Below are 71,235 nucleotides of genomic sequence, written 5' to 3'. Positions count from 1 at the left end.
ATAGAGTAGAACCAAGCCACAACTGAAACATCAGCTTTCTATCCCGTCCCATCACTTGTGAATGAGATGTGAAAAGTTCAGGCTTACCGTAATTCTGCACTAGTGCCCAATACACAGGATTTCAATCAGTAAAACCAAATTTTTTCAAGTCCTTATTGCTTTTTTTTTTTAGGTTGTAAGCAGAACAGTCTATAAAAACACCGCCATAATTCTACCAACACATGGTTTGCTTAGCTTAGTCTGCTTTGTTAGTAGATATTACTAATAGATCAGTAGAACATACTTTTCTGGCTTTGCCATCTCTTTTAAAGCTTCCTTTCCTGATTGTCTTTTTGTGTGGCACCTGACTGATGAAGCATGCTTTGCTGAATTCCTCTTTACTAAGGCACCTATTAAATAGAAAAGTTTCTTAAACATTTCCATTTACCCATGCTGTAATTTTTTTTTTTTCTCTACTGATTTGCTTCTTTGTTATCTGTACTTCTGGCAGCCTTGCCATCCTTAAACAGTCCCTCAGCTGTATTTGTTAACCTTGTGAATTTAAGGCACAGATAACTAACTTACTGTAATGCTTTCATTTTTATTATCAGAATGATCCCAACAATAATCTCTGGGAGATCTGCATACAGGTCAAAAGTCAGTAAGTCAGTTATTAACTGGTTTTGAGGTATTGGTTTAGTATCTTGCTCTTGCAGTAGCAGCAGTCCTTGGAGACTCATCTTGCTTTCTGTACTTTGTACCTCACCTACACTTTTGTAGTTACCGTTCTCGTCTTCCAAGTGTGTTGCCACACACCTGATGCAGTCTGATCCCCCTTCAAAAAGCAACAGCATTACTGTGTTCATGTCATGAGCTGTTCTTACTGACTTTCAGAATTAACTAACATAATTCAAAATGCAAGGGAACTAGTTCATACTTCACCACCCGTTCAAGATATTAAAATATTTCTCTAATTAGCCCTAAATGTATCATCAGTTATGTCTTCAAAAATTAGGATGAGGAAAGGTTCTGGTTACATTTATGGTTTAGGTCACAGGAACATTAAGCAAGATTACTTTGTCCCTGATACATCCCCCCATTTTAGTGTTTGTTACTGTTTACTTCATTTGAAATCTCTTTCTAAAGGCAAACACTAGCTTTAACCTGAGCAGAACTGCTCCCATTCCCTGTAACATGATAAAAAAAGGCTTAGATCCCAAAGGCTGTGAGGAAAACAAACAAACCAACTCTAGTTCTTCTTCATAGAGGCTCAGGCAGATAATACTTTTAAAATAAACATTTGTCTGAGAAAGCCTTTCTCCTTTGGAAGTCGAGATCTTGCCTTTGAAGGCTGTAATCTGGTGCTCGGGACACAGCCCACTGCTTCTGAGTGCAGTCTTGAGCTCTTTGCCGCCTTCTGAATGGGAGCACGTCTACAGATATTTATGAAAGTGTTTACCAATAAAGGAGTATGTACGTCTCTGCACCTCTCCACTCACAGATCCTTATGTATCCTCATTCTAAAAATCTGTAAGATATTTAAGTTTGCAGTACCATTTATTGCAAATAAATAACAGCTGAATGCAACTTCTGCATAAAAGGGAATAAAATTTGGTCTCTACATATTACTTATTTACTCTTTGCATAAAGACCTGTGGTCTATTAATTTGTCTAACCCCCTTTTTGCATTAACCTCCTTGAACTGCCTTTCTGTCCCTGCCTCTCAGTCTCTGTCCCAGACCTGGGTAAAGTGTGGCCTATTAACTTTGCAGCCTTCATATGTAGCCTTCAGATTGAGTATTTTATTTGGTACCAGGGTAAGTTAATTATTCTGCTCTTCATCTGATGCCTCACTTGCTAAATTGTCGTTCCAGGAAAAATCCACCTTTGGGAGTCCCTATTGCCTTGAAATCTAGCTATCACCAGCCTCAAACACTGTAACTTTGCACCTTTAACAGCTCAACAGAGTGGCTTTTAAGTCCTGTACCCCTGAAGAAGGTCCTAGGAGTGCTCCTTGCCAATGCAGTGATTAACAAAACAGAGGTGCAGATGGTTTCCAAAGCTTCCCAAGGTCTGAAGTGAGCCCGGGATGAATCACCCTCTGCATCCCTTCGCTGGCCAGTGCATCCGCAGAACCCCAAGGGCTTGGTGGTAACGTGCCAGGGTGCCCACCATGCTTACAGACAGCATCTGCTGCCACATGCGCCCAGACACCAGCTTTTGGCAGAGCTACTGCCCGGTGTGGGAAAGGCTTAAGCTGTCAATGCCAGGTGCCAGCTTGGAGCCGAATAACCACCCATTAATTGCGTGCATGTTTCTCTCCCCCGAGGGCAATCACAGAAAGAGAGCAAGACAGTATTTCCCAGCAAGGAAGCAGCAACGTGCAACTGTGAACGCACTTGGGAAATGTGTGATAATTGCAGCACGGTCCTGCCGTAAACAAGAGGAAAGAAGTCACCAGAGCTGGGAGGAAGGGATCTTTTCCATCAGCCCTCGCCCTGGGAGCGACGTACCCACCACACCTCCCCTGGCCTTCTGGCATGCAGCAAGACGTAACGCTGCCCAGGGCAGGAGGGTTTCAAGAGAAGTTCGATGAGGTATTCCTGAGCAAACGAGGCTTGTGTGAATGAAGTCACAACCCTGGCAACAACGCCGCTTGTTAATAAGGTGCAAGTTCAAAATCAAAGCCCGTCCCCACAGGGGACACAGTTTTGTGGGCTCAGTGCCACCAGATGACGATTCAAGAGTTTCTCCTGTGTGCTGGAAAGGGAATTGGCTGTGTTACCTAAACGAGTGACCAGTCAAAACATATCTCAAAAATCAAACCCAGCTCCCACAGAGTCGGTGACAGAGGTTGCAGCCCCCAGCTGCCTGCACCGCTCTGCGCTCTCTACCTAACGGATGGGATTTCCCACCATAACGAGGGATGGCTTTAGGCTTCCGTATCACAGACTGACAAATACGAGCATTTCCTTCCCCGTTTCTGTAGTGCAGGGCAGAGTTCAATACAGCATCAGAACAGCAGCTTCTCTCCCTTTTCAAGCAACTATACCAAGCACATCATTTTGCAACTGAAATAATTAGCTTTAACATAAAGTTTCTCAAACTACCAACACTTTATGTTTACAGTCCCTTTGAACTCGAAGTAGTTTCTTTTAGGAATTTTATTCATCAGGTTTAAGAATTCTTAATTAAAAATACAAAGTATTATCAACATTTCCTTAATCTCTAGAAAAGGTTCATTTTCTAAAGCTAAGGTTAGATTTTTGAAGCTGATGATTTGGTTACCTCTTCTTTAAGCGGTATTCTCTTATGTATATGCTGTCTATATAAATGGTGTTCTCTCGCTTGTATTACTATCAATATGTACCAGTATAAGATTATACAAAATACATCACTGTAAAAATCTGTATGATTTTAAAGCTGCAGAACCATTTATTGCAAATGAATTACAGCTGAATGCAACCTCAGCATAAAAGGGAATAAAATATGGTCTCTACTCTTACATATGAAGTACCCTTCTCTAATAAATATATGAATGAAGAAAGATAATTCTCTTGATGCCTGCTGAATTAATTTCTTTATACCAATGTATCTACGCGGGTACAAATTATTATGAAATGCAGTACTTTTCATATCTACATTTCACTGACTAAAAAATCCTTTAATGTCTGTAATGCACATGAACTCGATTTGTGGCATCCAGCCCCGTTTCTAGAAAGTTGCAGTCCACTGTGATACAGATGATGAAACTGTCTTCTCTGATAAAAAGGCGGCTGCACAAAACAAGGGTTTTCCCCTGCAGCGTGTTGTTTCCTGGAAGGAAGGAAACACTCCTGGACAAAAACCTGGATGCTCTTTCGTAAAGCCTCTGCAAGAGGTAGATCAACTACATCTGCAGTGGGTCAGATGCTATTTTTTAAGCTTTCATAGACTTCTTTTTCCACCTCTTTATAGTGCGATGGTTCAGGATTGCTAGACCGCACTCTAAGAATAAGAAGAGCGCAGTGTTTTAGCTTGGCTGACAGCCAAATGGACGCTGACAAGATATTTCACGCATCTGAAGGCCTTTTGTCAGCGTACGCTGTTCTTGCACTTCACCTCATCTCCCGCATACAGCTTCTACATTTTCAGGGCCAATTTCTGACTTTCACCCTTTCCAGGGTATCTTTTGCTTGATGAGAGAGGCGGTATTTTCTCGCAAGTCAGCGTTTATTGCCGTGCTGAGCCAGGGATGACTTTTACGGCCCCTTCCAGCCACGGAGGAGGGAAGGGTAAAAGGCCCGGCTGGCCGGCTAAGCCCGGCTTTCCGGAGGAGGCGCCGGCTGCCGCCACACGGGCCTCGGCTGGAAGACCGCCGCCCGCTTCTCGGCTCAGCTTGCAAGAGCAGAGGTGCAGCACGCCGGCTGCCCAGAAGAGGGGGCTGCCTTCCCGCCCCCAAAAAAGCGCTCCGGGCGCCTTTCCCCGGGAGAGGCGGCGCGGCGCCGCGGGGTGCGGCGGGGGGGGGCCGGGCTGCGGCTCACCCACAGCAGCTCTCAGGCTGCCGCCGCCACGGCCGTCACCCGGTCCGCGGCCGCCAGAAATGGGCTGATGGCCGGGGGGGGGGGGGGGGGAAGCCTCTCCCCTGAGTTTGTTGGTGGGACAATTGCAAAGGACCAGGGTCCCGATCGGACCCACCATTACATTTCTGAGCTGCTTGAAAGATCCTTACTGCGCGCCTTGAGTGTGGCTCTGATCCGCTTTATATCCCCCCGGAGCCAAAAGGGGCTTTGCAGGGGAGTAGTCCCAAGAAGTAGGTGCCGTGCCAGCACCGGTCCTGAACAGCAGCTTCAAAAAGAGCGTCTCAGGTTAGAGTGACTCCCCGAACTAGATTCAACTGAAAATGCCTCCAATATGCTGCATGCGGTCCATGTATATTGTTTTAGAAAACAAACCCAAACTGCATGGGAATTTCACGAGAAACTGCAGTTGTGACAATAGTAAAAGAGATGGAAAGGAGTACGTGACATCTTCCAAATAAGAGCGAGTTAAAAGAACAGAATATACAAGCTCCATTAAATGTGATTAGAGAAAAATAAAAGGTGGATTCTGCAGTTTATTCTGCTGGTTTTGTTTATATTGTTTCGGGAGAAAGGACTGTAGATATTTTAAAATCTGATACCCACTTATGTGGTCGTATGCTAAAGCATGGAGAAAAAAAAAATAAAGTACAAGGTTTAGTCATTTGAATTTTTCAGGTTTCCTTGCCACCTGCATAATTCTGCTTGTCTCATCTTTTACTTGCAGGATTTAGTACTTTTTCATCCACTTACTCAGAATTCCCCACAAATGTTTTGTTCAGAAAAATATTTGTCATTCAGACAGGAACAATGCATTTGACGTTAGTGGTGTTCCTATTACAACACCCTTAAAGCAAAACAGAGAGGAGGAAGAGGGGGGAGGAAACAAGGGCTAGAGGGACCTACTCACTCTACTGCCATTTAAGATGAAAAAAATGGACAGCAGCTATTTCAGCACTCCTTTCAAACGGTTTTGAACAGCTTTTGTCAAAACACCCTTTTTAAGTAACCCTTTTGCTGAAGCAACATGTCAGCATTTGCAACATTTCTAGAACTGATGGTGCTTTAAATATACATTATTTCCTTAGCGTTCAGTATATTTGTGTTCAGAAAATGTTATTGAACATAACTGGGTGTAAAGGACTTTGCACACATGTAAATTATCGAGGAAACAGTTACTTTCTTGTTAGTACTACGTTGTAAACCACGTAAGTCTAAAATCTGAGAAGTATTGACTGCTGAGGTGATGAAAGTCATAGTGATAATACCATAACTCTAAATTTATTTATTGAAGGCTGCAACTGTACTTAACTCTGTTGTTCTGCTGCCTCAGGCTTTGCAGAATGAGCGTTATAAACACTTCTTGGGTAAAGTCCAGTTTGGTGAAAAACCCTGTCTTGCTTACAGGGCAGTTTCTGTACAGTAATCTGGACATATTTCCTCTTTTAGCAGAATAAAGCCTATAAAGCATCATACTTAAAAATTCCAGCCTAGGGTGTTGGGTATTTTTGTAATTTTTACTTCTCCTTTTTAATTTAAACATTTTTTTTTTTTTCAGTAAGTCTGGTTACAAGAATGACAACTTTTTAAGCTTCATGAAACTACCAGATGTTTATTTGGTCCTACAAGCACATACATATATTCCTAAGGTTAACTTTACTGGATGTATTTCTATGCATAAAGGAACTTGTTTAGGTGGAATCCATGGAGAGTTAAGCCCAGAAATGCATAAAAACAGATAAAAGAGAATAAAGCACATTGAGACTAGAGTGTATATATAGCAGTTTATGCACAAAAACATAGCTGAAAATGGGGTAATTATTGATGTCTATAAGGATTGCATACAGAAGATTTTTGATAAAGATAGCAAGATAGTTTTAGGTGCAGGTAGAGGGTTTATTATCAGTTTCTAGGGAAAAGAAACTGTAAAAACTCCATTAAATGTTTGAAACTGGTCATTTTTGCTCTCATTAAACTCGTAAACTCCAACTGTGGGTGAAAGCACTTTTCCCGGAGCAGAGGCTCGATACGAAAGAAAAAGGAAGCACAATCTGAAAAAGTCATGTATAGAAACAGGACCTCTGTAGACAGAACAGAGAGGAATTGGTGACAGAAAATTAATAGAAAATAATAACATGCATTAGAAAGATAAGGCAGTTGAAGTGGAAAAGACTGAGTTCACAGAGAGATAGAACATGAGTGTGCACAGCCAAAAAACGAGAAATTGGCTGTGAAATGGCCCAACAGCATTCTGCATGCTCAAAGTACTTTCCAGAAGCCAAGAGAAACTCAAAGTGGTCTTTTGTTTAAACCTAAAATACAAGCATTTCTTTCTTCCTCCCAAGTGAATAAGCTCTTATCTTTAAGATAGGATTTTACTTGCTTTGATGACGGGCAAGAGCTCGGAGAAGAACATTTCTGTCACTGAGCTGACTAGCAAACTGCTGTGGGTTTCAGCCAAATAAAGCTCCCACTAACATCAGAGAGAGTGGGACTTTGGGGTTGTTTCTTTCCCAGGAAAGGAGAGGTTCTCCTCAGAGCACAGGGTTATAAAGTTTGATTCGTGCTCATGTTAGAAATTTGGGGGCTTTTAGCACTTGAGAAAACAAGTGTAGGTGGGAGGTATCTAATTTCATGGCATGCAAAAGGTGCCTGCAAAAGTGGCACGTCAGCCTTTTAGTGTGGTACTGTTATGAAATATGCTGAACAGTGCTGCTCAGCTACTGCGCTGAATATTAAGCAGCAGTTACTGCTTGCACTAATACCATCACACCATCCTAAAAAAAGATCTAAAAAAGAATGTGTTTTATTTCAATGCCTGACAAATGGTTGGAGTTCGGCTCTCGGTTTCGCTTAGTCATTTTCTCGCCGCAGGGTGAGCTTACAGTTCCTACACCGGCTGGTGCGTTCACTTAAATTGAACCACATCATGGAAGAAAGCATTAACATTAGCTTTAACATTGAAGTTATGTGAGAATCCTATCTCTATACTCACTTCATAATTTTAGTCAAGAGATTTTTTTTCTTCCTGCTCTATTGTAGAAATACTTAATCACATCCTACGGTGTTATCTATTTGGGAGGCAATCTGATCAACCCCAGTGCAACCTACTTCACTTTTCTTGAAGGAGAAATAGACACTAAGAGCTTACCAGTGAGTAAGGCAGAGGTGTTAACTCCCAGCTAGCCAGGGGTATCTTTGGTCGTGGGTTTGCAGCTTGAGGTTTGAGAACCAGTCATGGACAGGAATATGAACCTCCCACCACATCCTTAAATGTATTGAAGCAGATTGTTTCCTTCGATTTCAAAGGAGATTCGTGGGTGTAATGACTTTGTACATCTTAGTGTCTGTCTTTAGACACTATGTTTTAGCTTATTTATCTATGTTCTGTTGCAGGAACCAACCAACTCATTTCAGCTGTTTACCACAGCATGAAAGAGCAGGAAGAAATACTTGAGACTCTTACATCAGAAAGTGGCTCATCCGACATCCACCTGCTTGATGTAATGAGGCATATTAGAGATAACTGTTGCAGCACCCAGGCTTCACCTTAGAGCATTATCTGCTGTGAGAACAATTAACTGATGTCCCAAAGCCAGCATGGACAGCAAAGAGCAATGCCCTGCCTTAACTGAGACAACCTGCCTTTAGACCTGCTAATTGCCCTGGGTGACGGATCACGCGGAAAAGACAACCCATATTCCAGTTCCAGCACAGGCTAGGAAGCCCTATACCACAACCCATCCCTTGGTAAAGCCAAGTGACAAGAAGGCCTTCTTGCTCCTTCACAAACTCTCCTCCACCGTTGCTGCAGACTGACACATCCTCTTTCTAAAGAGCAGCATTAGGAAGAGCTCAGGTATATTTGCCTCCATTTGGTATCCCTCTTGCCCTACCTTTGCCACAGCTTAAGGCTGAGGAACCTTTAGATAGCAATTTACATCCAGTGGCTTTGATTAGATTTCACCTATTATCTGTCAAGTAGTGACAGCACTTTTGAATACGAATTAGGATTCCTTCAGCCCTCAGAGAAGTACTGAACCCTAATGGTCTTTCCCCAGGAAGGAAGAAAGAAAGAATATAAAGCTGAGAATAAGCATGTTAAGAACAACACACAAATATTAACCTATCCTGGTTGCTGGCCACTTATTCCACCAAGGAAGCTATTATTGCTACACACATTTTTACAGTGGGAGCAGACCTAAAGACTGAAAATGGGAACTTATGTAGAAGCAGAGGAAAACTAAATGAGGAAGGGTTTAGAATGTAAATTATGAGCCCTGACTCTGTGCTTTTTTTCCATTTCTCTTGCTTCAGAAGTTTACAGACACTCTTTCCTTAATGCCCTGTAATAGGCACACGTGAACACAGTGACAATTTAAGTGGAATGTTGTCCGACACCTACGTGCAACCTGCTCCACTCCTTTGGAAGGTGGAGCAGGCACTCCATTACCTGCACACAAAACTCCATTGCTCACATTCAAACTTCAGCGTCAGCTCAGAGAGACAAGCCTCTGTTTGTAAAGCACTACTGAAGAAACTGCAGAATCCTTCCTTACATGATCTAACACTGTCTGTCCTTCCCTACGTTCAGATCCACTGAAGGTTAGGAAAACACCTCTGAACAGCCTGGAAAAACTAGCCCATTAGCCCATGCTCAGCTCATTTTTTCCAGGTCTGCACTGCTAAATGTCCTCTCTTTGGACAGCATTGCAACCACAAGATTGCTTGGTTAAATTTGTTCATAAATAAGGACTTTCAAAGCCAACTATTATATAATTTAATCTGTCTAAAGTTACCTGAGTGGTTATTGAATGTAAATCCATAAATCTCTCAATTTCTTATCCAAAAGCAGTTCCTTATCAGCTCCCAAAATTAAGGTGTCATTTAGCTCACTAAGATGATCTGAAATTACAGCATCCAGTAATAATACTGTGTGTGATACACAGGAAGATATTTTGGTTCTCAGAATTTCAGTAGATTTGAAAACATAGCCTTAGCATATTGTGCTAAGCACTTTAATGACCAACTTTTTAGTAAAGCTTAGTAAAGTCTTCTCAACGAACCTTACTTGAATTTCCTTGAATAATGCAAAACGTGATGTCTTTGACTCCTCACAGTAGGAACTGAAATAGTTCTTCACCCATCAGGGTTGCCTCCACACACCCTGAAGAACAGGAAAAGCAGAACAAACACCGTTTTCTCCTCAGTGACATTCTGTAAGGCAGTATTTTGACAAAGCTAGCAGAAGAGAGGGGACAGGCCACTTAGAAGGAGGAAGAGACTCAAACATTAATCTGACAGATCTTCAGACATCAATTTGTTCTCTTAAGACAGAGATTTCTCGTCTCTCCTAGATCTGATCCAGGATCCCTTTTTCCCTTCCATAGTTGCCTCATGCCTTTCTCTTAAAGCCAACCATCCCTTTCTCTGGCTCTCCACCTCTCTATAGCTTAAGCTCTCCCAGTTCTTGCCACTGCTCTAGAAGAGCTGTGAACAGGAGAAGCAGCTTGAGGAGAGACACAAGTTGCATTAGCTGATATGAATAGTTTAAAGAAGATGCTTTCTCTATGTGAAGTGCTACTTTACTTCGACATTTTCAGGAATTTAGGTTCGGGGTTTTTTGCTGTTCTTCTAATACTATATCTAGCATAACTACAAAACAGAATAACCTTTCTGGAGCTACAAACTAAACCCCTTCTACTTAGTCCTTTCCTTACAGCCAGCTGTCCTTTTAACCATTAACCACCCAGCTGCTTGGTTCTGTGAAATGTATGGCCATCAGGCCTGAGTCTCAGCTGGTTATAAGTATCATATTTCTTTACTGGTTTATACCAATTTATTCCATCAGGAATGTGCAGGAATATTGAGAGTTCTGCTTTACTTGTGATGTTAATGGTTACACACAGCCTGCATAGGCTTTACCTAGCTGAAAGCTAGCCTCTATTTATTGAGCTTGGCTTTATTTTCAAGATGTAACACTGGGCTTTTTTAGTTTGATAACCACTCATGGGGCCTGAATAACAGTGGCTTTTCAGGAGTTTTCACAAATTATGCTCCTAATCTGTTCAGCTAAATGTCAACCACACTTTATTTCAAGATAAATGTATTTCAATGTATGCAGTGGCAGAGGGCTGCTGCTTCTGTTTTGCAATGTGTTAAACAACTTGTATCAAAACTGTTTGGAGACAGGTAATTCAAATACAGGCTGCCACTGTCAAAGTCCTTCTCTTTGCATTTGTATGAAAAGTAACAATAAATCCAAAATATAGCTACCTGCCTGGAAGCCTGAGGTGGTCTTTAATACAGTAACACTGAAAGAGACCAAAGAAAGATACTCAAAGTAAACTTACACGGATAAAAAGAAGTATGAAAGTGTGTAAAATGAATGTGTGTTTACAGACTTTGATTAAGAGAAATGATTAGCAACAAAAAAGTCTTGCAATATCTTCTTCACAGCTAAAAGAATTCCTCTCCCTTCCCATTAATGAGAAGCAGTAGTGGATGGGGCATTTTATTGCAAGTTCCCGGTTTGTGGAACAAGGGTGAGGCGACTCACCTCAGCTATCATTCACTGCAATGTTTTTTATTACAATAAATGCTTAGCGTGCTGGTTTTCAGCTCTGCTCTAGCTCCAGGTTGAACACCCCAGCAGTCAGCATCACCTTGCCGCAGCTGCTGTGCAGTGATCCCCCTGAAGATGCGTGGGGTCTTGTGGAGCCAGGCAGGGTGCGATGGGTGACTGCTAGCTGGGTAGTTGCAGCCTTTTTTTGGATTTTATTTTGCTCTTCTTTTCTCTGTATAACTTGATACGTACAGCAGAGCGGATTATTGCTGTGCATTTCTTGTTAGAAGAGATGTATCGCGGATCTAGCCTGCAACATTGAACTGCAGAGAAACCTTACGATATATGTAAGCATCTGACGAGCTTTGGGCTTCGATGAGGACGGAGACCGTGCCTCTCCAAAGGAACGGATGTTTCCCTTAAGCGGCTGGTTGGTTGAGTTTGTCAGATTTTCACAATGATGCAAATCACGTGTGGATTTCCTGCTGCTTATCTCTGTAGATATGAGGACTCTGCTATGACAAGGCACAGGAGCTTAAGCGGAATTTAGGCCAGCGGCAGATAACCGGTCTCACTGCTCGTTTTGATTGCTTCATTACAATTCGGGAGTGTTCACATTTAAAGAGAAGAGCCCCCACCGCGGGGCACACGGCCACGCGTGGGCCGTCCGCGCTCTGCCTGGCCTCAGCCCCCCGCGCCGCTTGTCCGATGAGCCCTCGCACCACGGCCAGGCCGGAGCGTGGCGCAGCCCGAGCCGGCAGCGACAGCGGCGGCGGGGAAGTACCGGGACCCTCCCGGCGGCAGCGGGGCCCACCCCTCACCCTTCATGAAGTTCAAAACCGCGCGCCGCCGCACCACCCAGGGGGCGGTGGGCTGAGCCCCGCCCCCGGGACAGCCCCGCCCCCTCCGACGCCCGGCCCCGCCCCCTTCCGCGCTGGGCCCCGCCCCGCCAGTCCCCGGGGCCTGCGGCGGTGCCTGGCTGCGGTGCGGGCCCTCTCCCTCGGGCCGGAGCGGCGCGTCCGAGGTGAGCGTCGCCGCCGCCGCTCGCTCGGCAGCGGGGAGCGAGGGGAAGGGGCGAGGGGAGGGAAAACGCCGAGGGGGATGCGGGACGCGGGACGCGTTGCTGGCGGAGGGGCGGCCTGGCCGCGCCTCCGGCCGGAGCCGCCGCCCCTGTGAGGAGGCCGCGGCTGAGGGGAGCGGCGCGAGGGCGGCCCGTGCGGGCGGGGGGACCAGCGCGCGCCGCCGCCGCCGTTGCGGCCCTGTCCTCTCTTCCCCTCCTCCCGCGCCGGTGTCGCCGCTACCCCTGGGGGCGGGGGGGTGAGGTGGGGGACGGCCCCCTCTGTCAGGGCGGCTTTGTCCCCCGGTACGGCGCCTGCTGTCCTGCTGGGGTGGCGGGGGAGGAACGGCGCTCGGCGGGGGCGGGGAGAGGAGGAGGAAGGAGGAGGTCACGTGCCGGGAGGCGGCCGGGCGGGGCGGAACGGAACGGGGGTCCCCTCTCCGGGAAGGGGTGTGCCTGCGGGGGCTCGGGGGACCCTCAGCGGCAGAGCTGCGTGTGCTGCCTCCTCTGCGCCCCGGCCCCCCGCGCCCCTGACGCCTCTGCTTCCGCTGGCGGACCCGGAGGGTAGAGGGGGATTGTTTTTCCCTCTCTTTCCGAGATCCTAGTTCAGCAAAAACACCTTCACGGAGGTACCGTGGCCTGTTTGTCCTCCTGATAACGGTGTGAACAAACCAGGGCGTGCAGACCTCTGGTTCCCATCAGGAATGTCTGGTTCCCTCTGGTTCCCATCAGGGAAAATGTTACGCTGGGGTTTAATTTTAGCGTCGGACCGAATTTAGGCAGCTTTGGAGAGGCACTGCCCGATTTCAGCATCTGAATTACAAGTGGGTCATAAATTCTTGAAATGTAGCATTTGCATATATCTTAAGGGTTACACTGGTACGTCTGCAGAGCGAAGTGATTAAGCTTACAGCATTTTGATCAGCACTAGCAGTTAAAGTTACTCATTGATGAAGTGCTAACTTTGAGTCAGTTCCCAATTTTGTGGTAGTCAGGTGTAAGTAGATTCAGTGATTGACTTTAATGTGGAAAATACTTGCCACAAATACTAAACTTGAAGAGAGTGTTGATTTTTTTTTTTAAATCTTGTTAGTGTGCTTAGAGGTATAAGGCCATCGCAGTATTTCTGCACAGTGTTGCCAGTACATTTTATTATGTGTGTTTTGTCATCTTGGCTTCTATAATGTGATGTAGGATTGTGTTGAGCATTACTTGCTAGTGAGAGCTATCATTTTGTGCTGGAAATTCTAGTGTTTTGGAGGATTGTTAGTCAATCCAATATTGCAAGAAGGCTCATCTCTATTTATAAGCCAGTAGGGTTGCTATTATTTTTAGTAGATGTTTTTAAGTAGGCCAGATGCAGAGTGATTGGGTTTTTGTTTGTTGATAGTGTTCAGGGCTAGATACTTTGGATGAAATGCACCAGTGGTCCTCTTGTTATGACACAGATCCTTAACTTCAGTTATTTTTCTGTTATTTATGTGTTAGACTTTTTCAGGATGAATGTTGTTCTTTATAGGCTTGGTATGTCGAGAAAGAAATATTTTTACCTTTTTAATGATGCTGAAATTTGTGAATTACTAAACTCCTAGTTGGATTAGGTGTTCTTTTTGGTGCATTTGGACTAAAATGTGGTTTTCTTAATGTGATTTCACAAATTCTCAAGCCTTTAGCCATGAGTTTTTCAAAATGAATTTAGCACAATTGTTATAGGCCTTCATTCATGTGAAAGAATGTATATAGACTTTACCATTTCAAACTTCATCAGACCATTCTAGTTAAACATATGTTTTAATAACTGTATTTGTTAAAATGTTTTATGGGGCCAAACATAATTTCTATTAAGGAGGATTAATGGATTTCACTCAGTAAGCACAATATTATCAGTGCTTTTGCAGAAGATATTGGTGATGTGGTAATGGTAAATCACACCTGTGACAGCAAAACTGTGATTTTGCATGGTTAGCCAGCAGCATCCAGCAACTCAGCTGAGTCACTTTAAAGGATCACAGATGTGTTGCTTGTTAAATGTTCTCTAATTTAACTGTATCTGCTAAAAATCTGTTCTTAATTCAAAATTGTTAGTGATCATATTAAAAGACAACTTGTATATTACCTCTTTGCCTGACTGTGTTAAATTCAACTGGGAGTGACATTAAAACTGAAAGGTTGAAAAAAAATATAATCTTAGTAAAGAACCAAACAAATATCTTGTTAATGACATTGTGCTTTTCATGTTAAGATCAGCTACTCAGTCATGAGCTGACTTCAGATACCAGGAGCTAATTTCTATCTAGCACTGACAGAAAAACTAGATGAACTATGCGGAGGTGTGTTAGAAGAAATATTTTATGCTGAAGGTTCAGGTGTAGATCTTTGCTAGAATTTGCTGCTGCTTGGACTGGATAATTATTTCCTTACAATGTCCTTTAAGCCTTATAAGGAGAAAAATGGAGGTAATATGTAAAACCTGGTACTTCCTTTTGTTTTGAAGCATCTTCAAGAGCTATAAAATAGAAGTTAAGAGTGAAAACATCTTACAGAAGTTTATCTTGTATTGTAAAATGGATGGCAGTTTCTTAAAATACTGTATTTCTTAAGAGCTCTGAAAAATTTCCAGGGCTTGAGTTTGCCTGGAGAAAACTTTTGCACCCTTTTGTTGAATAGTTTTTGAGGGGGTGATGGAATCCTGAGTGTTTCCCACTAATACATAAAATGACTGACATATTTCAGGAAGAGTTCTGCAATTCTGTGCCAGCAAAAGAAGAGCTTTTCTTGTCCAAGTAGTATCTGGCTAGCAGCCCTGGGGCATATGTTTGTTGTTGAATTGGAGAAAACAAACAGAAAATGTGTTTGAATATCCTACGTAATAAACCAGTATTGTGCTTGATGTTCCAGACAATCAGTAAGATGTTTGGTCTCTTTAAAAAGTTGTATTCTGTGTTTAGAGAAATGCTGACCTGATAAAGTAGATATGTTTTTGATACCTAAAAGGTTTATTTGGCCTACAGTTGTTTCAACTCTGGGAAACTGAATGGATTATAAGCCCTTGTTGCTTAGTATTTAGTGCTTAGTGGAGGAAAATTTGCACTGAAATCTTTATTTCTGTGAGCTGATGTTGGGTGGGCTGCAAAGTCAGCTTCAGAGAGCAGGTAATAGATGTGAAGAAGAGTTAAGACCAGATTTGGCGGAGGTTTTTTAATTGTCTTTTTTCTATCTTTGTACCACTTCCACTTTATGCCCACTTCTCCCTCCCTGCTTTTGCAAGAAACCAGTGGTGGCTTATTTCTTTTTTTTTTTTTTTAATTTTTTTATTGCATGCAGCTATTGCATGTTACTGGTGTGTGTACATATATGTAAAATGTACAAAAATACTGTATACATAGTTAATACAAATGTGGGGAGCTGATTGCATTTAACCTTAAAATCCTGACGTAGTTTCAGGTCTCTGGCAAGACTAGTCTAGAACATCTAAACCAAAAAAGAGGTGATGTTTTATTTTTAAGAAAACAGTAACTTAGTTTTGGTAATTAAGTGAATACTATCAATCAGAATGTATTGGTCTCAAATGGGATGACGTGTTGTCAGTTCTGTAACTGAGATACTTGTTCTTTGTATGTTATAAGGAACAGTGATAAAATGTACACACTTCAGTTTTGTAGTTTGCAGCTGAGATGTGAGGCACACCTTCGGAATGTGTTATGGTACATCCTATTTGTATGTTAGTTTTTAGTATTTTTCTTAAAATGGAATCTGGTCGCATATTTAAGATCACACTCTTGAGTAAACAAAAGCTGAACTCCATGCATTTGGAGTTCTGGCAAGTGTGTTTTCAAGTGTGTCATGAATTCAGCATGGAGTGTATTTTCAAAGTCACTTTTGGTTTAACTCTGAAGAACTGTTCTTTCATATGCTGTTCCCATGTCTGGTTTGAGCATACTCATATGCAGGCACAAAGTCTTACTTGCTCATTTTAGAAGTCTGGGATATGCTGTTAAGAAGGAACCCAGACAGGAAGTGGCAATGGAGTCAAAAGTAAGGTGATGCCGATACCAAATTTACAAGCTGTTTACTCTGCCATTTTCTCAGCTCTTGTAGAGCAAGAAGTGAAGTGATTGTGAAAGGACAGCAGTGTTCTGCAGGACATTGCTCAGTACCAGGGCTTCTTCAGCTGCAGGGAAAAATGAGTCCAAGGTTGGAGCACTTTGATTTGACTTTCTGAATCTGTGTGTCTCACTCTTGGGATGGGGGCAGGTGACATTGCTTTTCCCTCAGATGTCCTACTGACCCAAAAGATTGACTTACGTTTTTTTCTTTCTCCTTTTAGCTTGCAAACTGTGTGCTGCACTCTTCAGCACCTTCTTCCAATGTTCTGAGAAAAATATTGTTTAGTACAAATGTGGGATGTGTGCAACTGCCCTGTTACTTTTGTTAGGTCACCACTAGAGCATAGGAAATCAGGGAAACGTCTTTCTCAGGGAAACTTAAGACAAGCGGTGGGTTGTTTTTTTCTTTTACACAGAGAAGTTACCTAAATATTTTTCAAATACAGTTCTTGCTGAAGCAAATAGCATGACTTTACAATTAAGTTGTGTAATCTTTTTGTAGAAAATAAAGCTTAAACCCCATGTGAAAGAGATAATAGGAAGTAGGCAAAACAAAATAACATTAATTTGCTAGCAAAACCACAAGTACTTGTGTTTCTGTTCACTTTCTAACCAAGGCAAGTTTAATTGCTCTTTTTGCTTTGTTTTTGTCTGACATCGAGCCATCTGCTTGGTGGTGTATCTTTCAAAATCTTGATGATAAGTTATTTCAGGGCTCATCGGTATGAAACCAGATGTGCATTATAAATGCAAGAGTAATTTGTATGCCGTACAAGCTATACTCAAGTATATTTTGTGTAGTCATCTTGCATGTTGGATGAAAAATGTTCTTTTAGCCTGAGGGATAGGTAAGAGCTGCTACTTCAGGGTCAAGCAGAGCTACTCTAGTTCTGAATGCTCGGATGAAGCCAGACTGTAAGGAGTTCTCTTCTGTCTGCTGATAAGTCTTTCCCTGCCCCTCCATCGGGAAGTCTTCCCAGTCTTTAAATTGTTGCATATTTGTAACTTGTAATTACTGCTGTGTTGCTTAATTGAAGATCTAGAGTATTGCCAAGAAGTTACACACAGTACCTTGTGCTTATGTTTGCGGAATTTTGTGGGCGTGCATCAGTTTGAATTTTTCAGTTGTCTTCTGATTAAAGTCTCTAGTGCCTGTTGAATGCAACACTATCTAAATGCTTTAGTAAATATCTAGGCAGGAACTCGGTCTATAGGATAGACTACAAGATAAGGTATATCTTTAACTGTGTAATTAGATGAAATCTGTTGGAGTGAACATTGGAGTAGGCATTGTGGAGCTGATTTACCATATCCTACAGAGTAGGAAAGTGTGCTTTACTAGTTTGCAGGAATTTCATGAGAAGAAAGCTGAAGAGGAGAGGAAGGGAGCCGCAGTAGACAAATGAACTGTAAAGGAAATACAATCCTGTGCAAGTCAGGAACAACAAAGGACAGACTTTTTGTTTGAAGGAAAACTTTCTTTGGACTGAATGGTTATCAGAATCGGTATCTATGGTACCATTTTTTTAGCATTAGGCTTCTTCAGGTGGTCTTTGGTACCTTCATGTTGGTTCATACTAATTAGTCTAACTATTCAGAGCCTGGGCCTCTTGGTGCAGTGTGCAGTCATGAGTTTTAAGTTGTGCTTGCCTCTCAGGCACAAACCACTTAATATAGATTTGAAGCAATTGCTTTTAATTCTGTAAATGGTGGTTTTGTGTTTGGGCCTTTTGAAGATACAATGTGACCTGAATGTTGACTAGAATGGCACATGTCAATGAAAATTACATGTCTTTCCTATTTCAGTCTCCTTTCCAAATGTTAACGGCTGTTCTTTTAGCTTGTTTTTGGTTATTTTGCAGTCCTGTATTATTCAGTAGATTTTAGTTTTGAATAGGCATGGCCAGTACCACGGTGTACCTGTTTATATAGTTTAAATTTCTGCTTCCCTATTTTAAAACTAGAGATTATAAAAACAAAGTATTTCTGTGGACTTTGTGCTTTAACTGGAATAAGAACATCTGTAGAGAAACTATGCAGAGTAGTCTTAAAATTCCCAAATATGCTGTGAAGTAATTAATAGGAAAACAGATAAGTTGGGTCAATTTGAATAGGTACAGCATCAAATATTTTTGTTTCATCTGATTCAAGATTCAGATGCTGTGTCTCTGATTTAACATGTCAAGGAGTAAGCAGGATTATAAACTACATGATGCATCACTCATTAGGTGACTTCTCATTACTGTAAAGGCTACTACTATGTGTAGGGCATGTGTCTTCTCAGGTGGTCCTGAAGTATTGTTGGATATCAGAGTTACGCCAGTAAGATCTCCCAACGAGTCTTAGCTAGTTTTCTGAAACTGAAGATTCAGGAAAGGCTGGAATTGCAGGTTGATTTTTGCTATGGAAAATGTTTGGGTTTTTTGTTTGGTGGTTTTTTTGTATGGCTTCCTTTTATGCCTGAATTTTGGTTAACCAGTAATGCAGCTGAGCTTGAGTCTTAAAGCAGTGACCGATGGAGCCAAACTCATCTCGGTAGCAGCAGGTGGCATAACAAGGGGCAGCTTGGGAGACTTGGGTTGAACCATAGAAAACTCTCTGTAGGAGTTAGTGCAGTACTGGCACATGTTACCTGGAGAAACTGTTAGAGGTTTTCAAGTCTCAGCTGTTGAGAGTCTCAACTGATCAAGTGTTAGCACTGGTCAAGTCCAGCACTGGTCCTGCTTTCAGGAGGAGCTTGGACTAGATGACCTCCAAAGGTCCCTTCCAGCCAACATTTCTGTGATTCTGTGGCTACACAAATTACTGAGTTTTCATTCTCTCCATTTTCTGTGACTGTATGCCTGCTTCATGTCAGCCAGATTTTATATGAATTTGTCTTTTTATTCTGCTTATGCTATTCATGTCTATGTGCAGGAGGTACTATACTGTTGTTGACCAGTCTCTAGGCTAACATCTTGTGGTATTGAAATTCAAGGGCTATATAACATTGGTTCCTGTTTAGCTAAAACCCACATTTGCAAGATGGAAGTGCATCTGGAAATACTCCCATTTTCCAAATTCTATACTTTCAAGATCAGGCTATAATATCAAGTAACCGAATCAGCTTTGAAATTAAGATGGTGTGTTTCCCCAAATGTATGCCCTGTTTGTTTTTTTAAATATTCCCTCATGTTTACTAAGGAACATTTGTTTTGAACAGAACATTACTTCACACTAACTGAGAAGTATTTTTAAAGGCATTGAAACCTTAAAAAGCTTCTGAGGCTATGATGTGTTACAGCTAGAGACAGAATGAGTGCAGCTTGTGAAGCATTTAAGTGCCCTTCAGGAAAGGGAGCAATGACTATCAGGAGGTCACTAGTAATGTGTTCACTACAAGTGGATTTCATGAAAATTAGTTCTTTCAGTTATATAAACAGAAGAGGGAGAGAGTGTGTCAGCAGACTGTTTTTGGTTCATTTATAGTAGAAAATGGTATAAAAAAAATATGTCCAGGTAAGCTTTGGAGGCAGTCTTCAGCTCTTTGGGATTTTTTTTTCCTAATTTACAGTCGGCATTACCTCATCTTCAGAGAAGTTGGGTTTATCTGTACTGGCTCTTTATCTGGGTTTATGCTGGGACTGTCAGAAGACACATTGAGAGAATTCTGCTAATACTCCTGCAGGTTAATACACATTTATACCAGATATTGTCAGTTTATTAGACTTTGTATATGTGGTGTACCAAGGCAGTCTGTACAGTTAATTGTATATTCTTTCCAAGGTGTTGGCTAGAGCAAATTGTGTCTATGCCTAGATAGAGAATAAAGTTGGAGTTTGTGATGGTGGGAGAGCAAACTGGTATGACACTTAGTTCCCAGACCCTGAGGTCTTTTGTTGCTTCCAGAGAATGTGTTTAGTGAACTCAAGTCCAGCGTAGTTTACTATGCTGAGTCAGTAAATCTTGGAGTAGCTGACAGGCCGTTCACTGTGTGGTGGAAACTGCCCATGCTGGGTCTGGGGTGGGATACTGCCCAGTGTCCTCCTCGCTTGAAAAGTTGTCGACTCAGAACTTGCTGGCTTGAAGACCATTTTCCTGTAGGTATTATGTTGCCTGTTACGCTTATACATCGTTGTGTTTTATGTTACACAAATGTATGTTAAAATTGTCTGAAATTGTCTTTAAATATAACTTAAATATTTGAATGTTAAGATTATAATACCGGTTACCATATTAAGCTCTGGTCTTGTAAGGAATTCTGGTTTTACTATGCCATGTAGTGTGTTCCTACAGATTAACAGGTAGTGTAAGCAGCAATGCGAGTCCTTTTGTCAGAAAGTAACCCCTTTGGTAGGGAGAGGTAGGGAACTGGTGTGTTTTATTTCTCTCTCTATGAGGAAACTTTTTAGTAAGGAAGTGCTTTATATTTTTTGCTTTGTTGTGAATGAGTATTATTACTGTTTCACTGTCTGCTTTCTCATCAGGAAAGACTTTAATTTAGTGCTGAAAACCTTGTAGTTTTCACAATGCTGTAGCATCTTGACCACTGTATTGTCTGTGTCATCCCATTTTACTCATTGAAAAGAAAAAAATACTTTCAGATTTTTTTAACCCTCACAGAAAAGCTATTTATGGTGGGAATTCTTGGGCGGTATTTAGTGTTGTCAGAGACATACGTAAAAAGTATTCTAGGTTTTCAATAGGTTTCAACAGCAATCGTGACACAATATTACTTTGTGTAGTTTATGCAAATGTGGTTTCTCTGATATTTTAAACTAAAGCAGTGTTGCCTTTTCCTAGAATTGCTTCCATGTGACACTTTCACTTTTGATTTTGCTGAGCTGTTGATAGCCCTTTGAGTAAGCCTTTTTTTAATCACTTCTGTTATCTCTTCTTGGTTAAATTCTGCTGTGTGTTTTTTTTTTTCTTGAAAAGAAAAAAAATCGCAGAAGTTGTGCTGGTGCTCATGTGTGATACACTAACATAGTAAACAGGAAAATAATTTAAAACAAGGACAACAGAATGGAAGAGTAGGGATAGTATAATGATAGAAAAGAGAAGTACCATTCTGATCCTGCATCTCTAAAATATATGTAAAACTGACATGTGCAATGAGCGCCATCTGCTTCTGTCAATATGAGTGAAAATAATGGTGACAATTGTAAATATAACCTGAAAATCATGGGCTAGCTCTCACCATGTATTACTAAAGCCTTCATTAGACTTCGAGGGCAGGGAAGTAATGCAGTCCTAACCTTGCTAATTTTAATAAACTCCTTTACTTTTCACTTAGTATACTAGTTAATACTATTAATAAGAATAAAATCTTTGATTGTCTATGATAAATTTTGGAATTTAATTCTCTCTTTGGAAGCCTGAGTTATAGCCATAACAATTAAGTGTTTAAAAAAAAAAAGAAAACAACACACATTTATTTTAAATTAAATATACAAACTTTGCTTCTTTCCAGGAAAAAACCCAGTTGTCTATGACTTGAAATAGGTCTGTATAGAAAACTTAGCTAAATATTTTAGTGGTAGGAGTTGAGTGAATGTATGCAGTTATGAAGAAAAAAAAAGTAAAATCTTACTTCTCTTGAAGTCAGGAGGAGTGAGGAGAAAGTATATCACAAATATACTAATGTGGATTCATATATCGGAATTTTTTATTTCCCTCTTAAATGTTTTGACATTTCAGTAAGCTTATGCATTCTGTCACCTGCCTAGTGGATGAAGGGAAGGTGGTGGATGTAGTTTTTCTGGATTTTAGTAAGGCTTTTGATACTGTTCCTCACAGCATCCTTCTGGACAAGTTGTCCAGCTGTGAGATAAGCACGTACACGGTGCGCTGGGTGAAGAACTGGCTGGACGGCAGAGCTCAAAGGGTTGTAGTGAATGGGGCTACATCTGGCTGGTGACCGGTCACCAGCGGTGTTCCTCAGGGCTCAACTGTAGAGCCAGTTCTGTTCAATATCTTTGTCAATGATTTGGATGCAGGAGTTAAATGTGCTGTTAGCAAGCTTGCTGATGATACCAAACCAGGAGGTGCTGTTGACTCTTTCAGACAGGAGGCCTTGCAGAGGGTTCTAGATAGATTGGAGCACTGAGCAGTCATCAATGGCATGAAATTAAACAAGAACAAATGCCAGATTCTGCACCTGGGATGGAGTAATGCCAGGCACAAGTCTAAATGGGGAGAGGAGTGGCGGGAGAGCAGCCCTGCAGAAAGGGCTCTGGGGGTGCTGTTGGCAGGAGGCTCAAGAGGAGTCAGCAGTGTGCCCTGGCAGCCGAGAGGGCAAACCGCATCCTGGGTGCATCAGACAAAGCATGACCAGCCCGTCAAAAGAGGTGATTATCCCGCTGTATTTAGAGTTGGTGTGGCCTCACCTCTTGAGTATCATGTGCAGTTCTGGGCTCCATGATTTAAGAAGGATGTGAAGGTCCTTGAACAGATCCAGAGGAGGGCACCAAAGCTGGTGAAAGGGCTGGGAGGGTGGCCTCTGAGGAGTGGCTGAGGACACGGGGCTTGTCTAGTTTGGAGAGATGGAGACTGAGGGATGACCTCACTGCTCTCTGCAGCTTCCTGAGGAGGGCAAGTGGAGAGGGGAGTGCTGAGCTCTTTTCCCTCTCCATTCCCATGGGAATGGTCAAAGCTGTGCCAGAGAAGGTTAAGACTGGACATTAAGAAGCATTTCTTTACTGAGAGGGCAGTCAAACCCTGGAACAGGCTTCCTGGAGAGGTGCCCCATGCCTGTTAGTGTTTAAAAGGCATTTATTTGGGCAGTGCCCTTAATACCATGCTTTAAGTTTTGGTCAGCCCTGAAGTGGCCAGGCAGTTGGACTAGATGATCATTGTGGGTCCCTTCCAGCTGAACTATTCTATTCTATTATCCTGCACTCATGATGAGTCGAATAACGATGAGACTGTTATTTCCCTGAAATGCCGGGGTTTTTCAGCTCCAAAAACACTTTCAAGGACACATACCACAAAGGTTTCAAGTGGTAACAGGATTTTATTTTATTTTTCTGACTCTGTTTCAGGGCAGATGTTCACAAGCATTAAGTATAGCCAGGAGCAGGCTGATGCAATCCTCAGTTTAGCTTGAAAAAACATCACTTGAAGTCTGGCAAAGAAAAGTCAGGGAGGTACAGAAAGTCACAAATCCCCTACATCTTGTGGAGAGCCGTGTGCTATTGAGACTGCATGGGGAACACCGATTTCTGGCTCACTCGCATGTCTCTTGTGACAAGGAGTTAATGGCACAGTTAGCATCCAGCACGGTTGCTGAGAACTCCACCTCTCCAGGCAAGTTTGCCCATGGAGTTTCTTGCAATACCATGAATTGTGGGCTGCTTCCCTTCCTGGTGAACATCCTTCAGCCAGGCACTGCAGACAATGAATGTGCCGGTCTGTAAACATCATTCCTTCATAGGACACATGACCACACATCCTTCCTGAAGCCTGCCATATAGAATAACCCAAGCAACGAGACTGCCTGGAGCTGAAAGAAGGGGTGCCAGCTGAACCCAGCCTCCTTCAAATCAGAGGCAGACACTGGGTCAACCCACAGGTGATACAACAATCCTGGAAATATGTAACTGATACTGAAAAAACAAAAATGAACTAGAAAATAGTAACTTTTGCCAGAAGTAGGAAAGCAGATAACTGACTGATGCACAATGAGGGCTCTTTCTAGGGCAAACACAAAAGATTTAAGAATGTGATTTTTCCCTCTTTTTTTGGTAATGAATTTTTTTCACATGAATTTTTATTTTGGCAATGAAAAAAAAAGCAAATCCGAAACAGTCTCACACCTAGTTTAGAATTATTTTTTCTCTTTTGTTACTATTTTTTTTTTCTTTGAGGCGAAAGGACTATAACCAATGTCCTGTATCACTTAGGATGGAAAAACTCAAATAATATGGCAGCATGAATACAGGCCAAGCAGTCAGAGTTTCCTGGAGAGTGAGAATGAGGATCAGTACCAATCACACATAAAAGAGGAGGTGGTGTGTGGTATTTTCAAAAGTATGACGCGTATCAATGAGAAGCATACTTTTTGCCTTCCAAAACTTGCTCTGCTGTTCTTCTTGGCCAGCGATGCATGAAAAGCACGCTCGTGCCTGCGTGGTGCTTGTGTTGCACACAGGGAGGGCTGAGAAGTAGCAGCTCCTGATGGTGCAGTGAGCCTGGAGCCCTTCCAAGCACAGGCTGGTTTGCACAGGCAAGAACCCCTGGGGCAATGGAGTGGAGCCAGAAGGGCCCAGAGGAGCCCTGACAAGGGGCTGTGCTCAATGCCACAGAGGACAAGAAGCAACCCCCGGGGTCACCCTGGGGGGCCCTCCCTGGGAGTCGAGAAAGCTTCTTCCCCCCGGCTGCGGGGCACCAGGGCCACCTTTGTGGAGCATGAGCAAAATGGCTAGGGGCTGTGCTTGATGCAGCAGAGGAAGGCAAATAACCCCCGGGGACACTTGTTAGCCCACTGTGGGGGAAAAAAAGCCTTCCTCCCTGCAGCTGCAGGGCACAAGAGGCCATCTTCATGGTGCATGAGCAGCAGGCAGTGACCTTGCCAAAATGGACCAGAGGAGCCCTGACAAGTGATTGATCGTGCTCAGTGCTGCAGAGGAAGGCAAAAAACCCCCGGGGACCAGTGCCAATCTGCCCCGGGGGAAAATTCCTTCCTGACCCCAGCACTGGCAATCGGCTATTCCTTGAGCATGTGAGCAAGACCTGCCTCCTCGTCCCACGGGCTGGTCAGCCTCCCAGGAGATGCCCGAGCCCTATTCTCCTCCCTCAACATGGACCCATCTCAGGGGCTTATGAGAATGGCCGAATGCCCCTGGCCTGATCGACCTTGGGGGCAAGAATCCTTTCTGCTACTGGCAGGACACCAGTGGGTGCTCCAAAGCACTGGGACCCCTTGCAACATCTCTGCATCCCACTTCTTACGGCTGCTGCCCCTGGCTCTGCAGGGGATGAGGATGGCGAGCTCTGCAGTGCTCCTCAAGAAGGCATTCCCTTGGTCTTGCCACTGCTATCCAGCTGGAAAGGATTTCCATCCATCAGATGGGCTTTGAAGGTGGCCCTGCATGGGCCCCCCTGTGCTGCAGCCCCTCCTGATGGAGCCCTGCCCACCGCAGCCCTGCCTGCTGCCCCACCACCCAGCATCCTTCATAGGAAGGCCTTTGGGGTGCTGGCCCTGAGGCAGTCCCTGTGCCCAGGGGGCTGTCCCTGCCCTTGGTGGCCATGCACTGGGCACAGCTGCTGAGCATCCCCGACGCCTCCTCTGCCACTCGGCTCCCAAGGACAAACCTCGTGCTGTCACTGTTCTCTCAGGCCATGGCAGAAACCAACCCTGCAGCCCAGAGACCACCCCTGTTAGCCGTCCCCTCTCTGCGCCAGAGCTAACCTCCATGAGGCCACGCAGCGAGGAGGACCAGGGACACAAAGCCTTTTCTGGGGGGGATAACAGGGGATGGTTTTGTCAGCTGCAGCCTGGAGGAAAGCTGAAGTGTAACCAGAGCCATAGGTTGGGAGGGATGGTGCCAACAGACTGCCATGGAAAGAACACAGGCTTTGAAAAACCAGTGAGCGGAGGTGACACTGGTGTGCTGGAAAGGCTGGTCATTGTCAGAGCTAGAACATCTGGATCCGTGCTCAAAGCACAGCCGACCCTTCCAAAAGGCAAAAATAGCCCACTGCTGCTATCGCCGTCACATCCCCTTTTCCCCCTGAAACAAAGCTGCCCAGTTGGCCGTGTTTATACGGGATATAAAACGTGTTTCAGCCATGGGGTAAAACTTCCACAGCTCATCTGAGACTTTCACCTTTGTGAGAGTTATTTCTCTGTCTCGGTTTGTGGGAAGGTGTTCAGATCTTACCTAAAACCCTGGCAAATGTCTTTTTCCTTTAGGATTTAGTATTTTGAGTACTGAAAGAATAAGGAAGGTACTGTTCTTGTCACTTTGAATGTTTGCGCGTGAACTCACATGTACATTCAGGTAACAAAGGGTATTTATACCCTATACATTTATTTGGTGGTGGTGATGCCAGAGGTGGAAGAAAGGGGTTTGGTTCCCTTTGCGTGAACTTTGCAGCGACGTAGGGAGCATGCATGATATCCTCACCATTCCTTACCCATGCACCAAGCGACATGTGCTGCTACACTGTTGTTTATGGTGAGGTTGTCTGCTTGGAAAGAAGTCCTGAATTCCCTTTTGTTCTTTACCATATTTTTCCCTTGCACTTCAGTAGCTCATTTTCTCCTTTGGCCTTCATCCATGCTATCTTTCTTGAAAGTGATGGCAGCACTCTCAGCCTTTGTCTTGCTCCTTGTAGTCAATAGTCTTCTGTAGGTCCTCCGTGCTCCTAATCAACTGCTTAGTCTTTGCCTGCCTTCATCCCAGACAGGATTTATCTTTCTTGAACCTGAGCGATAAGAAATGTCCGTGGTGAGCGCTCACCAGGGCTTTGGACAATGCTTGCCTTTCCAATGGAAATACCTTGCCCGACACACAAGAATGCATTTGCCTGTGTCACATTCGTGGCTCATGGTCACCCTGTGACCTACTCCTGCCTTCAGGAACATTTGCCTACTGTGATGTTTCTGGACTGCAGTAGAAACTCATGGCGCTCCACCTGACATTGTGTTACGTATTTCTACCCTGCAGTTCTTCACGCAGGGTTCGTTGATGTAGGGGATATCTCTTCTGTCAGAGGTTCAGCTGGTAGGGACTGTGGGGTCCACAGAACTATACTGTGAGATACAGCTTTTTCTGGTTCATGGATACCATGAAATCCCGAATATGATGTGGACAAGAAAATCTACACTTCTTGAACGATGGCTTTCTGCAATCTAAATTCAAAAGACCTGATCATGACCTTCACTGTTTCATATGTTTGCCTCTGAGAGCAGAAGATAACCACGTCTGGCATTAACTGAGCTTCCAGTTTGGAAGTTTCATTGCAGAAGGTGCCAAATCAGCCCAGACTCTGGAAAAGCTACAAGAGGTGAAACGCTGGTGGGCCAACATGATGCAGTTCGTGGCACTGCTGTCTGTGGGGACAAGCTTTACCCTCCAGGAGTGTGACTAAAGGTTGCTGATGACTTTTTTAAATGATATCTGCAGGCATTTAGTGAAGAGGAAGGTTGTTGCTGGTAATGCTGAGATGGGTAAGGAGGTGGCTGGCCAGGTGGCATCTGACAGTAACAGGCAACTGCCTCTCTTAAAGGAGTCCCTACATGCCTGTAAGGTAGCTGTAAAGAAGGACTGAAGGTTTTGCTTTTTGTACACCCACCTGAAACCACCTGAGAATGTCAGTGTGATGAAATTACTGATGAGGTTATTCAGATAGAAAGGAACTTCTGGTTTTTTTTTCTAATTAATGAAAGAAACTATGGAAAACAATCTTCGAGCACACACACTTTGTGATTCATCAGTTTGCAGAACTGGTGCCGTGAGTGCAGAAATCTGCCAGGCTATGTCTATTCAGTTAAAGAATCTCCACATTTTGGTGCAAGCTCAGTGTGACGAGACCGGCCCTCGCATGTGTCCAAACGTGGATCTGATGGACCAGCAGGCAGCGCGAGGCCAGAGACGAGTTCCCGTGCCAGGAGTGTCCCCCGTCCAGAGGACTTTGCAGCAGAAGACAGTCTGTCAGTAGCAAAGATTTTGGACTACATGGAATTTTTAAGCTAAACCCGATGTTTTGAGTTATGCTTGAAAATGAGCTGGTAGCCAGTGCCTTTCAAGACCATGCTTTCCTCTTTGCAAAGGGCCCCACAAGGCAAACGAATGCTGCGCTGGCACATCCTGAAACAATGAGCTCTAGCTGTACTAATTGCATTCCTGTACTGTGCTTTATCTAGCAACAATCCAGACTGGAAGTAACAAATTCCTAGATAATTGCACTGACTGCGACATCAAAAAAAAAAATAAAAATCATGTCTTTTAGCTAACGTAGATGGAAATTTTTTTTGGAAGGGCAGGTGTTACTTGGCTTTTTGCTTTCTTTAACAATTTCTTGGCTTTTCTTTTTTAACTCTGACCATTGATGGCCTGATCTTGGGTTTATATCTCATCCCAAATGTTTTCCTATGAACGCCTGTTTCACAGCGGGGCACTTCAGCGTGAGGGTTTTCAGTACAGAGCGAGTGCTGTTTACAGCACTCGAGTGCAATGGTTCTGCTCACACCCTCGGGTTCAAGTGGCCCAAAGTTCATTGTAGCGCTTGAGACACCTGACCAAACACATGCCACATATGCCTTCCTCCTCCAAAGCCCTTTGACAGCCATGTTTCAGGCAGCTGCTGTAGAAATAAAGGAAGAAGCTTTAAAGATGTGTTGTGCTTGGCCACCCTTGCCTGGTGCTTTTGGCTGGCTGGGGCACGACTCGCCGTGGAGGCAATACCCAACATTTCCTTCTGCTCTTAAAAAAGATCCTCCAGAGAGGGAGATTTCATTAGCGAGCAACGCGTCTGACCTCATGCGAGTGTTGCTTTAACATGGACAATATTAGCCCCAACCTTTGAAGTGCAATAGCACTTTGCTTCCTCTGGCTTAGTTATTGCGGTTGCCCGTTTTGCAGGTCCAGCTCGGGTGGCTCATGCGATGGGAAGGGCAGCAGGTGCACAGGAACATGTCCTGCCTTGCTTTGTTCTGGACATCTCCCTCTGATTATTTCTCCTAATGTTTCCCACAGGGACCATCTGTCCTTTTCATCCACATCTGTAGGAGTGAGACTGTTGGACCAAAGAATCCTAAGGGCAATATCATTCTGGCAGCGTGAGCTAGCACAGGGTGGAAATTAAATGGAAGGGAGCTAGGCGTTTTCAATGTCCAAATTCAGCAGCTCAGTTAAGAAAACTTTTCTTGGAGAGAAAAGAACAGGGTCATAAGCGCTGACTGTTGATTTCCACTGGCTAGAGATGGTTTCACGCTCAGTCTGTCCACTTCAGCGGGAGGTGCAAATGTTTGGTACTTCCTTGAAGCGAGCCTGAAAGGTCCAACTCACCCAAAGCCTCCTTCCCAAGGAGGAGGTGGAGGCCCACCCAAAGCCCCTTTCCCTCTGTGGAGCACCCGAAAGCCTTAGCTGGTCTTCGGGGGACCTTTGGGTGCTTAGTGAGCAGTGTGGGTGCGAGCAAACCCCACAGGTACTCTGTCAGGCTGGTCAGGTCTTTCAGGGGTTTGTATTGCCTGAAAAAAAATGCTGATGTTCAGGAACCTTTAGATTTGGATTTGGTCCCCCACGTATTTTCCCATAACACAGACTGAAGAAGGGCAGACAAAGATGGCTTTCTGTCATCTTCCTTTTTTTCTTCCCTTTTTTTCCTTTTTTTATTTGGGGTGTGGTTGACTGGTTTCTGGGCTAGCACTCTCTTGGCATACTTTAATTTTGTTGCCTTGTCTCACGTCTCTTTTCGCCTTGCTCTTTCGTTGCTGCTTTTCTCCCATTCTCACGTATGTGGAACATGAATCTTACAGAATTCTGAATGGCATTTCCAGTCTAGGATGTCCCACCAGGCTGGAAACATCACTGTGGGTAAGCTTTCTCCCATGATAAGGGACACTGCTTGGTGCTCATAGCCTGCTCTGTGTTCAAGCAAGCACATCCGACTAAAAAAAAATCCAGGCCAGATCCTATGCTGGCATAAACCATCATCTTTCTTTGGAAATTTGCAGAGTTCCGAGCGTACACACAAGTAAAGAAACCCCATCCCTTTGACAGGACGAGGTTTGTAGGAAGAAGCAGTATCTTTCATTAGCTCTATTGGTATGTTTGGAAAAAGTAGCAAACTTTAGGCAAGAGCCCCTCTTCAAGCCCACAACAGAAACAGCATCTTTAAAAGCTGAGTGCCAGTTGAGAGTACTTATTCAGAGTTCAGTCCTTCTGAGAAGCTGCATTATTTATTATGGCACTGATTTAAGAAAATCTTCTTAGGGTCAAATGTTGCTGATGCAGACTCATGAATTTGCTGTCCTGATAAAGTTCACCTGTAAGTCAGGGAATTGATCAGCAAAGAAACATCCATTTTATTCTATGGGATGGAGATTCAGCTGGGTAAAAATGGTTTTACCAATTAGGAATATAACATTGTTGCTGATCTTTGCTACTGGCATCTGGCAGCCAGCAGCTACCTTGGGCTAGGATGCATAATAATAACACAAACCTAAACAAAACTCCAAAATCAGTACCTCTCCTTTCATTTAGGATTTGCCTCCTCTGCCACAAGCATAAAGCTAAACGGCATTTGTGGGCAGAAAGCAAAACGTTGACTCTATGTAAAGCCCCGTGAGGGTCTTGTGGCAGGCACAGTGCCATCACCTTTTCTGGTGTACAGAGCTGTGTTGGCTTCACTTTGAGATCTTCTAAGAAATTACTGATTATTTCTAGCACTGTCCTGTTCAAAATTAAGGTCTTTTTCTATCAAGGCTTCCTGGAGAGGTGGTTGATGCCCCATGCCTGTCAGCATTTAAGAGGCATTTGGACTATGCCCTTAATACCATGCTTTAACTTTTGGTCAGCCCTGAAGTGGTCAGGCAGTTGAACTAGATGATTGTTGTGGGTCCCTTCCAACTGAACTGAACTATTCTGTTCTATTATATAGAATTGTGAGTTTGATGGTAGTAATGAAATTAATGTCAATTAGTACTATTTCTGTTTGGGGCAGGGCTTTCTTCAGAACTTTTACTTTTCAGAATGTTCTTCTCTTCCTCAAAGAAGCAACATGAATCCTTAGGTATATACTAGTCTTTACTGGAGGATGTTGTGAGATAACCATGTTCTGCTCAACTTTACTGTGTACTGTACTGAAATATGTCTTTGCATAGTGATTAGTTAAATGATACGCTTTGTTTTAAGTAGATGGGTATTTTAGATAATGTGTGGATGTTATCAAACTAACAGATAAATGTGATTTGTAGAATAAGGTTTAGTGGCTGATGTTTGAAGCGGAGGTAGAGAAGCAATTGCAAAATAGTTTCTGACTGAAAATGTGTATCAACATTGGCTAGTCAGGAAGAAACAGGTTTACTGGAATTCTTAATGTGGAGTAAGTCTGCATTCGTGTTCCAACTGTAAAGCTTCCTAGTCCTTTCAGTACTCTGACTGTACAGGTGTGGGTTTTTTGGTTTGGGTTTTTTTTTTTTTTTTGAAAAAGGTAGAAACCTGATGCAAGTTCTGTTTAAAGTTTGTCCACTTGCCTATATAAATTGTAATTTGTGCATGACTCAGAGGAAGGGAAGGAGCTTGTGTTACAGAGTTGAGACGTACTTACTGGGAAAAGTCATTGTACAAATCCTGACACTTCTCACCCAAAGTTAGGTAAACAAGAGGGTGAGAATGAGAAGGAATGAAGAAGCTCAGTTGTAAATCTGCTGTAAATCTTGAAAAAGGGGTGAGTGCAGTGCAACAATTTCTGTCTTTATTTTTATTCCAGTTAATGATGAAACTGGTTATCTCAATCTCATATTCCGACTTCTTAATTTCTCTGGTCACGTGTGCTCTGCTAACACCTCTTTAAAGGAGATTACACTCAGCAAAAGGCCTGTCAGCTTTCCTGGTCCCATGGCTTACGACTGAGAACCAGAAGACATATACCTTGGGTTGGCTTTGGAAAGCCATGGGCAGGAGCATCCTGGGTTGATTGCCAGGCAGAAGCAGGATGGCAGTAGCCTGCCTGTGCTTGATCTTGTGCATGGTTCAGCCCATAACCGGATGCCAGAATGAGATGGTGGTTGTTACTGGCTTGGTTTGCCTCTGATCGCTTGTGCCCTTCAGGCAGAGACTCAGCTGGTAAGGTAGTTTCTGTCTTGGTGCAGGTCTGTTAACGTTCTTATGATGTAGCCCGGGAAAAGCTGACTTTGACCTACCTCAAATACTGTGTTCAGTTTTGGATCCCTCACTACAAGAAGGACATTGAGGTGCTGGAGTGTGTCCAGAGATGGGCGACGAAGCTGGTGAGGGGTCTGGAGCACAAGACTTATGAGGAGTGGCTGAGGGAACTGGGGTTGTTTAGCCTGGAGAAGAAGGAGGCTGAGGGGAGACCTTATCACTCTTTACAACTACCTGAAAGGGGGTTGTGGTGAGATGGGTGCTGGTCTCTTCTCCCATGTAATTAGTGATAGGACAAGAGGAAATGGCCACAAGTTGCACCAGGGGAGGTTTAGACTGGATATTAGGAAAAACTTCTTCACTGAAGCGATTGTCAGACACTAGAACAGGCTGCCCAGGGAGGTGGTTGAGTCACCATCCCTGCAGGTACTTAAAAGCATGCATGAGGCACTTAGGGACGTGGTTGAGCGGTGGATTTAGCAGGGTTAGGTTTACGGTTGGACTTGATGATCTTAAAGGTCTTTTCCAACCTAAACAATTCTATGATTCTATGACATTGGCCATACCTGGCTGGGCTGCCTCTTCCTTGGCTGTGATGTGTGTGCACTGGCAACTCCCCGCCCCACCTTTCCTTTTTCCCTGTGTCCTTGTATCCTCATATCCTCGTGTTTGCCTAGCAGATCCCGGCTGCTTTTCCTGTTCTGCTTTGACTGACCCGTGTTCTTGCAGACTTGGAGTTGAAACATTGTTGGAATAGAAGAATGGGAAGGGTTTCTCTTTCTGTTTTGAGGTTTACTGAATAACAGCCCGCACAGTAAGAGACCAAGTTTTGTTCCTGAATTTCAAAAAGGTCTTCCTTCAGCATTACAGAAGCTTGTCTGGTGTGATTTATATTGCAGGATGTATAGCTTAATCTTCTGAGTACTTTGCATAAAATTTAACTTTTCTGTGTGTTTCCTTGAAACCTCTGTGACCTTCTTAGTCAACTCTTTCTAGAAGCTTTAATTGGAAAAAGGTTCTCATGGAGTGATGTAGTGAATCATATATCAAACTGCTCCAGTTTTATAAGAAATTTAACCTGAAAATTTTTTTTAAAAGCCTTGTAGTCAGAAGAGACTTAGGGTAGTAACATTACCTTTAACCACTCACTTGCATACAGTTTTTTCAGAGAGACCTTGTCTGGCAATGTAAGTTGTCATAGCAGCTGAATTTATCTGTAGAGCAAATAGCAGTGTATTTGCTTTATAAAATGATTACTACAGTATTCAGGGGTTTTAATGGACTTTTAATCTTTTGGTAGTGTCAGCTCTGGATGTGCTGGTAGCTAACACTGCCATTTTTCAGGAGTTGTATGTGGAACTTCCTTTAAGTTGGCTTCCTATTGAGAGTGTTTAAATCAGAATTGGAAACCTTAACGATGCACAGCATTGTGCTTCTTACTCATTCCCATTTAATTATCTCACTTTAACATTATGGAGAATGGAGCCTTCTAAATCTAGACGGTGCTCCCTTATTCCCACCGGTCTAATTGAACATCGATTCTCTTGTTTCACAAATCCTCTGAGAGATTAAGAGAGCCTAGATATATCTTATTTTAGGAACAACTTTTAGAGCCTACTTGCCAAATTCTTTTAGTCATCAGTTTAGCAAAAAGAGAACTGACATTGTAAGATGAAAATACCTACTGGAATTCTGGGGTTTTGGTGACTAATGTGTTTCGGTTTTGTTTCTTTGTTTAGAAATTCTTCCTGTATGGATCAGCCTTCTAGTGATGGTGAAACTGGAAGAAGACTACTCTAAACAAACCCAGGATGAATCGGGTGCCAGGTGATGCAGAAAATGCTCACAGTAGCAGTGTGGAATCCTGTCCTTCCTTGCGGGATGTGCACTCCATCAACCCAGCGCAGCTGATGGCAAGGATCGAGTCATATGAAGGCAGAGAGAAGAAAGGCATATCAGATGTCAGAAGGACTTTCTGTTTGTTTGTTACATTTGATCTCTTGTTCATAACCTTGCTGTGGATAATAGAATTAAATGTGAGTTGTCTTTTCAGTACCCTTAGACTTTATTAATTTATTTATTCACTTCAGGAGTGGTTAACAAGTTGCTCTTTTCTATCCCAAATTATATGCTATTTGTATCTATTCAAATGAAAGCAGCTTCCTAATTTTAAGCTTTCATGAACATAGTATCTACTCAACTGCATCTACTTTTAGTCATTAGGACACATGGTTTATTATCTTCTTACCATTAAACCTTTTGATGTTCCTATAGTCTATGAACCATGCTGAAGAAAACGGTGGAAATCCAGTGAACTTTTCAGGCAGCAAGTAAACAAAAATGTTACTGTATGTCTTTGAATTTGGCAAGAAACGTGAATTTTAATAGGATTCGAGAGTTTGCCTTCTGAGTAACTCAAAGTCGGTGATATTTCACTGAGGTGTTAGTTCCTGGAAAGACTTCCAATGGCCAGAAACTTTCTTTTGCTGTGATGTATTTTCTTTGAGACAAACTTAGTATGCTATACATTGTATATGGCAGGGTGCATTTAAACAGCATAAGCTCCCACAGTTGCCACCTTTTAACTCCAGCATTTGTAATTTGGAAAACGAGACAGTTCTGAAATCTACAGAAAGCAGTAGGATAGCTGATTTGTTATTATTTCATAAGTAGCATCCTAGTGCTTCAGCTGGGTTTTAAGATAGAATCTGAAGTATGCATTTAAGAAAGGACACAAAGGAAAAATGGGAGGAATCGCTTTTCTAGGCAAGAAAGATCTTGAGTGAACATTTTTTGTCAGCATTCCTTTACAAGATAAATAACCTTGGTTACTGACCTGACATTAGGAAGTTTCAGGAGGTGACTGTTCAAATAGTTCATTGATATAGTGAAAAATACACTTTCTGATTTAATTTGAGAAAGCGGATTTTGCTTGTGTGAGTGCTGTAATTTTGGGACTAGACTTCTGTTGTCTCTCTAAGTGGAAAGACTGTTGTATCCGGCGTGTAAAGTTAGCTTGTCTCAGAAAAGCAGCATCGTGTTCTGATGCATTTCTTTTTTTACACCAGTTTCTCAACAGCTTGTTCGACTAAGAGGAGCAGAGTCTGGGTTTGTATCTCTTGTCGAGGATTCAGAGTACAGATTTTCATATCAGTGCTCTAAGAATCTTTAAGACCCTGTATAGAAAACGCTACCAACTCATGGTGTTCTATTTTGAATGCTGCAGCATTAAGGGACCTCAAGATCCTGGCATTTTTCATTGTGAAAAGCTTTGTTTTAAGGAGAACATGTTATAAACCAGAGTCCTAGACTGCCAAATGTCAGCAAGAGTGAAAAACAGGTTTTTCGTTTTGGGAGTCATAATATTAGAAGCCATCATTTGATATCTGGGATCTGACGCATGGTTAGGTTTTTTGTTCTGTTTTTTAAATTAAGTTTTGTTGATTGGGAAGTCAAATAGCACTGTGTTAGGACTGTCTGTCACTGCTACATAAGTAATGGGACTTCAGAATTGCTGTCAGAGTTCCTGTAAGTATTGTTTTCCCTGTGTCACCATTATCCACTGTGGTTAGACATAATTTCTTTTTAAACACTTCAGGGAGTAGCTCCATGGCAGTTCGAGCAAACCCTAAATCAAGGCTGTCATGGTTCTCTGTTCATCCTTATGTTAACATGCAGCCAGGCAGTGAACAGCTTGGAGGCGGGGAAGTTGATCTTCCTTATTTATGCTGGAAACAGATGATCACACCTGATGCAGTAAAGCAACCAAGGGGAAGCTATATTTTGAAGGTTATTTGTCAGGTAGCTATAAAGGGGAGGGAGATGAGAAGAAATAGAAGTTTGGAGTTGGAGTGAATAGTCTCAGGAAAACACTGCCCGGCAGTATAGTTGGCAAAAGCGTGGAAGTGTCTAGGCTGCATTGCTTTGAGATGGTGAGCGTCTGTTGTTGGCGTGTTTTGGTACCTTTTTTCTTTAAAAGGATGACAGTAGTCAAACTCAATATTAAAGCCTGCTGTTGGTGTTGTTTTCCAGTGCTTTACATAACTATTCCATGCAGTGCTTAATTACTGAATTTAATATTAAAAACAATAGCATATGGACACTAAGGTTTTTCCACTCCCAACTAAGATATATACCCCTCTCACTTTCTGACCTAATACATCCTGAATAATTTTCTTACTAACCCAGTTTGAACAGGAAAGTGACGAATCCTTCCACTGGAAAGAAACACAGTGGCTAAGGAAGATGCAATTTTGTATCCCCTGAAGCAAATGAAAGAATTAAACTTGGGCGTTAGTTATTTGTGGGAGAATGGTCTAATAGTTGCAACTTCTGTGTTTTTCACAGTGGGTTTTTTTGCTCAGCTCTCTTAAATAGTATGTATGCTGATAAGGAAAAGATCTGGAGTATGAATTCAGTTACTGTTTTGTTTCCTATTTGCTAACACGTGACTAACTAGAACTAGTTTCTGGGTGTCTTTTTGATCAGCTGTTTTGATCCTCCTTATGAGACATAAAATGCTCTGTGAATTTGTGTAACAGACCTTGCATTTAATCATGTCTTCTTCCCTCAACAACTTGTTTGCTTTTATTTTGAGACACTCTGAAATGTAGCTTGCGTAGGCCAGGTGATAATCCTAAATGTTTTCACTTTGAAAATTGTATATAATCATGAAAACCAAGTAAGGACCCTAATCTTGAAATTGACATTCTTAGCATATATGTCCTCTGTATTTAGTTTAATGATCTTTTTGTACATCAGTGGGGAACTATTCATTTTACCCTTCAGATTTGTGTGTATTTTGGCTTCAGTAACTTCACTTCTAAAGCTGCTGTTGTTTCTTTGTAGGTAAAAGGAGGCATTGAGACTACCTTAGAGAAAGAAGTCCTACAATATGACTACTCTTCTTCATATTTTGATATATTTGTAAGTGTTCTTTAAAAGAAAAAAAAAAGGAAAGAAAAAAGCAGTAGAAGTATAGTTTTCCCACGTTCCTCCTTCCACAGATGTTTCCTAGTTTGAATCCTGTGAGAGGTTTGATCATTTCTTGATAATTTAAGCTGGAAGGACTTGTGCCAGATTTCACCCATCTAGGCATTGCCCAGTCCTGATTTGACAGCAGGCACATGGAGCCTGTGGATGGAGATGCTTGGGCACACTTAAATTGTATCTTCTGCTTTGGGGGACACGGAAAAGCAGATGAAAAACTCAGTCAAGAATGCAAGACTGATGTAACATAAAGATAATTAATTAAGAGGACAAGACCAATAGTCCTCCAGCTGTAAAATCATTTTGTTTAAACCAATGTTTTTGTCCTTCCACAGAAATAAGTCAGTTGCAGTGAGGAGACACTTGTTCCCAGGTTGGCCTGTATAGGTCAGGTTTTTTTCAAATTTCTGTGTTTTAACTCAAACAGGGTTTTTTAAAATTAGATGAATTAGAATTAGAAAATCAGAAAATAAATTTTCTAAAGATAGATGATGTGAAGTATGGTTCTCCTTTGCTATGTATAAGCACCTTAGGCACATGGGAGGAACTCTACTGCATTAGGAAATTTCTCTGTCTTTCAGCAACACTGTAGCTCTGTAATTGCAATGCATTTTGCACTGCATGGAGCAAGTTACTGATTTTGAAGTAAAAGCTGTTTCTTTATGGTTCTTCTAAAGGGCCCCATGTTTTTTCAAGATTATTAATTCTACCAGATCTTGTTTGCCTGGCAGAGATGAGTTGGTTTGGTATCAGTCATTTTATATTGATGACTATATCCAGAATCTCTCTTTGAAACTGGTGTGAAAACCCATCCTTGCTTCTGCATTGGAGGTACCGGATACAGAAATTTCATAAGCTAGCAAACTATGCTACTTCTCTCTCTCTCTCTCTCTCATTATTTTACTGGCAGGTTCTCCATGATGTACTTTACTGCAGAAAGCAAAAAATGTTACCTGTAAATGTTGGTGCTCTGGAAATTATTTTGCCCTGTAGTTGAACCAAGGGTTAAAAACATGTAATGCAAAATAATAGAGTTTTATTCCCTGGGAATGGACTAGGTCACTGAATTCTGCAAAATTATTTGTGGGCTTTTACAGGATTTCCTCTGTTTCTACTAGACATCACTGAAACATACATATTTGCTTAAGATGAAATGGGTTCATTATACCTCTGGCCATGTCTGTCCTTGATTTCTCTTCATTTTTTAAGCATTTGTTTCACATTTTTTAGATTCTGAACACATCTTTTAAAACAAGTTGGAGGCAATCTAATATCAAAGAATAAATGGGGAAATTGACGGTTAGGGTCCCTAATTCATAAATCTCATATGTCTGCTATTGATTTAATTTTCTGGCCTAGAAATACCATAACTTACCTTTCTTTACTGCAGAATATTTGGAATGGCTTGCTATTGCAGGCATCTCCATAAAGAATAATTGACTGTTGCAACACTAATATTTCAATAAATACTAAAAATTTAGTAAGTAGAAAATAATTTTTAAAAATTCTTCCGATTTACTGATTGCATTTGTGAAGTCTTTATTGTTTTTAATGATATTCTTGCGTAGTAGCACGCCACCTAAGATCAGTGAGATGCACAGTGATGCTCAAGGTATTTTCTGGATTAAATGCATCTAGATTTAACTGCTTAGATTCCAGTCAGGGAAAACGATGATGAACATGCTGTGTGTAGTTTTATGTTTCTAAGTTACTTGTGGAATTGCACGTGCTGTCATATTTGAGCCTATGTAGGCATGTGAGTGGTGCCATTTGCTTTACAAATGGGAAATTATGTTCTATTTCTGTTTTATAAGCACACATTCAAGTTTGTTTCTCAGTAACAGAACTTAGATTGTCCTGTTTTAAGCTGTTTTGTAAGCAGTTAGTATTTTCAGTGAGCTGAGAATCTTGTGGTTCTTCTGTGTTCTGAATTAACCAACAAATATTTTTTTCCTTTCTCTATAGCTACTGGCAGTCTTTCGATTTAAGGTGTTAATACTTGCATATGCAATGTGCAGACTGCGCCATTGGTGGGCAATAGCTGTGAGTAGTAGCCAAGCATAATGGAGTTTTAACTAGAATGGATCAAACAGACAAAATTTTAGATGCCTCTTAACGCTTGTATGTTAAGAATCATCTTGATGCTATATATAAAAATTCACTGTACAGTAACAGATTAAAAACTTCTGTTCTGGAAGATTTTCAGCCTAAAGGCAAGAATCTCTAGCATAGTGGGTGTGGTCCTTATTAGGTATCATGTTAATACAAATTGAAGATTTATTTTGAATCCAGTATGGATGGCTAGTCGTAACTGCTTGTTACCTCTGACTTGTTAATTAATGTTTGAAATATATTTGCATTTGAAATAGTGAACTCTGTTCAAAAAGAGGAATTGACATTATTGTACCTGAGATCCAGCTGTCCATTAACTCCCACGTTCTTAGCTTTTTAGAGTTTTAGGTGCCACCCATTGAGCACTAGCACCTGTATTGCTTCATGCTCCAATACAAAATGTTGAATATGCATCCCTTCTTAGAAAGGAAGTTCTTGAGAACTGTAGGCAATCACAGTGGATTGGAGCAAATATCTTTAATGCAGCTGTACCGTGTGGATGAGAGAGAATGCAAAACTTGATGACAAATTCATAGTTCTACCAGTCAATACTATAGATTGTAATACAATAGGTATATTGCTGGCTTAGTGCGTTCTAAATCTTAGACTTTTTTTCCCTTACACTGTTGTAGGTGCATGTAGAATGTGTTCATGTATAGCTTCAAGTGAGTAGCATGCAGTTTGTTTAGTAGTCTGAGGTTACATGCCGTGATTTTTCTGAAATTGTGTTACTAGCATAGCACAAACACATACATATAGTAACTTCTGCTCCGATTGTGTTTATTTTTAAGTGCATGCCTCTCAAAATACCTTACTCTTAGTTGTTTAGCTTTAGAGCGTTTCTTCCAATGACATCCTCCATCTTGATACAGTTGTTTGTGAGGTGGTGAGAGTGAACCCATCATGGTAGTAAGCAATTAATATAAAGCTTCACTGAAGGTTTTGCAGAAGCCATTAATCTTAAAAATCCTACCTGTGTTTACCAGGAGCTAGTTAGGCTCTGCTATTATTTAAAGAATTGCTGGACCCAAATGCAGTAATAGAATTAGATGCCTTGCTTTAGTGAACAGTACTTGTCCACTGCTTTTTTGGGTTTTTTCAGACGTTTTATGCAGCCTGCTGTTTTTTAAGTATGTCAGGGAGTATCAAGTCTTCAAAGTGATTTATTTTTCACAATATCAGGATGTGAATTAAAATATTAATTCCAATTTACTCCTGCAAAGATTTTTTGTTATTTGAAGAGTATCTTTTGATTTGGATGGTAGTGAAAAGCATTTGGAGCAATCCATGTTTGCTTTTCCCCAAATACATAGATAGACCCTTTTTTTAAGGGACTTGGTAAATAAAGTACTGCATCTTCATTATACAGTAAGATCACAATTTATATAACACAGCATCTGTGTAGCATCTAAACTGCCTATCTGCTGTGTGGAAATCAACATTTGGAGATGTCCATATGAAAAGTTATCTTTATTAAGGAGGCTATTTTAATAACACCTTAAGTTAATTGTATCGTACTTGTTACATTTTATTAATCTATGATCTTGCTGTTGGTAAATATGTAAAATTGCAACTGATAGGTAATGGCAGAAATGAGAAAGTAAATCCATGTATTAGTCTTAACTGTTCTTACCCTGTCTCTTTCAGTTTACAACAGCAGTGACCAGTGCCTTTTTATTAGCAAAAGTAATTATTTCACAGGTATATATTCTAATCAAATGTTTGTTTTACTTTGTTGTTTTCTTGAAAGCAAGATTCTTCAGGGTAATTTCTGTAATGTTGTGTGGTTTTGTTTCTTCAAGCTGTTCTCACAGGGTGCTTTTGGCTATGTGCTGCCCATCATATCCTTCATACTTGCCTGGATTGAAACTTGGTTCTTGGACTTTAAAGTGTTACCGCAAGAAGCTGAAGAAGAGAACAGTAAGCTTTTGATATTTCCCCTCAATCCCTGCAGTTGGCAACATTCAATGCCATGTTATCTGGCAGAAGAATGCTTCTTTCAGCTTCTCAAAATTTGAAGAGCTGTGGGAAGAATTAAATCATATGGCATAATTTTTCTTTTTCTGGAAAGGAACATATGTCTTCAAAGTAGTGGGGTTTTAATTAATTTAAGAAGGCAAAGTTAAAAGTTACAGGAGCCACATCAGCAATTTGTCAAGCACTTAGGAATGTATATAAATTTGTATGTTTAAGACATGAAAATTTAACTGACTTGGGCTCGTAAAATTTTATTTTCTCTCTAATGCATAGAGTAAGCATCTGGTTGCTCTTTTAGGAAGAGTAGACACAATAACTAACTCAATGTCACCAACTGTTATTTGAGGTGGAAAAGGGAAAGCAAAGAAGTATTGTGGAGAGTCTGCTTCATGCACAGACAGAATGAGACCAGAGCAAGTATGAATTTCAGCCTCTTCAAGATGAGGCAGCTGGTCATCTGACTCTCAGTGTATTCAACCAAATGGAGGAAACCCATTGATTTAGTTGAAAGAGAATATTGCTTGAGTGGTGAGGAAAAGAAAGCATAGATTTCTGCTACAGATGTTCTGTTAGTTTCAACAGCAGGAGAGTAATTATACAGTGAACCTGTTATTTGTGCATCATTACCTGAAATACAGTCTGAAACTCTGTTGGAAGGGCATGTTTCCCTGTTAGGTAAAACCAAAAACTTTACATGGGCATGGATGCCTCCATTTTTTTAGTGCTCTGAAATGCAATCTTTCTACTTTGATCCCTTCCCTCTTCTTTTCCACCACTCCAAGAAAGTTGGTTAAATGAGTACACTGGGTTTTGCCTAGAGAAAGGGAAACTTAGGGTAACTTTTCTTCCTCTTTTGAGGGGATGAGAACATAACAGTGCATCACACTTTTATCTCAACAGATAAGAAATCTAACCAGTTCAGAGGCTTTTGCATTTTTAATGCTGAATATTCATAGACAAAGTATTTGATACATCCGCGTGTAAATACTTGATCATATTCATAAAATTGAGATACTATTGCTAAATCTCTGTGGGATTCAATCGCACTGGCTTTTTCTTCACTCCTACTGAGCTTGAAATAGATGGTATTTATTTAGAAATATATGGTCTTTAGTTGAACTCTGCATATTTCCAAAAAAGATGGGGTTTCACTGGAAAATGCTGATTTTAAGCAATTAAGTCAGACAAATGATAGGCACATTTGGATTGTGTTGTGTGGTGGTACTTATTTAGTGCTTTATTTGCTTTTAAATCTGAGGCAGACAATGAAAACAGATTTTAATAGTGTTTGCTTTTTGACCAGGTATTTTTCTCTCCTATCTCTAGCAGGAGTGGAAGCTGACTTTTTTCTGTCTTACTGTTTTGTTTTTAAAAAAACCCATCCAAACAAAAAAAAACACCACAGCAATTTTCTGCCTAATGCAACGGTGCTCATAATTTGAAGACATTTTGTCTGTAAAAGGAAAAAAAAAAGGAAGAAGGAAAAAAGGGCAAAACTGTCTTTCCACTGAAGAAGATTTCTAGCTGTAAAAGTTGCCCTCTGCGAGCAGGATTTAAAGCTAAAATCCAACCAGTATGTGTCTTCTAATATCCTGTGGCTTATTGTTAAATACGGAGACTGACCTTCCTCTTTTGGACAGAGTGGAAATATAAGTAAAATAGATGTCTCCTTTTGGACAGAGTGGAAATAAAGCAAAAAATAGATGTCTCCTTTGGAGACTTCAAACTGGTTAGTAAGATAAATTGGTATGTAGAGATAGTAGTTTGAGTTGGAAAGAGGTTTTTTTTTTTTTCATAACTGCTGGCTACCTCTGATAGCTCTCCTGATTCAGTAAAACATCAAGGTTTTCTTTTTTTTCCCATCAGTCTTCATGTGGCAGAGAGTAAAGGATGGGAGTTCAACAGCCTTATGTTGACCTAAAATGCCATCTTTGCTCTGTTATTATCAGAAGACCTGTTGATGGCAGTAAGGATGAGATGGATTAGCTTCTCTCCCAACCCCTTTTGTTTTTTGTCCTGTATTAAACGCACCAGAAATAGCCCCATGTCATTTCCAAATAATTTTCCTGATTTTAGATGAAATTGAGCCAAAAGGAGTGGAAGGCTGGAGTAACTAGGTCTGTTGAGAGAGACAGGTGAAAGCAAGCCATTAATGAGGAGTCTTAACAGTTGCAAAGTGAAAATAGTTTATTTGGTTATGCGTGGGAGCTCACTGATTGTTAAAAATATATTTCAGAGTTTTAGTTAGCCAGTGAATATTGATGAATTTACATACGGCATCCTAATCATGCAATTGCACAGAGCAGAAGGAAGGATTCCTTAATTCATGTGTACAGTACCTCTGTTTTGCTGGAGTGTGTCTCCTTAGCTGCCTGAAGTTATATAGAGGACATGAGTGTTAAATTAACGGTTTGCTTTTTTCCAAGATACTTATTTATAGAAGTAACTTGTTAAGAATGCTAATATAATACATTAGTCTTTAAGATTCTTCATCAATACTTGATCTTTAAGATGCTATGTGATAGCACTGAGGATTTGGTTTTTTGGTTTTTTTCCTTTTAGGATATTTGATAGCACAGGATGCTTCTGAACGAGCAGCTCTTCTTCACCCAGGAGTCCTCTCTGATGGGCAGTTCTATTCTCCTCCTGAATCTGTAGCAGGTAGTTACGTTCGCACAGTGAATGATTTTTCGTATTGACATTAAACTCCTGCATATTTCACACCCTTCAGAGGGTAAGGTGGGGGAAGGGTAAAGGGAAAAAATATTTTTCCTTTTTTAATTGAAAAGTGTACTTTACAATCCTTTTTTATTCAGTAATTCAGTTTAGTTACTACATATCAGATGAATTACAATACACATAGTTAGTGGGGCTTCTGCCATGCCCCGAAGGTGTTAAAACCAAGATAAGTCTGAAAGAAAATGGTACCGCAACTGAAAGGAGGAGGTTATTTTTTTGTTTCTGCCATTGATAATCCTTATGGGTCCCTTCCAACTTGAGACATTCTATGATTCTGTGATCTCTTATCGGCAAGCAATAGTGTTTATGCAGCAATGCACTATTTAATCCAGCTTAAACTTGGAGCTTCACAGTATCTTAGGATAGACAGTGAACCAGAAACTGCTCTAAAGCAAACTGAAATTTCAATCAGAGGCTCTTGTCCTTTCTCATAACAGAAAGAAAAAGCCCTCTTTGTATAAAAAGGCTAGCTGTGTGGGCATAGTAAACTGAAGGCAAGTGTTAATTACATCTTAACTCCACATATCATGTGCTTTGTTGTAGTTGAGGTATGAGCCGAGTAAGCCAAAAAATAAATGGAAGTACTGCAAGATTTAAGAATGTGTTTGCAAGCATTTCAAGGAAATGAGTAGTTTCTTTATGGGTTGAGTGGATTTGAGTTATTTGAGGATGCAGTGTGAACCCCCAAATCCTATGTCAGTCTTTTTACCCTAAAATGTAAATCTCTTCTGTAAAGCTGTGCTCTATTATGCAATATATTTAAAATATTAATATCTGCTAATTGCTACAGATAAGTTTGCCTGTCTTGCATTATAGTTATACATGTTGGTGATATTTTTCAGTTTAATGGCTGTCTCTATGGTTACTGAGCATCTTGGCATAATAAATGACTTAGAGCTCCATCTAGGGATGACAATGCATTAAGACAATGTCGAGTATAACATGATTCAAAATGAAAATGTATTTTATTTAAAGCTCTGAGTTTATCTTGAAGGATAATGGTTGGAAGTGTTATCATAGAGTCATTTAGGTTGGAAAAGACCTTTAAATCATCAAGTCCAACCGTAAACCTAACCCTGCTAAATCCACCGCTCAACCATGTCCCTAAGCGCCTCATCCACATGTCTTTTAAATACCTCCAGGGATGGTGACTCAACCACCTCCCTGGGCAGCCTGTTCCAGTGTCTGACAACCCTTTCAGTGAAGAAGTTTTTCCTAATATCCAGTCTAAACCTCCCCTGGCGCAACTTGAGGCCATTTCCTCTTGTCTTATCACTTCTCACTTGGGAGAAGAGACCATCACCCACCTCTCTACAACCTCCTTTCAGGTAGTTGTAGAGAGTGATAAGGTCGCCCCTCAGCCTCCTCTTCTCCAGGCTAAAGAACCCCAGTTCCCTCAGCCACTCCTCACAAGACTTGTGCTCCAGACCCCTCACCAGCTTCGTTGCCCTTCTCTGGACACACTCCAGCACCTCAATGTCTTTCTTGTAGTGAGGGGCCCAAAACTGAACACAGTGTTCGAGGTGCGGCCTCACCAGTGCTGAGTACCAAGGTACAATCACTTCCCTACTCCTGCTGGCCACACTGTTTCTGATACAAGCCAGGATGCTGTTGGCCTTCTTGGCCACTTGGTGTGAGAGGAAGTGTAAGCGGAGCTAACATGTTTTCCTTGGCAGTTTGGCTGGGTCAGTGCTGCATGTGCAGTGAGCTATCGTGCCTCAGCATGCGTGTGGTGACTACAAGTATATGACTGTGCCATTGCTTTCAGCTTATCAAACGGCTGCTTGTCACCTGAGTTTCGGTAACAGCTCATCTGCCTTCTCCTCATCTGCCGTAACTGCCAAGTAAATTTGTTTAAGCACCCTTTATGGGTATAAGAAGCAAAAGAAATAGTCAAATGAATATATTTGAACTAAAACACACACACCGGCAGTCACAAAGTATTCTGAAACTGTTAGATGATGTACAGTAAAAAAAAACCTCACAATTAAAAATATTTTCTTCAAAATTCTGCATTTCTTTCAGATAAGACAAACTATGGATTCTTCTAAGAGAGCAATTTTTGGTCAATTTGCCTTACATATTGATGGGAAAAATATTTAGAGATAAACTATTCCCCGTGATCATGCAGAGGGGAATAAACCTCTCTGCTGACACGGCAACATGTCTAAAACCAAATCTTTACTGTCAGGAGGTGACATTTAAAATGAGTTCCGTTGGAATTTTCAGCATATTTTTTCTTTTTATGTCTTCCCTGCACATGTCCAGGGCCATACCCTTTTCCATCCACTTTATATGGGTTGACCCTTCATCTTCAACATTGTGTTTGGTTGCCAAGTAGTCATTCTGGAGGTAGCAAGTGGAAAATCAGCCTGGAAAGAGTAAATTTCTACAGTTTCTGTACAATTTGAGCTTCAAAATGAAAGGCAGGTATGCTATTCCAAGAAAGGAAAGGACTTCAGAGTAGCTTGGCCAAAAAAAAAAAAATGCTTAACACCTTTGTCTTTCTTTTTTTACTTCTTTGTGGGTCCATAGTTCCGCTTTAAATTGATGCCAAAAGCCCAAGTAAGTCTCCCAGGCATTTTATCAAAGACAGTTCATTACACACTTTTCCCCCCCCACCCCCCCCCGTGGGAGTCTCATTTAAACTGCCCAAGACATGTATGGTGAAAAGCATGGGCTGATAACTTTCTCAGTCGCCCCTGACAAGGGCTGACTGCCGCAGGGACTGACTGCCACTGCAGATGTGGGCAGAGACATCTGAGGCTTGGATTGGATCTCCAGAACAGCAGGTCAGCGCTGCGCACCCTGCTTGCTTGGTATCTTCTTCCTCTCCCTGAAACAACTGATCCATCAAGCCACCTTCCTGCAAAGCAGTACCTCTAGCAGGAGCTGTCTCTGGGCAGGTAGCCCTGTGACCAGCTAAGCTTTCTTTTTGGGTTCTTCCAGGGCTTTCTCACAGCAGAGAGCTGAGAGCAGGCAGGGGATGAAGAGAAGAGAACTGGGCAGGGAGAAGCAGAGAGCTGTTTAGTTTCTGGCTTAGAGTGAGACAATCTCTTGCCAGAACACTAGACACAGAAATTATTAATCTGTAAAGCAGTGTTTCTGGCTGCTTTGGAAGTGTTTTCTGAAGTTGTCTTCCAAAGGGCAGGATATAGCAAGTGGGAAAATCTGCTTGTCAGTGAGCAAACGTGGAGTTGATTTTCCTGAGCGTGTTGTAGTGAAAACTTTTTAGCACTTGCTAACTCAATCCATTAACAAGAATGACAAGAATATTTCAAGAATGATCCCAGTGCTGGGGTTTGTGTTTGATAACTGTTACAAAAAAAAAAACAACTTCAATGTGAAACATCCAAAAAGATAAGAAATCTAAAATAAAAAGTAAATATTTCTATGGGAAATAGTTACTTTGAATTGCCTTTTGATAAGCCATTACTTTTCTTTCTTTTCCTCCCCCTCTTCTTTTCTTTCTTTTCTCTCCCCCCCCCCCCCCCCCCCAACTGATCTAATAGCATTCTTGTCTTCCTTTTCAGGATCTGATGAAGATTCTGAAGAAAAACAAGACAGTGAAAAACCAGTTGTATAGCAAATATGAAAAAGCAGGTAAGTTTCTTTGCATAGAATTTGTATATTCCTAAAAACATTTTTCTCTTCGAAGTTCTTTCCCAAATAATTTGAACGGTGGGCTAACTCTTAGGAGTTCTTCATCTTTGAACCCAGCCTGTCTGTCTTAGCAACCTTCAAGCAGGAAATCCTGCTAGGCTCTCAAGAGCCTGTAGTTGGGGTCCTCTGCTGCTGAGTTCTGGTTAACCTGGGCCCAGGGGTCTGAGAGTGCTGTTCTGGAGTATAGTGTAAAAGGCTGCAGGCTGGGGATGGAACACCTCCAGTGTTTATTTGTTGGCTGTCCTGGAAAGGACAGTGGTCGATCCGATGTGTAAAGCTCCTTTTTTTTGGAAGTGGGGAGAGATATTTCTTTGGTGGTGGCAGCGCAAGAGTGTGAGGAAGAGACTTAGTTCAAGTCTAGGACAAATACACTCATCTTGAAGATTGCATGGGCAAAACTACTTCAGTATTTCCCCTCCTCAGTCTATTTAATACTACAAGTGGGTTATATTGGAGCAGCTGTGGCTTAAGATGTTTGTAGTGTACTTTGGTTAAATATGAGAGATTATTTCCTTATTTTGGAAATTACTTCATTTACTTTCGGAATTATCTTGCCCCATGCTTTGACTTCACCACACATGGCAAAGCTCAAGCTAGGGGAGGTATTAAATGTTCTTGAGAAGCTGAAGCTTCTGATTTGAAATCTTCTAGAGCGCTTCTGGAAGAGTGGATGACCTTCCCTTTTCAACCTCCCCGTTTTCAGTATGTTTTCTTGACTCGCATCTTCATTCATCCTGACTTTAGTAATCTGTTACAGAAGGAAAATCTCTGAGGGAAGTTGTTGGGGTTTGGAAACTGGCGACAGAGTCTGTGGCTGACTTGCTGGTGGAGCTGCTGATGGGAGAATTTGTTCATTAGAAAGCAAAGGGAATGGTTCCCATGTACTGTAATACCTCACAAAGATGTACCTTGTTGACATATGTATATTAGGTTGCCTCCCAGGTGGTATGAAAATATTTGTCCATGATGTATTTTATTATTCAGTGATTCCTGAAGTTGATCTTCTAATGACTAGGTAATTACTGGAAAGTATTGTCTTGTGTACCTAATCAAGAGCCTGGTAATATAATGAAGTAAAACTTCTCTATGGTGGAAGTGTATTTAATGATTGTTGGGACTTACTAGGTAAAATTATTTTATGTTATTGCAAATTTGTCATTAGTTTTATGTTAACTTTTTTTAACTCCATGCATTTTCTTTTTTAATGGATATGTTCACTTTCTAAAATAAAAATGTTAAAACATGGGTAATGCATTTATGATATTTTGTTGCTTTATGAACTGAAAATCTGGGTGTACCACTCCTTTATTTCTTGTGGGGTAATGAGGATTCCAGTTTGTGTAGATTTTGTGCAAAATGTGTTACAGTGTTGTTTGGCTGCCTGTAGGGATGCAGTGTTAGTGGTAGTGGAACATAATTTCTTTGTTGCATATGTGGTATCAAAAGGATGCAAGGAGCATTTTGAAATAACTTAATTCCCACTCCTGTACTGGTGGTGGATGTTCTTCAGGTTCAAGGAGGAAGCTGGAGTAAGTGAGCCTTTGCAAACACTAGTATTACCCCAGTAGTGAAAGGAAGGCAGTCAGTAGTTTCATTTAGGTGTGTAAGTGTAAGCTATGTATTTTCAGGTACAGATCTCAAGTGTTAACTGATGTGTGATCAAAAAAGTTTTAGGTAACACCCAATTTCTGCCTAAAGAGGAATGTTGTGGCTTTCCTTACATAGCCATTAGGTTTTATTAGCAACCTGCACAGCAAATACTAAGTACCAATGTATTCTTCACATTTACCTCATGTGTATGGACTATATTGCTTTGTAGTGTTTCTGTTGCTGTGGAACAGAAGCACAGTGGGTAGAAGACTCTCTCCCAAGCACAGCTTTTCCTTGAAGTGGTAGTGACCATTTCAGTTTACAGGATTTTTCCACTAAAAGCACAAACCAGTCCTCAAAGTATCGAAACATACCCTTACTGAGTCTTGACTTCAGAATATTCAAGATCTGTTTCAGAGGATGCAGGTAAGAATAAATCAGTAGAAGGAGAAAATGCTGGAATGTTCTTAACCAAATAGTAGTTCTTACAGTGTGTATTGTGTAGATAAAAAATGCCTAGGGGTTTTGAAAGCGTTCCCCTCTACAGAACATCTGCTAAAACGGCATTGGGTAGTAGAGAGACATCTGCTTCCAGTCCACTTCCTCTAAACCACCCCAGTGAAGCTGCAGAGTAGCACTACAGGCTTCCTTGTGACAAGTCAAGTTTGTGATGCTCTCAGGGAATTAACACTCAAGCATTTTTTTCCTGCCTGAGCAAGACTAATGGCTTCCTTTCATGCTGCAGCCTGTAGTCAGGTTGTCAGCTGCCTTATTGCAGCAAGGGGTCTGAAATATTACAAGACTAGCTCCTGCTGTAGCAAATGATTTTAAGTGCTTTGCATGTACATTCACACAACAGTCATTCTTAAAACAAAAGGAAGTAGGTAACCTATATTGCTTTGAAGAAGCAAGGTGAGCTAATGCACTTGCATCTCAATTACATTAAGCTCTCTCTCCTTTCACAGTTACTTAACCCAATTGATTTTCTTCAGTAGAAGTTGTATTCTATTAGCATATTGCTTAATAGTGAAACTCAAAGCATAAGTGGAAATCTTATTTTAGGAACTTTAGCTGGGTTTAGACATAGCTAGAACAATTCTTTTTATTATTTGATCAACAGAAGGAAAACAGACTATTTGCATCATAAATCCCTTTTTCTTTCCTCCAAGATGCCAGCTTTATCCTTTACTAAGTAAAACAGAATGTAGCATGAATGTTTAACTATACACCAGTCTATATAACTACTTGCTCAACATCTCTCAAAAACTTTATATAGGTCAGGCAGGTTAGCAAGCTGCAAAATGTTGCCGTCTTCTGTGAAGCGTTTAGGAGGTAAAAGATGAGTCCTAAAAGCCTTGTAAAGTACGTGTTCCACAGTCCATTTCCACGTTGTTGAACCAGAGTCAGAATCTTCATTCTGAAATACATTAGAAAAAAGGGACAAACAATTAAACTGAAATTCTCTTTTATGAGAGGATACTACTCCTTAAGAAACTTTATTATGTAAGAGTACAGCAATTGTAAAATTACACTAGTAATAGGGAAGTAGTTCATTCTATACAGTCAAGTTTATTTTAAGCTCTGGAAAGTAACTTGCAGAATGGGCTAGCTTAACTGAATGATTAAGCAGATACTTAGACACAAGCAGACTATAATTTATATGCATCCTTATTATCAAAGCTCAGCAGGTTAGAAAATGCATCCCAAACTTAGAGGCCAAGGACTGTTGTAGTATTAAATACACTGCAATACCCAAAGTTAAAAGGTTCTCTTAATACATATAATACTTCAGAAAATTTAAGCCACATCTTTCAGAATCTTGCCCCACTGCTGCTTGATTGACTTCACTGAAAGTAGAGTTGGGACTAGAAGTCTATAGTTGAAAAAGAAGTTATTTTCCTATGTGGTGTTAGTTGTTTGTTCATATGACTAGTTACACATTCTTGTACCTGAGAGTTTGTCAAGTTGGCTTCATCTATTATATATTGCTTTCTAATGGAGTAGAACATAGCTAATTCTTTGCTTAGGCTTTCAAAACACTCCTTTTCTTCATCCCAGTTTACCTGTTACAAGAAAAAGTCATTTAATAGCATCTGGGTAGCATTCTTAATATGGAAAAGTCATAATAACATCTTGGCCTTTTTTGTGCTGATAAGGTAAAGGTATAGAACAAAAAAAGTGTAGAAGTGCAGGCTTTCAAATCAAAATACATTCTCATTCATGCAGTAGTTATGAATGCAGAGGCAAAGCACAACTAATCAGTAACCATAGCAAAAGCAGCTGGAGCATGTAACAGTACATTTAACCAACTCCAGCCTTTCCTTTGCAGCTTCTGATGAATTAATTTGATTCGCTTCATTCTTCCCTAAATAGAAAAAGTCATTTGTAAATGAATAAAATTATTAACAGAATAGAATATACCTCTGTGGCCAAGCGAAGGATAAATATAGGCAGTCCTTCCATCGGCGGAACATAGTTATCTATCAGAAGTGGTAGCCCAATAAGGTTTCCTTCCTGCAAGGCAATGCTTCTGCTTCAGTAAAAAAAAAAATAATTGTTCTTTCTTGTACCAAAACTGTTACATATGATAAGACTGATTGCTACCAAACTTAGTGAGTCTTAGGGGTATCTGAAGTTACAAGTTTTTAATGCCTGATGCCCAGCAGGCACTGCAGGAAGAGGGTTAGGGATGGTGTTTAACTTCAAGGCCTCGATTTAAGCCACTCAGCTCAGAAAGACCTGAATTCAGCCTCCTCCTCTACCTCTAGCCACCAATTACACAGATCCCACTTCCCAGGAGAATAGCTGAGTGAAGTGTCTGGGTTTATGACACTTGATGAAGCTGTTCAGTTTTGTACAGAGTAAGGGATGCATTAGGCTACACAAAAAATAAGACACATTGAGAGCAATGGTGATGCTGTAGTCCTGCCTGGCTAGAGAGCCGTTTAAGCTGCACATCTGGTTGGATAAGAGATCTGCGTTCTACTTATGGAAGCAATGACTAAATTATTTTATTTGGCAACTAATTGAATATAAGCTTCTTTGTGTAGCACCTGTCTAGAAGTGGCATAAGTCCTGAGCATTTTTAATGAAAGGGGTAAGCCACCTAAATCTTACTGGAGCTGATTCTTAGTGATAGTAAGTACTGCAAGCAAACTACTGTGGTTATCTGTTACCAAACCATAATCATAGAATCATTTAGGTTAGAAAAGACCTTTAAGACCAGCCATAAACCTAACACTGCCAAGTCCACCATTCATTTACTGTCAGAGTAATAGCAGCAGTCACCTCATCAATTTCAAGAGAAAAATAATCTTTCAGCATTTCAGTCTTCTTTTTCAGAAACTCCACAATGTACTCTGCAAGCCCTTCTTTTGGGCCATCATCTTCTGTCCAGCCACTTTCAGGATCCTCTAAAGCAAGCATTGAAAGCTCATATAAAGGAGCTGGCTCCTAAAAATGGAGAAGGCAAAAAACTGTTGTTAATAAGCAACACACTCTATTGGAAGTCTATAGCTTCTTCCTTCATGTATAAAGTAATTGTTATATACTGTTTCTGGGCTGCAGAGCAAACAGTTCTGCTTATGATAACCAGTTTAAGTAGTATGAATTTCTTTCTGATACAATTCCGTGCAGTCCACAATCCTGCAAAGTGCTGTGATATTTACAGGATAAATGCTAGCAATCAACACTGTATTTCTGATAGATTGTGTATTCAAATTAATTATTTGTCCCAGTGTAACAAGCAACAGCAAAACTTGGTGTATATCTAGAAGTGACACTAATAACAAGCAGCCAGCATAACAACTTAACAGTAGTAGCTACAAAATTACTAATAGAGTTTTCTACATTATATTCTTACTGTAAAAGAAACAAAACATTGCTCTTGTGGTAGACAAAAAACAACCTGTAAAACTATACATTTGTCTGAAAGAACAGGCTTACTGTAAACCAATCTGAAAAAATTCTTATATATAGGATATGATGTAAAATTATACTTACAGACAGCCTTAAGACTCCAAAGTTTGCAAAGTCATAAATAAGTATCTGGTAGAAGAGTTCTTGGCTAAATTGAAGTACAAAAATTAATTATATGAACAGGATCATGTATCTCCAAGTTAACATAATTAAGAGGGGAAGTAAGGGTCATCTTGGAAACAGACATACATAGCCATTCATATTAACAAAGATCTTACTTTAACAGAACAGTTTAAGATTCACACACACTATCTAGATGTTTACAATTAAAGCTGTTGCGTGGTTCCTGACATCAGCCACACTGGTGCAGAACTTTTATGTACTTAAGCATGCAGCCGCTATCAATTTACTCCCAGATACTTTATATTTCACCCTCTTTACTCCTTTGCATAGGAGCTTGGAAATTGATAGACACATCTATCTTTTAAGTATATTCTCTTACTTGTTACAAGATTTATACAGTGGCCCTGTAAGGCTGCATATGCAAAAATACAAACTTTGTGTTATGATCATGTGTCCTACAGCTTCTCTTAACCCAACTGGATATGTTCTACATGACTTTTCTGAAGCCTCTGCTTGCTCGTCTTTATACAGTGTGCTGTAGACCAGTTGCTGTTGTAGACAATCATGAAGCAAATAAAATGTCTTCCCCTTCCCCCAGTCTGTGAGCACACAATACAGCAGCTGGCATTTTAATTACACTGATTCCCAAGCATGCCAGACTTGTTTCCACTGTTCTGAACTGATTGCTTAATCTTTAGCCTCATGGCTTTTCAGATAGGCAACAAGAAAACAATGCTGTTTTTCCTGTTGTTTCCTTCCTTCTTCTAATTAGCTTGGTAATTGGTACTTATTTCAACAGCCAACAAGTCTAACAGCTTCTTTACCTGAGTTTTGTTGTATTGAGAAGATACAGTTTTGTCTGATATTGGGCCAGAGCCCACTGGGGACTGACACAGCCAACAAATGAGTGATCATGTAGCATCTCCTGAAGATCTGAAACAATTGAGGGGGTAGGGAAGAAACAAAAGGGTTAATTTTGTATTTGCAACCCTGCCCTAATTTATTTAGTTGAGTGGTTTGTGTCTTTTTAGCATTAAAGTCTCAGATTACTGTTTAGTCACTACTCCACCCCTGCTTCTTACAGGCCTGTACTACCAATTCTCCACGTTTTGAAATATTAATCATTTGCGTGCATACACATATGTATATTAAAGCATAAGCGAGAACAGTTATATAACAGTTAAACTACAAATGCAAATTTAAAAAAGAAAGATTTCTGTATTTGACTTGAATAGCCTTTCAAAATTTGTTTCCAGCCACAGGAGATTAGTAAGGAAGCACAGACATACTTCAAAGAAAACCGCAGATGTAAAACAACTTTGCAACAAAATCTAGTATTGTCAGACTAAATTCTGGAAATCCGATAGAATAGGTCCATAATTTATTTATTTTTCTCTCCCAAAATAAGTTTCTGGCCTTCTCATTTATATATATTAAAAAGAAGTATGAGAAGTCAGATTCCAAAATAAGAGTTCATTTTAGGCATTCCACAAAGAAATGTCACTAGCTGCAGGTCCTTGGGAGCAGCTTCATTCCAGGAGCTTGGCACTGCAGCCACAGCATGTACAAAGCACTACGCTACCCAAATTCCACTGTTACCTCTTCCAAAGGAACACAATATTGAGAAGAGTATTTCTTTCTTGCAGAGGTCTCTTGTAGGTATTTCTTTCACGTGTGAAGACAAGACACAACCTCAAGCGGCTGCACAAGTTCTACCATGTATTTTGAGACATTTTTGGTCATTTTATCGCTCAGGGACAACTCTTTGATTTCAGTATTTAAACAGTGACAGTCAGATATGGAATTACCAGCTCAGAATTACCAGCCTAATGCAAAACTTTTTCTGGAGGACAAGTAAAGTGTAAGTACATGCTTTCTAAAGATCAAGACTTTTAGTAATTTATAAAAAAGTTATTTATTACAGATGCCTGTTAGTCTAGCCATTTTAGCTGTGGAACATCCCCAATTCTTATTACCAGAAAAACCAAAATAAATTCAACAAAACCCTCACAACATGAGATTCCCAACATTTACACTAACTGAATAACAGGGGTTGCGTGACTCGGTGTGACTCTGAAGGCAACTGAAAGAGCTAAGAGGGAAACAACCCTAGGAAGAATTGCAAACCTTTTACCTTCTTCTAAAACAACTCTTACCAGAAGAGAGAATAACATTTCACCAGTCGCATCATTTCATATAAGTGGGGCAGATACAAATGAAAAGCAAAAGCAGTAAATAAAAATTATGATTATCAAGCCTGTCCCACTCTACTTCACAATCACGCAACTAAGCAAAATTTTTGTAATGACCATATTGTAGCTGCCATTTCTGTTTTGAAAATTACAAAATAACTTCACTTTTCAAGCTGTGATTTTATAGTGTTATTAGTTATGATGCAAGTTAAGGTTTGCAAAATACTCAGAATGCATAAAATGTGTATCAACTAACAAGGTACACAGAAGTTTTTAAAAAGAGTCCTCCAGCATGGCTCAGTATGGCAGCTGCCTGTTCAAAGTTTGGCCCTTGATGTTTAACAAACGTTTTTGTTAAAAGCTTGCTTAGCAGCGCAGTGAGCTGACTGGGCCACCTTTTAAATACCTTTTTCCTCAGCAGTTCAAACAATCATATTTAGTTGGTGGAATAACAATAATCTTGATAAGCAAAAGGCTTGCTTACTTGCATGTGCCTGGTTACTAATTTCCTCCTGGAGAGTCAATACACTAGTCAAGTTGATAATTCTTCTTCTAGGGGTGCAGGCAGCCGTCATGTCCTTTCTGGTGTCATCCTTCTCCATTTCTACATCCACGTCTTCCCGTGGTCTCTTTCTGCAGTACCGAAACAAAAGGAATTACGTTCAGTTCTCTTGTCACTTAGGCAAAACACACCAACAGATGGGATGCTCAATTCACATGCTGTACGTTAACACAGGAAATGCAGAAAGTTTCCCAAAGCTTCCCAGAAAGACAGACTGTTTTATTTTACTTCCAAGGCATAATTTGTTAGAAAAAGGTAGTTCATAAGAGAATTTGTGACTCTAATACCAATCACATCAGACATCTGTTGCTTAAGCATCAAGTAAATGGGCTCTAAAGGACACATCAAAAAATGTTGATATTTCTAATATTTTTTTAATGATAATTTTTCTGTAATACCAGGGAGGGGGAGTGGGTGTGGAAATCGGATTCGGTCAGAAGACTTTGGCCTCTCATAACAGCTCCTGCAGGAGCTATAGAAAGATTACAGCACTTACTTACCTTTATTAGGGTAATATCTGCAAAATTCAGTGATGTAGTTTCTATCCCCCCACAAAAGGAGGGTGTCCAAAGAGAGACAGATCAGTATGATCTCCCTAAACTAAAGTTAATGTCATAATTCATACTGCTTCCTGCCTTTCAGTATGCATGGAAACCCCACTCCAGTTACAAAATTTATCACAAGTTACATAATTTATTGAGAAATTAAACTTCATCTGTGAACTCTAAAATGCCATGGAAAGTTATTCTAGGGAAGTTTTTCCTTCTGAAAAAGCAGAAGTCCAAAGAGATCAGAAAAATCTTCAGTTTCAGGGCCATGCCGTGAAATAAATAGGTAGCCTTGCATGACCTCAGTAAAGATGAGACTTACCGAGGAGGCACTGTCTCAGGAGACAAGCGTCCACTCTCACTCAGCCTCCCAGGCATCACTGTGTCCTGAACATCAGCCATTTCAACTAGATCACTGACATCTTCCATTTCAGCATCCTGTGGCCTGACCGAACCCTCTGGAGGTCCTGCATTAACCTCTGTCGTTGCTTCACTGGGGCCTGTACTTAGGGGATTGTTCACTGGCTGAAGAAAAGCATCCAGTTTCTGCTCTCGGGAATCAGTGCGGACCATCTGATGCGCGTAAACTTTATCACTGGTTCCTTTGGTAACCACAGAAGAGTTTGCTGCTGATTTTACAACCTCGCTGGAAGAACAGTCGGCCCCTGGAAGCAATGTCTTCGTTCAGATATGGGGAAGCAAAGAGAAGAGATTCAACCACAAGGAAAAAAATGCCAGAAAGATCAGCCACACTTCTCACAGCACCTTACTCAGAGGCAAGTAACTTTCAAACCCCACAAACACAGTATCAACTGCTTAAACAGGCCACCAGCTTTGCACTTGCTATACAAAGAGCATGAATGTCATCATCTTGGCAGTTAACGAAAGTTATTAATTAGCATTCCTTTGTCTCAAAGGGAAAATCTTCAGTGTAAAAAAAATCACAAGGAAATTGGTTTTTTAAAAGATTATAACTATAATTCTTATACTATGCTCTACATAAAGAGAGATTAGGAAATCTTCCTGATTTTTTTCTGGTTAGATTAAATCCAACTTCTTGTCAACTACATAAAACAGTTTCCTCAGTCACATGTCTTTCACATAAACCAGGGCAGAATAAAAACAATTTACCACATGTGAAGGCTAACATAGTTGTAAAATCAAAAAGACTGATCAGATACTTAACAGAAAGGTATTTAAAGTGTTTTCATATGCTTTTTCTCTCTTTTGCCACATTGTTAACAATGGTATATTGGAGCAATTTCATCCCTGAAACACAAAGCAAAGATCTCAAGCTACCAGTGTAACACTGATGACTATCGATACTAGTCAAGGAAATCCACTTTGGTAGTCGGTGAGGACTGCTCTCCAGCAAAACATTATGCCAACTTCTAAAGTTAACATAGAAAAGGCTTACGGGCTACTTATTTCCAGTTCAACCTCAGTATACACTGAGTGCCATTTTTATTTGTGTTCATTTCTTAAATCAAAATAACAAGCTAGACTAAAGACCATCTTAAATCGCACAGATTGTACTACTGAACAGAGTAAACATATCCACGACAGTTAGAGTAGTGCAGAGCTGTGGTCACTTCAGATGTGTTCTCACCTGAGTGAAGTACATCCTTGAAGAATTAGAGCCCAGTAACTTGCTCTCTACATGTTGTTGCACACGCTCTAGAATACTATCTTCATGAAGGAAATGGACCTCATGTTTTGTAGGGTGCACATTCACATCTACATTCTGGGGGGCTATTTCTAGGCTGGAAAACATTTTAAAAGAAGTTAACCTAAAATTTCCCATGGAAAGCGGAGAGCGCACAAATTGGTTCAGTACAAAATTTGTCAAGCTTGGGGCCATTACTCCATGCAAAGAAGTCAACATGGTCTCGAAACCTCCTAAAGTTACACTACAGTCAGATTTGTTTGGTGTATTAAAAAACAATTAATCTGAAGAACTCTATTCCAAACCTCACCAAAATCAGCTTACAAAGGTAAGCTTAAACCACCTTCTCTATGGTACTACTATAAAAAACAGCTTTTAGAAATATCTTTTACTTGCAGCATTTCATGAGTTAATATGAAAGGACTTAAGCTGAAATTACAGAGACTCACTACTTCTGAAAATAAGGCCTGTCTTCTTAAGATTTCTTTAATATGATTTAATTATCTCCTGTCTGGCGATTAATTACCTCAGTGCAATGCTTAACACTACTATCAGGAACACAACTGTCTTTCTAAACCTACTCACCCTAGCTACATCCTACAAGACAGTATTAAAAGGCTACTTCTTCCTATTACTTTACCTTAAATACAGGAATGGATGTGTGCTTTTTGGCAAATAAGCAGCATACACAGTTTCTATGGCTTTCCGTAAAGCGGCTGATTCTACCAATCGATCTGAAACACAGAACAAAACACTATTTTCAAAGAGCCCCACTGAAATACACTGCAGTGTCCAACTACTCCTTCAGACCAACATCTTCACACTTCATATCTTCAAGGGCATTTGTTATACCCGTTTTTCCCAAGACCTATTTATTCTTCATATAAAACCAGGAATAAGCAATACCTTTTTAGTATGTTTTATATTTAGAAGTATTTTTTCCCCAAATACTGAAATAACCAGACTACCTTTTCATTATTTTATACAGTCAAGGTTTGTTGCATCCCATACCAATGTTGCTATGGAAGGGAGAGACCGCTCTGTATAAGTCAGCGGGACACAATCACAACCTTGATACTCCACAAGCTTAAGTTTCTTTAGGCCCAATCTTAGCTGCTTTCCGCTATTTAGAGTGCAAAGCATGATGCACATTACAAACAGAAAACTATCTCAAGACCTACAATTAACTGTAATACTTCAATGTTTTTAAGAATGCTCATACATTTTTCAGTTCTTCAGAAAGTTTTGTTCTTCTGATTGTTACGTAAGCAACATATGACTGTACAACATGCTGCCTTTTTTTTTTTTTAAACTTACGGTTTATGAAGAGTAAAAATATACATTTCTTCACAGAGTAGTTTGCATTCGTGATGTAGCCTTTCATTTTAAAGGCCAGACTTGCATCTTCACAGCCCACTTCTATCAGTTCCCTATTGTCAGTTTGACAGGAACACACACAAAAAGTGAATTTTTCTGTTGATGCAAATTTCAAACAGTACTCACAAGCAGCGATATATTGTTCTATATTCTATTTATATCATAAATAATTGTAACGTTTTCATTCAGTGATACTTCAAACATTCACTGCTGAGTCACAAAAATTATTTAACCTGAACTGCATTTGTTTCTTCTTTCTAAGTAAATGTAAAATAGTAATACAGTATGATTGGAGTCTGTAAAACTATCCACAGTGTCTTTTTAATACCTTAACATATCACAGTGTCCATAATATTATAACCATCTATTGATAATTCTAATATGCATTTTACCATTTAAGTCATTGACAGAGATAGACAAAGACACTTCAAAATTGTCAGCAGCCAGGGAAGAACATTCTTTTTCTTGAACTACTTTGTGCACTTTTGCCAGTCTAGTATTTATTGGTGGGCTGTTAAGAAGTCATGAAAACATTAAATTTTTTTCTTGCTCATGCATACAGATCCTAACATTAACAATTTTCATAATACTTTTTATAATTTTCATTATTCATTAGTCAAGAAAATCCACTTCAGTAGTTGGTGAGCACCTCTCTCTAGCAAGGCATTATGCCACCTTCTGAAGTTAACATAGAGAAGTCTTTATGGGCTACTTCTTTCCAATTCAACCTCAATATATACCGAGTGCCATTTTTATTGGTGTTCATTTTTTAAGTAAAAATAACAAGCTAGAGTAAAGACTACTATCTTAAATTGGGTAAAATAAAAGTTTCACATGAAAACATATGATAAAAACCATTTAAGTTGAAATGGACAATTTATTCAGAACTGTACCAAGGAAAAACTGCTCCAAACAAGCATTAGTAGTAGACAAAAACAAATGCATAACAAAGAAATACAAACAACACTGCAAACCTTATCACTAAACAGCCTCTCTAGTTTGCTGTGTTTCATAAAGGTGTTTAGATGTATTAAAAGTTACATTCCTTACATGTGAAGTGTGACTTTAATAAATGAATCAAATTGACACCCAAGTATTCATGGGACAAATCCATTCCACAAGTCCATTCAATGAATTCTTCACAGCTGAATGTCTTATAAAGAGAGAATTTTTCCTGAAGTGGCAGATACATTTTCAAAAGATGACTGGTTTTATTTGTTGTCAACTTTTCTGCCTGGTTTACTCAGCCTCAGCTAACGTAGCTTTTGTAAAAATACTGAACTGTAAGATTTCAGAAAAACAAATTTGAGGAGACTTCAAAATTTATCACATAGCAGGCTGTGGTAAGAAGTAGTGAGATTTTCATGGTGTAGGAAGAGGCTGGGAACTTGTAGAGAACACAGGTACAGCTTGCTCTTGTTAAATGAGCACACAGAATGTTACAAGCAGATGGTTGCCTTTTAGTGCGTTAAAAGGAACAGCTTTGCAACTTCCCTCTTTCCTTTGATATACTAAAAGTCACATACTCTGCAAGACAAAGGGAGAGCTCTATTATTGCAACACTCCCTCTTCTCTGTAATTCACCTTGAAGAAAGCAGGGAAAGTCAGCACAGCCCATGTTCTTTAAAAGAGAAAGGGGAGGGAGATATGCTAGAAAACTTTATGTCAAAAGGAAACTTGACATCAACATACCTGCTAACCGCATTTCCAAAGATGGACCTAATGTTGTCCACTGTTGAGGCATTTGATAAGGTTCTAACATCTGACACGGTATCACCTTGCTAAAGAGCGCACAAATTATCAATCAATTCACAGTTCTGGCTGAAGTTTTAGAAATACGTTAAACTTAACAATAATGTTTCTAACAAAAAGGCATGGGCCATAACGTCATTATAATGTTTTGTATTATTATTTACTTATTTGCGTTCAGAAAAGCAATAGATGGTAAATGGCACAGGATTACAAGATTTGCTAGATCACATCAGACCCATTCAGGCTAATGACTCCATCTTTGAAAGTGAAGAACATAAGCAGTTCAGTAAATAATTATCAAGAATGCCACAGAATGAAGGTACTCTACCCCATCCTCTTTCATACAGTTATTAGTAACCAGACTCTCAAAAGAAAGAGCTGCAACAGCTCATAAAGCTAAACCAAAATAAAACGTTGACCACATAGAAAACTCCAAACTCCTGACAAATATATTTTTGCCTTGTTTACTTTTAACTAATGTGTTTTCTATCCAAACTGCATCAACATACACGTCAACATTTCAGTACAAGGGAAGACTCTATACACTATTCCCATTGCAAAAGATGCAGTGCAATTTTTCCATCATTTTCAGATATATACATTATATATATATATATACATGCACGTATACAGACACACAGTGAAGTTAAAAGACTTTATTTTACATACCTTTTTAACTGAAAAGCTGATGCCCGAGTTATGGATGGCATACCTGAAAAATAGGTAAACATAAGACTGCAGTATGTGAAAGAAAAGGTTACTTTCCCTGAATGCTGAAAAGCATCTGGTAACGAGGGCAAACAATTTCATTTCCTGTTACACAGTAAGGTGATTTGAGCCAAACTGAGCTTTCATAGACTAAACAGCTACAAAAAGAAACGTTTTCTATTTATAACTCACCTGTAACCATACGAAATTCAAGGATCAGCTTAGCTTATTTCTCAAAGAAAACCTGATCAACTTCTACAGACCTGGTTAGTTCAGTTTCATTGCATAGGTTTAACTAGAAGAACAGCAAAAACCTCCTCAGTATAACAGAATCAAGTCTCAACTACTATGGAGAAGGATCTGAAAAACGGCTGGCTTGCCCTTCTGACTTCCCCTATCCAGATGGTTCAGCTGTCTAAGACCTCAGGGCCAAGTTCTGATACACTACAGCCGTGTAACCCTGGCTCAAACTTCTAGGGAAGTTGCTAAGTTGTGAGAAAGAACACACAGTAGAACCTTGAAGGATGAGAAACACAAAGATGCAGACAGAGGTTAGACTGTTGTGACCGGGACAGTTAGTAACTAAAAAATTCAAGAGAAAAAAAAGAAAATATGTAAAATCCTAAAGGAAAAAACCCTCAATGAGTGGGAAGCCTGTGACTCAGCAAGACATCAGATTAGCCACAGAGCAGTGGGACCTGACCCTTCACCTCCTGGCTGAACTCTGCCTGGCCGGTAAAGACTCTAAAGTAGCTCATTCAGGAAGCAGGCTAACACTTAGCATACAGTCTTGCTACTCTTTGCTAGCTTCTGTGTTTACTGAAAGTGTAAAGCAGTTGTTTTGTTTAAATTGTGTAGATCCTGCTTGCCAATCCTCTGCACACGGCAAAAAATGCAACTAATGGACCCAGGAAAGGAACATACAGTAGCTAAAGTGATTTTTTTTTTTTTTTGAGGATGTGAAATTGCCATTCAGCTTCTTCATATTCAGCCAAATCTCAATGCTCCTGCACAGTTTTTACTTGGATTCTATTCAGCCCAAGTTCATTGAGAGTTGACTCATTTAAGTCTATCACTGTTTGTTTGCTGGAATTCTTACTAATAATAGTCATAGACTGAATACACACTTTCTCCTCTGGATTTTGTATATCTAATTGGACTGTTATGTGACACCATACAGTAACAAATGGTTAAAAAATCAAAAGCAACAACAACAAAAAAATGACACCAAACACACATATGCCAGTCCCTCTGAAAAACCCCAGTACTCCCCATGGCAATATAAAAAAATTGGAGCCTCCTATTTCAGTTTACCTGCTAACAACTTCTAGTATTTTTGCATATTCTTCATTTGGATTTTTTAAAGCTTTCCTCCTTGTATTTACATTGTAAAAGAGATCTTCAACCTACAGAGAAAAAGATCACAATTAAAAATAATTTTAAAAAAATCTTCTCTTACTACATAATTAATCTAAATCCACCTTCTTAATAGATACTACAAAATTTTCTGAGAATATTTTTGTTTATGAAGGATCAACATTCAGTTTATTTCTTACCTGCTTAGGCTCACCTAACAAAATGCAAGTCCAGAGAAATGTATGTTTTCAAGTATTTTGGTACATCAGTATTTTACCAATAACAACTCTACAGCTCACCTTTCAGTGAAAGTTACATGCTTTCCATTGCAGATGATAATAGATTCCCTGATTACACTGTGTTTTAATTAAATGCAACTAAATGTTAAAACAGTTGCTGCAATCAAGGCTGTTAATGTCATTAAAACAGCAGCTTAAATTGTTCATTTTCACTATTTATTTAAATAATACATAAATTATTTTTCTGCTGTACTGAGAAAGGCAGAAGTTTGAAGTTCAGCTTCTTTTTTTAAGACACATTATCCTAAACATTGACATGTGAAGCTTACTGGGTGTATGCTCCCCCTGCAAGGCAAACACACACCTGCAGACTCCCAGGCCAGGCTTCCACTTTTCCACCCTACGCTGTGCAACATGCACACTCCTTCCCATTCTGAGCTCCTCGTTCTTCACAATCCTAATGCCAATCCTAATCCCAACCCACATTCAAATCTTGGTACGGTATGTGAAACATACGACTAAAAAAACCAACGCAGCAGTTCTGCAGTTTCCTGTGCCAGCCCTTATCTTCCTACTCTGGCTTGTACAATGTAAACCGCTCCTCCATATTCTGAGCTTCTTCTAGCCCTAACTGTCCATTGAGGCTTTCAGCACTCCAGAAGAATTATGAAATATTTCTGATAGTAAATGACTATGCTATCGTCAGAAGGAAGAAAACAAAAAACAAAGGATCTTCTCAAATTTACCTTGCTGTCTTTGGTGAAGAAAACAAAACATAAAACCCAACAAAACCACAACAACAACATCCTTTGGAAACTATTCTACGAGGTGATACTGTCACGTACCTTACAATGTAACACATACCAGTAAGAGGTGCAAGCATAATGACCAGGGAACAGAAAAAGGAGAAAAGAGAACAGGCACAAAAACCTACCGTGATCTGAGTTCCCTGGTTTCCAGCACACGGTTTTGGAGGGGCTTTAATTTTTCCATCACTGTAAGTAGCTCTAGGCAGAAGATAAAAATAAGAAGTTGTCAGACATCTAGATGTATGGGAGGGCATACACAGACAGATGATAACAAAACGGAGAAGAAAAAAGAGATCCCATTATCATCACACTGCTCCCAGCAAAGAACTCGGGACACTGACAATTGGCTGCAGCCCCCCCACCCCCTTCTGCTAGAGGAAAACTGTCTTCATTGACCTTAGGACCCAGAGGGGCAGTGGGAGAGTGGGAATAACAGCAGAGAAAGAGGGGCAGATAACGAGACGTGTTTTGAAATTGTATTACTGAGACTTTTCCTGTAAAGGCAGGATTACTGAATTTTACCTTTCTTTAATAATTCTTCCACTAGACTTTACACTTCAGTTATGCTTTAAGACATTTTTGACTTTACAGAAGATCTGTTTCCTTTTGGCTGCAACAGGATTTTGAGCATAAGGGATTTGTGACCCACATATGTCTTTCAGCAAGTTATACAGATGCATAATTTCAAAGGGCATACTTTTTTGCCCTCTCACATACCCTACATGCTTAATGCAAGAAAGGCCATAGTCATACAATCTTTTGCAAAACCAAGATGCAAAGCTTCTCTTTTTTTTCCTTCTTCTTAAAAGTAGTTGAGAAATTAATGGATAGGCTTGCTTATATTTAGAGTAAGTTTTCAGAAGAACATTCAAAATCTTTTTTGGATAGGATTAGGCACCACACAAAAGCACACTAAGCTGTAAGTTCCTGTGCTCAGAGACTTAGGAAATTTGCAAGACATGCTGACTATGTATATACATTATTTTATCCTGAAACAGAGAAAAAGACAAGAAGTTTACCCTACATTGGCTGCTGAAGTAGAATTCCCTTTATGATTCCCTGCCCCCCCCAACTTTTAAAATACATTGTTTAGCTAAAGCTTACCTTTACAATCTGGAATAGAAATCAGTCAAACTATGTTTTCTCATGTTCTGGGTCTTTTTTGAATCTACCCTAGAAACACTTAATTCCTTACCCCACCCTCCTCCTTAATAAGGGCACTGAAAAGATAATTAAATACATCTGTTCATCATTTCAGCAGCAGAAGTCACTTGGATAATAAGTAGCATACCTGTATGCACACTTTGCATCAGCTGTTTTAGTTGTTACCGTAACATGGGCAACATGACTGATGCTAGCCAATGCCTAGAGAAAGAGAAAGCATCTTTGTAAACCTTGCTCTGGAGACCATTGAGAACTGTCCACGCTTTAAATGGCATCACTAAATTTTGATATACCACTTGCAAGTAATTAATAAAAACCCTTACAAGAAAATTGCTGGTCAGTAAAGCTTTAACAAATTTTAGTACCTATAACACTTACTTTTATCCAGGACCTTCTTTTGGCTTTTCTAACATTTCATTATCTCTGACAATGCAAGCAGCTAACCATGTAACATAACTAACAGCTGGAAGATTTTAGCCATTACTTTCTATATTCACACGGCAGACTCTCTCAGAAAACAGAAGCTTCTGTAGAGAGTATTGGGAATGAGATAGTATGTAAGCCCCACTACAACACGATAACAACAAACAATGAACAGTTTCAAAAACTTGATGAAGAGGTTACCTCGCCCCTAAAACCATAAGTGGCAATACTAGCCAAGTCTTCAAATTTTTGCAGTTTACTGGTAGTAAATCTCTCACATACAATGTCCAGATCTTCTTTCTATGTGAAAGGGACAAATAATAGTCACTTTCCATTTCCAAGTTTTTTCAAGATCAGAAACATTTATAAATTGAAATAAATGTTTTAAAACATCAGCACAGAGCTGTCAACTTCGCTTACTCACTCTGATACCACAGCCATTATCTTGGACCTGGATGAGCTTCAGACCACCTTCTTTAACTACTACCTGGATACTCGTAGATTTAGCATCCAAGCTGCAGAAAGCAAGAAAGCATTCTAGAGAACAGGAATTCTAGAGAATAAAGGACTACATGACTTTGATGTAAAATTCAGTTTTTCTCACACAAGTGATGATTTGTTTCTACTCATGACTCACACTGGAATTCATTCTGTTTCAAATAAATCCTTACTCTCTCCTTCCTTTGTCTTCTAACTACAGTGATACATTATTCTAAATCACCACCCACAACAATTATGAAGCACTTCCAGAAATTTAAAAATTAAGAAGGTGCCTGGTCCAACAAGTAGACCTTCTCTCCCCATGACAGAAACCTACTGCAGACTCTGCTGCTTGCTTTCACACAGCTGATGCAGCTCACTACGCTGGTAAGTGAAGAGGCAGCAACTTTAGTCCCTGACAGACTTGATCTTCAAAGCAAACAACCGAATTACTAACTGGACACTGAAAGGAAATGATTCAGAAACTTACCAAGAACAACAAACCAAACCCAAACACGAATTTAGACAGTCTTTTTGAACGGAGTTGTCCTCCTGTGCGTGCAGTAAGAGCACGCACATATTCCCCCTCCTCAGCACCCAAACTTATGCTGCCCCCCGCCCCGGTCACAGCCCCCGGAGCAGCCCCCCCGCCCCGAGCAAGGCGGGCTGCGGCCCAGCGCCCGCGGCAGACCCCGCCCCGCGGCAGGCTCCGCGTTACCAGTTCTCTATCATCTCCTTGATGGCGTTCGCCGGTCTCTGGATGACCTCGCCGGCCGCGATGCGGTTCACCACCGCTTCATCCAGCCGCCGGATGACGCCGGCCATCAGTGCCGAGGCAGGGGCCCGGCGCGGGCAGCCGCCGGGCGGGAGGGGCGAGGGGGGGAAAGGGCGCCGGCGGCGGGCGGGCCGGCTGGGCCCGGCAGCCCCAGCAAGCGCGTCTCTGAGGGGAGAGGAGGGGGCCGGGGCTGCGGCAGCAGAAGCGGCCGTGGGCCAGCGGCAGACCCAGCGGACACCGGGGGAAGGGTACGAGGAGCTGACGAGGCGGAGGGGCGGGGACCGGCGGCACGGCGGCTTCGGGGGGCAGCTGCGGGGAGGGGAAAGAAAAGGCCGCGCGGCCCCACACCCGCCGCTCGCGCCAAACCGCCGCTTACCCTCCCCGCCTCCTCGAGCGGGCGGCTCACCGATTGGGCGACGCGAGTGCCCATCCCACGGCCGCCTTCCTTCCCGCGGCAAAAATAAACACGGACGGGGCACGGAAGGCCGTGGGACCACGTGGTCCCGCTGCGATTGGCTGAGCGGCGCGGGGGCGGGCCGAGGGCGGGGCAGGGGCGGGGCGCAGCGAGGTGTGCGTGCGCCCGCCGCCGGGGAGGAGCGCGCCGCCTGGCGGCAGGAGGTTGCGCTGCGGGCGGGGTCGCGTCACGCGTGACGCCGGGCAGCTCCGACGTGGGTATGGCGCTACGTGATCGCGGCGTGGCGTGTGGCGGGCGGCTGTGGCCGCAGCGTGCGTTGCCTGCTCGGTGAGGCCGCAGCAGAAGGTTACGCTACAAGCCCGCCGCCCGCAGCACGCAGTTCTCCACGTGTCTGCGGCCGCTGTGCGTGCCGTGATGTATGTCTGTAACTGCAGTAAGCGCTGTGGCGCGTGTTCGTGGTGGCAGTTCAGGCTGTGCTGTGTGTCTAAGACAGCAGTACATACCGCACTGTATGTCCGACCGCAGTATGTGTTCCACTGTGCGTCTCCCATCGCAGAATGCTTTCCAGGACATCCCTGATGACTGTGTGCATTGCGGTATATGTCTATACAATCACAGTACACGTTGTTACGCTATCAGCTCAGGGGTTGCTCAAAAATACAAAGCAGATCCCCTCTTGTGGCACGGCTAAAACTTGGCAGCAAGCCCCGAGCTTTGGGGTCTCCTGGGCTTTGGAGACACTCGTCCCGCAGAGCTCCGGCTTTCCCCGCCAGCGCAGACAGCCCCGTGCGTTGTCCTGGGTCTCGTGGTTGGAGCGTGGCCGGCGCACAAGGGACGGGAGGCCTCTTCCCGTGGTTGCAGCTGGGGAAGGGACCGCAGCCACGATGCAATGAAACCTGTTCGCTCTTGCGGTGATCCTGACCGGGAGATCATTGCACGCGAAGGAGTTAGTGGACCGCATAAGAGTTAAACTGCTGCGCGCCCAGCGTGGGCTTTGGGCCTGTGTTGTGCTGCACAAACCCCTTGTCCGTAGGACAACCTCAGCGCACTGTCACGGAGGAGCCTGCAGGCAGCTTCCCCTGGGTACCAGCAATTACCTACACCTACCTGAAAGGAGGTTGCAGAGAGGTGGGTGCTGGTCTCTTCTCCCAAGTGACAAGCGATAGGACAAGAGGAAACAGCCTCAAGTTGCACCAGGGGAGGTTCAGGCTGGATATTAGGAAAAACTTCCTCACTGAAATGGTTGTCAGACACTGGAACAGGCTGCCCAGGGAGGTGGTTGGGTCACCATCCCTGGAGGTATTTAACAGACGTGTGGATGAGGCGCTTAGGGACATGGTTTAGCAGTGGACTTAGCAGGGTTAGGTTTATGGTTGGACTTGATGATCTTAAAGGTCTTTTCCAACCTAAACGATTCCATGGTTCTATGATAACTACACCACCTGTGTGGCCTTGCCTTTATCTGGAAATGCAGCAAGAACTTCTCATGTGAACACCCTTTCTGTTTGACAGTAGAAATGATGAATGGAGCTGTTTTCATGCAAGAAAATCCTACAATAGCTTAAATGAACAAAAGGAGGGAACCCTTTCTACGGATGGGGTGTGCATGGTGTGCTGCACGTGCACCGGAGGCCCATTCAGTGCTGCACAACTCGAGGTTCCCGGCATCAAAAGGGACATAAGATTATCTGTACTATTATCTCTTTATAGTGCCATCTCCAGTAAGAGGTGGTACTGGGATCGTAATAGACCAGCATCTCCTGGTGCAAAACAGCTCTTCACTGCATGTCCCTAAGCAGAGTAAGCAGCGCTCCTCTCCGACAAGCTGCAAATGGAGCTTCAAAGAAGCAAAAGCTTCTCCAGGAGGGCAGTGTCACTGCAGTGCCTTGTCAGGGTGGTGTAGTTGGCGCATGTAAAACACCACAGTATATTCATGTCGTTTATGAGTTGCTTGTAGCTGCAATGCCAGGAAATGGACATCATTCCAGTTGAAGATGCTCTACTATTGGCATCTCTTAATCTAATGCAATATAACTTCAGTGACTTCTCATCGTCTTCATAAACGCCTGTCTTCATGTTTGGGATCATAGATTAATTGCAAAATGTTGACAGCAATCAATAAAGCAGTTTTCACTTTGAAGAAGAAAAAAAAAATAACATCCTGAGAAGTATACCTTCACAGGTGTCACTTTAAACAAGAGGCTCATGGCCATGCCCATGACCGTGCCCTGGCCAAGGGCTCGAAGAAGATACAGGGCCTGCAAGGAATGTGTGAAGCATGAAGCAAAACCATTTTTGTGAGTGTTAAGGGTTAAGTGTGTGAAAAATGGATTGGCAGTACCTCACTATAAGGTGCTTTGCCTTACGAGGACATTTCTGTCCTCAGCACTGTCCAGGATGGTTGCTATGTCACTCTAATTCCTGTCCGTACGGACAGGTGCTTGCAGTGTCCCCAGGACATGAAAGATCTCCACAAAAGCCACTTTTGAGGCTGGCTTCAGGTTCCCCACTTGTTGTCCTTGGCAAAACTACCTGGGCAGAGGCCAGCAGCCCTGCCCTGGCCGTGGCTTCCTGAACCTTCTGGCTGCAGTGACAACTACCTGGGCCATGGTGCACTTTTTCTTCGACTCTCAGGAAAAGGTTCGGGACCTTGGTGGAAGCCCCCCTTTTAGCATGAGGGGGGCAGATGGCAAAGGGTTAACAGGCACAAAGAGAGGGCGAGTGACTGTGCACCAGCCTTGACTGTGTACCCACCTGGGGAGCGTCAGGAGCATGGGGAGCGTTGAGCTTCGGAGCAGATGCAACGGGCTCTGCTCCAGGATCTGAACCTAGGGGAGGAATCAGGTTTTGGTGGTCCCGGGCGCTCTGCCACAAGCCTTAACCAGAGCAGCTGGTCACGGGAGTGGGAAAGCAGAAGGCATCTGCCGGATCTTGGTGCTCCATCTGGGACAGAACACATTTACTCAAACTCTTCCTTCTCCGTCTTGTTGCTGACAGCTCTATGCACTGTCAGTATCTGCCCTAGACCAGCCAGGAGGAAAATTTCCACCTTTTATTATTTATACCTGTGTTACAGTTTGTATCACACAGATGCAGTCCATTTTACTGGATGTTGCTTGCATGAAGCTTTAAAATCTTGTGTGGTCTGTGCCAAACTCCCAGTTTCCGTGTTGAAGCTGATATGAATAAGTCTGTTTCTGCATTTGTCTGCAAGTAGCTATCAAAAGACTTTCGTACTTGCATCACAACTGCTCCAACTGGAGGTCGGCCCTTCCTGTTCCTACCCTACAAGCTTTGCTCCGACACGTTCAGGTTTAAACTGTTGTTTTGTGTGACACTCCATTAAAGAAGGGAAACATCAGCCACAACTTAATCACTAAAAATAATTCATTAGAGAAGCCTGGTAGAGACATATGTGTCATGGTAAAATACGTCTTTGATTTTTAGGTTTTTTTTTTTTACTAAGAAGATAAAGAATATATGAATTTGTTTTTATTAAAGCAAATTGAAAAACAATTATCTAGATTTCATTTTGAATAATTTAGGAAGATACAAGCAGTGTATTTTGATGCTGGGG

The 71,235-nt window shown here is 41.3% G+C and overlaps 2 protein-coding genes across 10 annotated transcripts; one reads left to right on the top strand and one right to left on the bottom strand.

Annotated features, from left to right (window-relative positions):
- The first annotated feature begins 12,090 nt into the window (after nt 1–12,090).
- On the top strand, nt 12,091–48,688 carry STARD3NL (STARD3 N-terminal like). 5 transcript variants are annotated; one of them, XM_059818659.1, is made up of 9 exons: nt 12,091–12,127; nt 33,821–34,117; nt 36,930–37,007; nt 39,036–39,113; nt 40,830–40,883; nt 40,985–41,102; nt 43,722–43,820; nt 47,432–47,501; nt 48,319–48,688. In XM_059818659.1, the coding sequence occupies exons 2-8, from the start codon at nt 33,893–33,895 to the stop codon at nt 47,482–47,484; spliced, it is 705 nt and encodes a 234-aa protein (XP_059674642.1). In that variant the 5' UTR covers nt 12,091–12,127; nt 33,821–33,892; the 3' UTR covers nt 47,485–47,501; nt 48,319–48,688. The 5 variants fall into 5 exon arrangements, with proteins under 5 accessions (XP_059674642.1, XP_059674644.1, XP_059674646.1 ...); XM_059818661.1 differs by having other exon boundaries at nt 48,213–48,688; XM_059818663.1 differs by lacking the exon at nt 39,036–39,113.
- Nucleotides 48,689–50,371: 1,683 nt separating this feature from the next.
- Nucleotides 50,372–67,293, bottom strand: MLH1 (mutL homolog 1). 5 transcript variants are annotated; one of them, XM_059818406.1, is made up of 19 exons: nt 67,187–67,293; nt 66,413–66,503; nt 66,190–66,288; nt 65,693–65,766; nt 64,527–64,599; nt 63,312–63,403; nt 61,959–62,001; nt 61,230–61,318; nt 59,478–59,590; nt 58,801–58,894; nt 58,104–58,257; nt 56,817–57,172; nt 55,869–56,017; nt 54,017–54,125; nt 53,154–53,217; nt 52,440–52,604; nt 51,573–51,665; nt 51,101–51,214; nt 50,372–50,568 (listed from the first exon to the last, which is right to left on the bottom strand). In XM_059818406.1, the coding sequence occupies exons 1-19, from the start codon at nt 67,291–67,293 to the stop codon at nt 50,401–50,403; spliced, it is 2,247 nt and encodes a 748-aa protein (XP_059674389.1). In that variant the 3' UTR covers nt 50,372–50,400. The 5 variants fall into 5 exon arrangements, with proteins under 5 accessions (XP_059674389.1, XP_059674391.1, XP_059674392.1 ...); XM_059818408.1 differs by lacking the exon at nt 51,573–51,665; XM_059818409.1 differs by lacking the exon at nt 52,440–52,604.
- Between the last annotated feature and the right edge of the window lie 3,942 nt (nt 67,294–71,235).

The sequence above is a fragment of the Gavia stellata genome, chromosome 6 (assembly GCF_030936135.1).
Source record: "Gavia stellata isolate bGavSte3 chromosome 6, bGavSte3.hap2, whole genome shotgun sequence".
NCBI classification, from domain to species: domain Eukaryota; kingdom Metazoa; phylum Chordata; class Aves; order Gaviiformes; family Gaviidae; genus Gavia; species Gavia stellata.
The sequence above is the reverse complement of the archived record's forward strand: the minus strand, read 5'-3'. Positions and strand labels throughout refer to the sequence as shown.

Excerpts from the sequence above, each read along its gene's own strand:
- STARD3NL (XM_059818659.1), top strand. The coding sequence starts at position 33,893 with ATGAATCGGGTGCCAGGTGATGCAGAAAATGCTCACAGTAGCAGTGTG. Across the intron at positions 39,114-40,829 it reads GCCATTGGTGGGCAATAGCT|TTTACAACAGCAGTGACCAG; the intron begins GTGAGTAGTAGC and ends TGTCTCTTTCAG. Across the intron at positions 41,103-43,721 it reads AGAAGCTGAAGAAGAGAACA|GATATTTGATAGCACAGGAT; the intron begins GTAAGCTTTTGA and ends TTTTCCTTTTAG.
- MLH1 (XM_059818406.1), bottom strand. The coding sequence starts at position 67,293 with ATGGCCGGCGTCATCCGGCGGCTGGATGAAGCGGTGGTGAACCGCATC. Across the intron at positions 66,289-66,412 it reads ATAATGGCTGTGGTATCAGA|AAAGAAGATCTGGACATTGT; the intron begins GTGAGTAAGCGA and ends CCTTTCACATAG. Across the intron at positions 62,002-63,311 it reads ATACTAGAAGTTGTTAGCAG|GTATGCCATCCATAACTCGG; the intron begins GTAAACTGAAAT and ends CCTATTTTTCAG.